This window comes from Homalodisca vitripennis, chromosome 5, assembly GCF_021130785.1.
Source record: "Homalodisca vitripennis isolate AUS2020 chromosome 5, UT_GWSS_2.1, whole genome shotgun sequence".
NCBI classification, from domain to species: domain Eukaryota; kingdom Metazoa; phylum Arthropoda; class Insecta; order Hemiptera; family Cicadellidae; genus Homalodisca; species Homalodisca vitripennis.
The window spans coordinates 181,227,216-181,299,304 of record NC_060211.1 but is presented as its reverse complement, the minus strand read 5'-3'; the positions used below and the strand labels follow the sequence as shown (position 1 = coordinate 181,299,304).

The window sequence follows — 72,089 nt, the reverse complement described above, 5'->3', positions numbered from 1 at the left end:
AACATTCTTGGTTTAAAGTTTGTTATTGACGATGGAACGTTAGAAGGATAACAGGATTTCGAACATTTTCCATCGTTATGGGTTATAAAAGGTAAAACACAACGTTTCGAGGATTGGAATCTATCCTCTTTGTCAGGTGGCGGACCATACTATATCCTCCAATCCTAGAAACGTTGTTTTATACCTTTTATAACCTATAAAAATAGCAAATATCCAAAATCCTGTTATCCTTTAAAAAACGTGTTTATTGTTTTTTGCTTTTTGGTTAAACAACAATTTTGTATTTGGCGTTCTCAAGTCCTCAAACAACTTAGAACATCATCGAACCAGGTGTCCTTATTAATAACCATATTATATTTTCTAAATTATTTATTATTTTCAAAACTTAAAAAACATTCTTGGTTTAAAGTTTGTTGTTGACGATGGTAACGTTTGAAATGATAACAGGGTTTCGAACATTTTCTATCGCTATCGGTTACAAAAGGTATAACACAACGTTTCGAGGATTGGAATCTATCCTCTTCGTCAGGTGGCGGACTATGTCCGAAATCATGTAATCCTTTTAAAACATGTTTATTGTTGTTTTTTTCTTTAGTGTCGGTTAAAGAAAATTTACATATTAGTCCAGAGTTGAATTCTATAATTGACAAAAGTTCGACCTACAACAATAATTTGTAACTGTTGGTCCCAGAGCGAACGATTTTTTTGTTCTGGCTGTAGGCAATTTGAATATTCTGTCACAGTGGGTCCTTAATATATATATATATATCTCATTCATGTCACATTGTAAGAAGAGGTCATCTTTATTCCAGCCTCTTCCAGTCAAAACGAGAAGTATACCGTACGTCATTCCTTCACATTTAAGATTGCACAAATCTTTAACTATGAGAGAGCAACTCTTTAATTTGCACTCCTGGACAATTCTTGTCTGGTTCAGATGTAAGTAACTCAATGGTTTACTTATTTAACAACGCATTTTACACATTTAACACCATATACTATTGCTATTTAGTATCAATGTATGAAATCATCGTAGATCACAATATTGTCTAACCTGAAAACAGCAATTTTAAACTGTGTTGATCTACAGTATATCTTTATTTGGCAATATATTAAGATTACACAATTTTTCCATTGTTATGAGTTCCAAAAACTGAAACACTCCGTATTGAAGACTGGTATTTTAAAACACAGCATTTTTAAGATTTGACAACTGAAGAAGATGGCAGATACAATGTCTCGAAACGTCGTGCTTCATCACATATCGTCAACAATAAACTTTATAAAAAGAGCTTTATCGTACTATGACGCCAAATATTAAACAAGTAAACGTTGTCCAGGTTGTTATCTGTGCAATGTAAAAGTGTCCATTCTAGATACTGGAGGCAGAGAGAGCAGAACAATTAACACCTAGAGGTGTGAACTAGACTTCGTTATCGACGCGTTAATGTTAACTGCCAATAGCGAGTCTCCGTCATCTAGCTGATGACTTGTCTTCATTGCTGATGACTAGTTCACTATACATTCAGTTCGCGTTTACTCTGCAGTTTAACTTCTCACACATCTGATGTGTTGTCTCATTCAGGAAAAATGTCAATGTCACCTTGAACACGTGTTACATTTTAAAGATACTTCATTCGATAACGGAGTATCCGTAAGGTTTTCATTTTGTGTTCAAATTCGTAAGCGACTGATATGCCTGAAATCTTTATTTGGTTCATTTACAGTGTGCTAAGTTTAAAAAATATAATCATACAATAATTTTTTATCCAAACATCCGATTTCGGTCACCACCAAAGCCTGAGAGGCTGATGTTAAATAGTTTCGTATCAGAACCTTTCTCGATTCCCCGTCTAGCTATATGTTATTGTGTTATTATACAGTAAAAAATGTTATAAATGGCATCTTATATAACTATCCAATATTTTAGTGAGATTGATATATATCTTTCCCATTACGGTACTTTTCTTCTGTACAGGATATAATATCGTGATGGACAAAATATGGGTTTTTTCGAGAGAATATGTGTTTAGGGACCTTTCCTCCTGGATTAAATCAAGGTTTCGGGAAAATACATGGGATAATAAGCATACAATTCTGGTCAAAAGGTTGTACGTATTATTTCGTCAAATGTTTTGGCATATGGCATGGAAAATACCAAAATAGGTTTTTTACTTTTTAAAATTAAAAGAAATATTTTTTTAAATCTAAATTGAAAATATTTGCTTTAATATAAAAATTATGAATTGTTTTCGAATTCTATATAATATCATGTTTTAAAAATTAGACAAACTATTATCTCTAATAATTAGCCTACTATTCTACAGTTTTATTTCAAATTTTGGGAATCATCATTATAATGGATATCGAAATATACGTAACAACAAAATACTTAATATTGATGGCAGTTTAAAAAAGTTTTACATTTGAAGTACTCTTGGTAACCCTGCAAAAAACATTGAACATTTTTATCGAGTAAGCCTGGGTAACGAACTCATCCAAGGTTGTAGGTCATCTTCCCACACCAAATCTGGTCAGTATTGGTTTTAAAATTATTGAAATCACAAGCCCCCGGTTTTTGTAATAACTCAAAGAAGGTTTCATTAACATTTTTTGTCAGAATAAATCTAAAACTATGGTTAACGTTAGGTATATTTTCGAGAACCAACATAATTGTCTTTATATTATTGTTGTCTTCAAATGTCTACAAAGACTTCACTGAATTAATTCTCCTTGAACTTCAGGGCATGATATGTTACGCAATTGTGTTGTTATCAGTACAGAGCGTTATGTGCAGCTGCATCACCCGACCTTGGTGACGAGATGTCTACCAGTATCTGTCTGTCTGTCCCTGCCCTATCATAACGCTCCCTCACACCAGCTGTCTGAACACTGCCGGTGTAGAAGTGCGGGGCCCGCATGTCTTTAGTCCAATAAGGGTTCTGGTCTCCTACCGTCTTCCTGTTGTCTTCAACATCCATCTTATCATCATATAAATAATGGGACTGAAAGGGTTTGGCTTTTGAAGATTTTTTTTAAAATATTTCAGTCACAGTCCTCAAAGGTAACTGTCCTGAAGACGGAAAATAGAAAATACGAGTAGTTAGAATTAGAAATTATAAGCATTTACGGTAGGAGTTAAAATTTTGTTACTAGGTCCAGAAAAAGACTAATGATAAATATGTATTTTTACGGCATATACAAGTAAAAATTTATGAATTAAAGAACCCATTTTAGAGAAATATAATGTGAGAAAATTACTCATAAAATTTATGGAAGGTAATTAATTCTTTCTTATTTAAGTCTTGCCATTTCCCTCAGTCACCTTTCATATACATTTTGAAAAATTATGTGTGTGTGTATATATATATATATATATATATATATATATATATCTGAAATATTATAATAATCTCAAAAACATTTTCAGTTCAACCGATTGGCTACAGTTCCTCATAATGTCATGAACACATTGTTCTCTATCTTCCTCCGAATCATACAGTGAAGTGACAAACAAATTATTAAAAATAAAAACCCATTTTATCACCTTGGTTATACCTGGTTCAAAAGTAATAAATTTGTAAGAGCGTTTTGTATTCTTCATTCAAACTGATCCCTAAAACTGTATATTAACATGGCAATTGTTGTCTCTTCATTCGTTTTTGTTTTCATAACTGGAAAGAAAATCCATCTCTTACTTTAAAGTCCATGTGTACCAATAAGTACTAACTATAACGTTAAAATGAATTTCGGTCGCCATCTTGAAAGTAATTATATTTTACTAAACACGTATTTCCACTTCATTTCAGAGTCTGGATGCTAGAAACGGTTGCGTATGCCTCATTAATCCTTAGAGGCGTTCCTCAGGGAACTGTGCTCGGTCTTGAATTGGAATTATTATAATTTATATTACCATATTTCCAGTGTCTGTACAAATATGACGTAACCTATGATGTTGTTCAAATAAAGAAATTCTTGTTTCTACTACAGTATTATGGTAACAGATACAACGAATATTTGTGCTCTTTAACCTTTTTATACATATCCACAGGTGTGTTATAGGTATTCAACAGTCAATTGTTAGGTTGTGAAAATGAAGAAGTAGGCTGATTCAAACGTAAGCCTAATTTGATTATAATGTATGTAATATCAAAAATTAATCGTACGAATGTAGCTTGTGTCCGTGTGGATCAAGCCAACATAACATTTCGTCTTAACTAAAGGTTTAAAGGTTTTTCTGACTTCATTACGGAATTTATAATTCTCGAATATACCTTCCGACTCAGTCAGAAGAAAGTTAGTTGTTATACGTGGCTGTCATCTCGAAATGTCAAATAGAAGAAGCATAATTAGTTTAGATTTGTGTTTCGCACAACGCTGATTGGACATTAACCCTCAGTGTTGTCATGTTAATATAATCGTAACACATTCTAACATTTAGAATGTCCATAATCTTGAAACCTTACTAGAAAAAAATTGTTACAACGATATAAATGTCTTTGTTTGAAGTTTTTTTGACCATGGAAGAATTGTGAAGGAAATAGGATTTTTCCGGATATTTGCCATCGTCCAGTGACAAAAAAAAAAAAAAAAAAAAAAAAAGGTGATTGATCGACGAATGCGGACGTATTGTGACCTGTATTCTGTAGTCCAGTTTGAATAACAAGTATTGTGTTAAGTGTTTTATTAAGTGCATGTTTTTAGAGTTAGTGAAGTTGACACACAACATGGTGATTGTGATTCCTGACTTACGCGTGTAACAAACTTACGCTCTCGTATGGTTTGTTTATTTTAACCTAGTTAGTAATTATGCGTTAGGTTAGTTATTTACCTGAAGAAGAGATCAGATTGCAGATCTCGAAACGTAGTGTTACTGATTTTTTTGTATCACTGAACGATGGAAAATGTCCGGAAAAATCCTGTTTGCTTCACGTATAAATTTATTTGTAAAAACGTGGCCTTGGATCCGACATAATGTGTGTAAATATATCCAATTATATGGTTTAGTTGTAACTTGTATAACTATAAACAACTATAGAAATATTTTGTCCAAATACGAATGACCGCATTCTTGAAATGTTTTATCAGCTAAGACTAGCTAACGAACTCATAGTAGCTAAGTGCTAAAACTGCCTTTGTACCTATTTTGGTCCTTATTTTAGGCTAGATATTTTTAAAATTACGGCAGTTATAATGATCAAGGAAAATCCGAAGGAAAACGTTCCCGGAAATTACGTCATTGTAATACGCTAAAAGAGTTAAGGAGAGTCTGCAGTAAAGAAAAGTATTGAACGCAAAAACGTGATTTTGCACGTGAGCACGTCCAGACCTGCAAAATGTTCAAACAAAAGAGTCAAAACCAACCTTGGCGAACAAACAGCAAATACAGAAGCATTAGCAGTAAGCGAGTAAACAATGCCAGCACTCCCGTCCCTGTCGGTGAATAATGTACACTATTTAGTGCTGTCTACACGATCATTGTTTATCAAAAACAACTCGTGTTTATTGTCAAGATTGGTTTTTAAAAATACACTGAGCACAGTTACAAAGCACTTTGTTTGCGGGCGGGCGTGGGCGTGTTCTGGCACAATAACAGGCTCTTGTTATTGCTGCTTAATCTCTTCTGTTTGTTTCTGTGTTAGCTTCATACATTTGGAATCCAATTTGACTATAAGAGGATTTAAAGGTCAGATTATTTGATTACTTGGAATAAGAGATTGTTATAATATTAAATAAACAATCGAAACGTTTTAGAAATACTCTATTGGTACCCCACCGTTTGTTTCCCCACTGTGCAATTTTCAAATTCCTAGCCTCACCAAATACTAGTGATTTAAGGTGATTTTTTAGAGACATGTATGTACGGACTGTAACAACTCTGTTGCATGCTGGTTAGAGAAGGTAAAGGTAGAGGACGAAGTCTCTAACACTTAACCTGGGGAACCAATGGTTTAAAGGTGACTTCCGAACCACCACCAATGGCCGGGCAGGCGGGCTGCTTGCAAGGACAGGATCGCTCAACGGTTACCTATCCAAGCAGCAGCCACGCTCGACGTTGTTTGATTCGGTTATCTCGCGATAACCAGTGTACCCGCTACACTGCGCCATCATTGCGCTGGGAATTGTGTGTTTCTTCTCGGTTCTACACAAAACTGAACTACCAATTTGAAATTATTACGAATTTCAGAAATAACATACCAACTGTAACTAAAAGGAAAAGGGCACTTTGTGGGGCAGTGTATGTCCCTGAAAAGCGAACAGAACCTCTTTCTATAACGTTATCATACAGCACTTTCTAACAAAATTTGGTTGCTTTACTTCCAATCTTAATTAAGCACATTACGATTCTACACATGTGATATATATTCCACATGTTTATGTTTACAAGCAATCTTATGCTGTAAGTTTTTTTGTACATTGGGTTAATCTAACCGTTAGAATAAATAATTACATATGCAAAAATATTGTTTGGTATAATACTCAAAAACTGTTTACACTAGGAACGATTTCCATTTCGTGTATCACAGTTATTGTTCTTCCAAAACAAAATATTGAATTCGATACTGTTGTTCTATTACTTGTGCTCTAATTGAAGCTCTAATTGAACAGGAGTGTACTTGGTGTACACCAAATACATATAAACTTTCCATCTCAAATGGCTGAGACAATATGAATATGTTAATCTGCGAGATACTCGGGATACATGTTACTCTGCGAATGTGTCTTACAGAAATAGTGAACCTTTCACTCTTTTATTATAGTTATTTAATAAGATACCGTTTTAATGGGTTGTGTTTGGACTTTTCTAAAATGTAAAAAAGAAAAAAAATATATTAGAGACCAGATCTTGATTCGATTCATAATATTAAATAACAATTATTATACGATAGAAGTACGCCAGACCACAAGTCGCTTAAGAGTCTTCAAAGGAGTTGCTTGCAGAATTTTTAGTATAATCTTGAGATATCACCCTGAGTATAATGTTTGCTAACATTCAGCCAAGTCCCATTCCAGGTCATTGGATATTCCGAGGCGACCTGAACAGAATAGGTATTCCGGTTCAGGAAACCATCTGCAGGAAATGTGGCGAAGCTGACGAAACAGCTGAACACGTCATATTTGAATATCCGACATTACAGAGCAAACGCTCACGATCCCTAAGCTTTCTTAGGCATACTGAAGTGGGATTGGAAAAGGCATTATTCAAAAGATCTCATGGTTTTGTAAAGCTTGAGGGTGCAAAACAAGCCGGATGGCTGAGAGGCAATTTTTTTTACAAAAAAAGGAGAAGCCATCCTCTTTTAAGCCTTATTCTGCCTGTCCTCATGGGCCACTGGGGATATCAAACAGAACAAGGGGGATAGTCGATACAGTACAAGGTCAATGGTAGTGATAAAAAGTGCAAGGGTCACAGACAGGATTCGCACCTGCGCTATCTCTAACTGAAACCCAAAGTCCAACGTCTTAGACCACTCGGCCATCGGCACTCCCATATTACCACGCCTAGGAAACCTGGCCCTCTGTAAAAAAGTCCCATAAAGGGATATTCACCATCATTACACTCTGTCTTATCTACATACAAAAAAACCAATACAAAGGGCTATTGAAGCATCTGATAACACAGAACGAAATTCTTAGTGAGCAAATTGATTAAACGCAGTAACCTCATTACATGTGTTTCTGTACCTGATAAAATATGAAATGTGTGAACTCTAGTTTGTTTACAATTGTTTTTTACTCTACGATTTTCTCGATGATATCACGGTTACCCATTAGAACAATGTTAGCTCAGCCAAATCCCATCTAGTGACATGCATCTTCATCGAACTTGATGTTGTTTGTTCAAAAATGAAATCTCAAATACACTACAAATCAGTTCGTTTAAGAGGTATGAAGGGGACAGAGAGTAAGTAATAACATTTTTCCAGCCCCTCGACCGATGGGTTTCGGTAATGCTCAGCCAACTGTAGACATATCCGAATAAATAACGGCAGGATGGATATTTCTCGATCGGTAGGTCACCCCTCAGTGCTCGTCACGTTTCTATGACAACAAGAAGTCCATCCAACAGACGTTTATCTGCGATTCGTCTGGCCGGTTCGCCATTTCATACTCCCATTCATCCTAAAAAAGACGGTTTTGACTTGCCAGATTTGGCAGGTTTCTCCGATTCTCGGTCGAGTGGACATGTAAAATTGTCACGGGTGTCCTGGGAACGAATTCACAATGTGCTTACCCGAGCGTATTAAAAACGGGTCGGAGGAGGAATTCCCCTTCCTGTACCGGCACACTCGGGTCGAGCACCATTGACAGTTCAAGAGCAGAAGAAGGGTGAAAGTGCGAGTTGGCACGTGGTCACTGACCTAGGCACAGTATCAGTACACTCACACTCACATGAACACCTCTTGCGATTGGTTACGCGCATGCGCAGTACATCGGGAGTAACGAAAGTGCGTCGAATCGTTCGGCGCCGATCGCCCGCCTTAATCAGCGCCGAGGACCGTGTACGTGACCTCTCGTCATAGGTGACGGACATCGTGTACATGAACCTCCAGTCATAGTTGATATACATCGTGTACGTGACCATCCCGTCACGGTTGATGTACGTCGTGTACGTGACCATCCCGTTACAGTTGATGGACATCGTGTAAGTGACCCACTCGTCATCGTTGATTGACATCGTGTACGTGATCATCCCGTTGCTGTTGATGGACATCGTGTACGTGACCATCCCGTCACAGTTGATGAACATCGTGTAAGTGACCCACCCGTCATCGTTGATTGACATCGTGTACGTGATCATCCCGTTGCGGTTGATGGACATCGTGTAAGTGGCTATCCCGTCACGGTTTATTAACACCATGTACGTGAATCTCCCTTCTTCGTTGGTTGACACCGTGTACGTGACCATCCCGTCACAGTTGATGGACATCGTGTAAGTGGCCATCCCGTCACGGTTTATGAACACCGTGTACGTGACCCTCCCGTCATCTTTGATTGACATCGTGTACGTGACCATCCCGTCACTGTTGATGGGCATCGTGTACGTGACCATCCCGTCACAGTTGATGGACATCGTGTACGTGACCATCCCGTCATCGTTGATGGACATCGTGTACGTGATCCTCCCGTCATCGTTGATGGTCAGTGTAGCTCCGGAAATTGGTTTCCAGACCAACCTAACTCATAGCAGTGTTAGTCCACGGTTCCATTGTGGAGGACAAGACGCAGCCGGTAAACAACTATGGACGTACATTTCGTAAGATCTAGATATCCTACAACATTGTGCTGAGAAGATAACAAAGATTAATGTAAATAAAGTCTCATACAACAATTTCTATTGTATAGTTATCATTTTTGAGAAGGGTTGACATTTTACGCGTCAGTATCTCGGGGCGCTATTCTAGATAATAAATTGAGATTCAAATATTAGAGCGAAGTTTCTATAAGAACTTCCCGATTAAAATTTGTGACGAACGCTATGATGTATTTACATTACGTTTTGTTAAAAACACATTTCGCGTATCTAACTTATTTACAGTTTTAAAGCTTTTTAATCCAAAAGAATGTTTGAATTTTGTTCAATATTTTGATGGATTATTCAGAAAAAACTTTGTTGTAATTCATCGTTTAAATATTCAAAAGGCATACACCTTAAAACCAAAAAGCGTTTGGATGCGTATTGGTTATTAAAAAAAAAATAAACATTTCCCATAACGCTACGATAAAATAATAAGAGCGCAAAACTCCATGAGGTTTAACATTGTTTTTATAAGGAAAAGCTCGAGGAATTACGGAATACATGGAAATAGGGGAACAACACTCTATATTTTATAGTACATATTTTTAACTTGTGATAACTTTCACAGACTTAAAGTTGAAAAAATCATTATTTATATCTTTTGATTATGTTTCACCTAAATACTTTATCTAAATGCCTTTTTTTTAAAAAGTTGTAGCAGTTGAAATTTATTTGTTTTTGGATAAAACGTAAAGAGACATCTACAAACATGACACACAAACAGTAACTTCATAAATGCTTAAAAAAAGAGAAAAGAAGATACTGCTTTATTGTATTACTTTTATTACATTGTCATTTTCATTTCAAATATAAATGATATGGTATCTTAGGTCGTCGCGTCGGATATATCAATTGACCTTGTACTACGGCAAGGACCTGGATTCAATTACAGTGTTATTGTTGGTATCGAATTGCACTGTCACGGCTGTACTTGTAAATACGTGGCAGAGTAAGTATCGAATTGTTTTTCTATTTTTACTTATACTCGTATTTTGGATTGTGGAATACATCTCATTGTATTTAATTATTAAATTTTATTTTGCCGAAGTAATTCACTAGACAGGGAAGAAAACTAGCTTCTTGGAAATATTTAAAAACTTAAAGTTGCAAAAGAATTCCGAACAGAGTAAACCATAGCTAAGCAAATTACTTTAGTAAAAATCGCGACAACTTTGGCCAGCAATGTATCTTAAGATAAGCGTAGAAGTTTTTTCCCATTTGTCCGTTCCCCAAAGTTTCTTTTATAACTCCACCTTAGTAGAGTCAAAGAAAACAGCAATTTGGTGGGACACTCTAGCAAGGGATTTGGATCAATCTGCCTACCGTTTCTCTCCTAAATTCACCCTCATCTTTTCTCTTTCAGGTACCCGCAGTCTTCTCGAGTCTGCGTGGAATATCGACCTAGTTGAATATCGCATCAATATGAGGTGATCGAAGACATTCAAGCCCAAGAAGCACCGAAGGGAACCTAAACTGTAGAAGAGTGACGTTTAACGACGAGAAAGAGAGCTGTACATCTTCTAAATAAACACCCTATTGAGATTTTTGTCAGCTCTCATGATGCAATTGCAAACACTGAAAATACGGAACGGTTTAGAGTCCTTGTAGAAACTGCATTGCCGGAAGGCTTTCGGAATTTTCCCGTGACGCAACAGTCCCTTAGATAAATGTCAGCTCCACCATTGCCTGTTGATTGCAGTGTGTACATGGGTTTTCACTTTGCTATCGGTTTTTGTAGCCGCTAGTTCGAGATATCTGTACTTTACAGACGGTTTCTTGTGTCAACCTCGCAGTTATTTCTTGAATCATAGTTCGGTGAAGGATTGTCACACTGTCCTGCTTTCCACCTTGAACTTTAATAGTGGTCGAGCATCTTCGTAAAATTTTGTCACGATTAGTGAAGTTCCTTTGAGAATGAAAAATGTCACAGTCACAAGAGAACATGAGCCTTTTGGCTTCTTCTACGCTGCAGTATGCAACGAGAGAGCAGATATCAGCTCTCTGACCTCCATACTGTAAATGTCGAGTTTAGACCATTGTGCACATGATGAAACAATGAGAATGACTATTCACCTAGACTACACTAAATGTTGTAGTCTAGCTGTCTCTGATCGAAACGATGAAAAAGTTCGTGTTAGCTTCTTCGCCGCCGAATTTTCTTGAATCTCTTCAGACGAACATGTGTCCAGATTCCAGGAATCAAGTGTACAACAACATCAGATTGACGCTGCACTAAGAGGAAGGTGGACAGGAGCTAAACTCAACATTCACATTGGATAAACCCTTCCCACTATAGCAACGATATTCTCCAAACCGGTTTGGAGCTTAGTAAGTAACAAAGGGCAATAATTTAGGATTCTCAATCGTTATAACAGTTTCTTCTTTTGAGCTGTCCAATATTGAATCTCTTGGTTTCGGAAAGACTTCAATGTTGAGCTGGAGGAAAATGGCCGTTTACGAAGTACTTCTTGCAGAAGTGATGTACCACAACACAGTTTGCCCGATTCCACGAAAAACGTACAAACGCCCAAGGCGTTAAAAAATCGTCTGAAGCGCTTTTTAGCATCTAAAGCATTCTATAGCGTCGACGTGTTTTTGAATTATAGTTGGGAGACCTCCAATCTAGAATACTGACACTGGCGTTGGCGGTGGAGAGAATTGGCGAGTGAGTGGTATGGATGAATGTGGTATTGTGAACGAATGTAAAAATTATAGATTTATTCGGTATGACATTTGCCACATAATTGTATTAATGTCAACGGCAATAAAAGACTGGACTTTGACTTGACTTCATAGATCGACGCCCAATTTGAAGTCTACAAGAGGCCAACTATCACTCCCTGGATAGCCTGGAAAAAATTATGTTCACATCGTCTCTGTACAAATCGATTGCCGCCCTGTCCGAAGGATAACCTCCAGGATATTTAAATATGTAGACTTCTAAATACCATTTATTCATACTTTTAAATTTTATTTTAGGAAAAATATCGAATTCAAAGATTGGCAGTAAGTTAGGTTAGCTATAGTTGGGAAAAAATAACAGATAAAGCGATTTATATTTGGAATTGGTATATTCATTTAGAAATATATAGGCACATTTCTAATATGTTGAGGGCGCGAACTTCTATTTCCGACGATATTACCGCCCATAGGCATAATACGACATAGGTAATACGACTCTGTAAATGCCAGTTCGATAAAACGTGTAAATGTATCGGAACCTTTTCCAGTTTACACAACGTGTAAGCATTGCAAGTAAAATGATAATCATATACAAATAACCCAACAAAACAGTTCAGAAAACTTTTATATTTGAAGTCCCTTTCTCACTACTTTAAGTCTATTTATTGTCCCATCCTCCATAGCACCCTTTTTTATCCGTCCCCGCACCAGACCTGATTTGGAAATATTTTGAAGTAAACACAAAAGATTACTTAGTCATAGTCTAATTCCAGCTTGTTTCCATCTGTCTCGTATACACAGTGAAATATACTTAAATGAAAGGGATCCATAACTTTAAACTACCAAACACGAGGACTATAAACTTTTACCGAATAAAATATATGGTTTATATTTATGATCATAGTACATATTTAAGGATAAGTGTTTCTTGATTGGAGATAATGGATTGTTTTTATTTGTTTAAAGCCAAATCGTATTTAAATTAGATGCATAAAAGTATGTAATGGAGTTATAATGTTTAAACAATGAGTTTTGCAGCAAGAGAGTCCGACTGTATGTCAAAATGCGGAGTGTAATAAATTCATAGTATGAAACATTCATCTCCCTGAAATACGCGTTGTGGGAAGATAACCGAAAAATAAATCAATTAGAACACAACGGTAGTTTAATACAGAAAGGGGTGAAGACGAAGGGGTAGATATATTCATCTCGATGAGACAACCAACATGCGGGGTTAAATATGACGTCATAACTGTAAAATACGACCCTGGCAAACAAATGAACCTTTGTCGCAGTGCCTGTATCTGGGGTTGTATCCGGGAAATATAAGGGGAGACCCCACTTTCTGTACAAAACATAATACCTATGTTCCATCTATACTGTCACCGTTAATAATAACTGTAATTTATGAAAGTGGTAATAAAACTTTACTGACAGCCAATGGTGAATAATGGGTGTAGGAATGGGCGACTACATTTCTACAACTGTTTCAACTAGAAGGGATAATGGGATTGAGACATTTTTAATCGTTACTTAGTACAAGAATATAACGACGTTTCGAGAGTTGAAATCTACCCTCTACATCTTTATCATTTATTTGTCCCAAAATTTACCACAAAGTAAATTGAGGTATCAAAAGGAAGCTAATTAACCCACGGTGAGAAACTGGCCAAAATCTAAAAATTTAGAACCGAACAAATGGTATGTTAACAAAGTAGAAGCTTGTACCTGAGTTCGTAGATGTGTGAAAAATATGGAACAGAAACAAAAGTTATACATCAACATAATTGAACCATGTATCTGAGGTTCAGAGCTATGTGAAAAATATGGAACAGAAACAAAAGTTATACATCAAGATAAGATAATTGAAGCATGTATCTGAGGTTCATAGCTATGTGAAAAATATGGAACAGAAACAAAAGTTATACATCAAGATAATTGAAGCATGTACCCTGAGGTTCATAGCTATGTGAAAAAATATGGAACAGAAACAAAAAGTTATACATCAACATAATTGAAGCATGTATCTGAGGTTCATAGCTATGTGAAAAATATGGAACAGAAACAAAAGTTATACATCAAGATAATTGAACCATGTATCTGAGGTTCATAGCTTTGTGAAAAATATGGAACAGAAACAAAAGTTATACATCAACATAATTGAACCATGTATCTGAGGTTCATAGCTATGTGAAGAATATGGAACAGAAACAAAAGTTATACATCAACATAATTGAAGCATGTATCTGAGGTTCATAGCTTTGTGAAAAATATGGAACAGAAACAAAAGTTATACATCAAGATAATTGAACCATGTATCTGAGGTTCATTGCTTTTGTGAAAAATATGGAACAGAAACGAAAGTTATACATCAACATAATTGAACCATGTATCTGAGGTTCATAGCTATGTGAAGAATATGTAACAGAAACAAAAGTTATACATCAAGATAATTGAATCATGTATCTGAGGTTCATAGCTATGTGAAAAAATATGGAACAGAAACAAAAGTTATACATCAAGATAATTTAAACCATGTATCTGAGGTTCATAGCTATGTGAAGAATATGTAACAGAAACAAAAGTTATACATCAAGATAATTGAAGCATGTACCTGAGGTTCATAGCTTTGTGAAAAATATGGAACAGAAACAAAAGTTATACATCAATGATAATTGAACCATGTATCTGAGGTTCATAGCTATGTGAAGAATATGTAACAGAAACAAAAGTTATACATCAACATAATTGAAGTATGTATCTGAGGTTCAAAGCTATGTGAAGAATATGGAACAGAAACAAAAGTTATACATCAACATAATTGAAAGTATGTATCTGAGGTTCATAGCTATGTGAAAATATGGAACGGAAACAAAAGTTATACATCAACATAATTGATGCATGTATCTGAGGTTCATAGATATGTGAAAAAATATGGAACAGAAACAAAAGTTATACATCAAGATAATTGAAGCATGTATCTGAGGTTCATAGCTATGTGAAAAATATGGAACAGAAACAAAAGTTATAACATCAACATAATTGAAGAATGTAATCTGAGGTTCATAGCTTTTGTGAAAAATATGGAACAGAAACAAAAGTTATACATCAAAGATAATTGACCATGTATCTGAGGTTCATAGCTTTGTGAAAAATATGGAACAGAAACAAAAGTTATACATCAACATAATTGAACCATGTATCTGAGGTTCATAGCTATGTGAAGAATATGTAACAGAAACAAAAGTTAAACATCAAGATAATTGAAGCATGTACCTGAGGTTCATAGCTTTGTGAAAAATATGGAACAGAAACAAAAGTTATACATCAACATAATTGAACCATGTATCTGAGGTTCAATAGCTATGTGAAGAATATGTAACAGAAACAAAAAGTTATACATCAAGATAATTGAAGCATGTATCTGAGGTTCATAGCTATGTGAAAAAATATGGAACAGAAACAAAAGTTATACATCAAGATAATTGAACCATGTATCTGAGGTTCAATAGCTTTGTGAAAAATATGGAACAGAAACAAAAAGTTATACATCAAGATAATTGAACCATGTATCTGAGGTTCATAGCTTTGTGAAAAATATGGAACAGAAACAAAAGTTATACATCAAGATAATTGAAGCATGTACCTGAGGTTCATAGCTTTGTGAAAAATATGGAACAGAAACAAAAGTTAAACATCAAGATAATTGAAGCATGTACCTGAGGTTCATAGCTTTGTGAAAAATATGGAACAGAAACAAAAAGTTATACATCAACATAATTGAACCATGTAATCTGAGGTTCATAGCTATGTGAAGAATATGTAACAGAAACAAAAGTTATACATCAAGATAATTGAAGCATGTATCTGAGGTTCATAGCTATGTGAAAAATATGGAACAGAAACAAAAGTTATACATCAAGATAATTGAACCATGTATCTGAGGTTTCATAGCTTTGTGAAAAAATATGGAACAGAAACAAAAGTTATACATCAAGATAATTGAACCATGTATCTGGAGGTTCATAGCTTTGTGAAAAATATGGAACAGAAACAAAAGTTATAACATCAAGATAATTGAAGCATGTACCTGAGGTTCATAGCTTTGTGAAAAATATGGAACGGAAACAAAAGTTTATACATCAACATAATTTAAGCATGTATCTGAGGTTCATAGCTATGTGAAGAATATGGAACAGAAACAAAAGTTATACATCAACACAATTGAAGCATGCACCTGAGGTTCATAGCTATGTGAAAAATATGGAACGGAAACAAAAGTTATACATCAACAAAATTTAAGCATGTATCTGAGGTTCATAGCTATGTGAAGAATATGGAACAGAAACAAAAGTTATACATCAACATAATTGAAGCATGTACCTGAGGTTCATAGCTATGTGAAAAATATGGAACGGAAACAAAAGTTATACATCAACATAATTGAAGCATGTACCTGAGGTTCATAGCTATGTGAAAAATATTGTACAGAAACAAAAGTTATATACATTAACATAATTGAAGCATGTACCTGAGGTTCATAGCTATGTGAAAAATATGGAACAGGAAACAAAAGTTATACATCAACATAATTGAAGCATGTACCTGAGGTTCATAGCTATGTGAAAAAATATGGAACGGAAACAAAAGTTATACATCAACATAATTGAAGCATGTACCTGAGGTTCATAGCTATGTGAAAAATATGGAACAGAAACAAAGTTATACATCAACATAATTGAAGCATGTATCTGAGGTTCAAAGCTATGTGAAGAATATGGAACAGAAACAAAAGTTATACATCAACATAATTGAAGTATGTATCTGAGGTTCATAGCTATGTGAAAAATATGGAACGGAAACAAAAGTTATACATCAACATAATTGATGCATGTATCTGAGGTTCATAGATATGTGAAAAATATGGAACGGAAACAAAAGTTACACATCAACATAATTGAAGTACGTATCTGAGGTTCATAGCAATGTGAAAAATATGGAACCGAACAAGTTGTACATCAACATAATTGAAGTACATATTTGGACATATATCAACTGATAGTAATAATGCTAGTATCCGTTTCCGATAATAGGTCGATTATATTTTCATTGTATCTTTGTTTAATTTTGTTTTTAACTATTTGGTTATTGGGGTGTTTAACGGAAATTCCAATAATTGTATTGCAAGTAAAGTATTTTTTATTTGTTATCTCATGATAGTCTCTTAAACCCTATCCATATAATTTTAGTCAGCATTTATTTTAATTCGATTCATTAACAAAGGATTACACTTCCACCAATCAAAAACAAACTAAGTTTCGCTTAGCTTTGCCTAAAAGGATGTCTAGTTTTGGTCTTTCGCTAGGATCTTTGTAGAACAGACAGAGACTTCACGTTGTAGAAGACCGATCACTGAAAGGCAAACATGCTAAAAACTATATATTAGCCTTCCTACATTAAAATCACATGCAAAGACTTTGTGCAACGATCCTAGTTAGATTGAACATCGAATAAACAATGGCAAATTATGAATAGCTCAAAACAACTCAAAGTAATTTACTAAATATAATTTTGCTCTTCTCCTCAATCTGTCTGCTCACACAAGAGGGGTACCAAAAACTATTTCATTATCTTTAAATTAACTTTATTATTCAGAAAAATTCATTTAACATTCGAACGGTCGAACAGAATGATCATACTCATAATATATGAGTTACCGCAGAAGATCGTGTCTACTTCACATCATTCTTGCCTCTACACATGAGGTACACACATCTGCTGGAGCAGCAGTCGGAGTTTGTCCAGCACTGGAACACACAACCTTGAAACTGCTTTATTAAGAGTAAATAGGCTTTAGAATAAATTCTCAACAGGGCAAACAAAACAATTTGCTTTCATGGATACAATTCAATATAAACCTAACAATACTAACTTTTAGTACGGTTGAAAATTTTAGGTGCGGTTTAAAAGAGAAACTAAGAATATTTTATTTAGGACTCTTCAGGCTCTTAAGATCGTGTAGTTGCCTATCTGTCCGTCTGTAATTCATGGTAAAAGGGCTGAAGACTTGAAAGTTACTTTAGGTCCTTCTTAGACCTAAGAAGAATTCTATTAATTTGGAAGTCCAACGTTCAAAATTAAAGGTACAAATAAAATTTTAAAATGTTTACATTGTTGTTTTGCGTAATCATGATGACAACTAGAAAATCACAGAATAAACAAATTTGCAATCAGAGAAAAATAACATTTTATCATGTGAACAACTGTACTAGCTTTGAGGGATAGTAAGACTTCCACTACGTTCTCTCGGGTCTCTAAGTACTTGGTTGTGGTGGTGTATTGAAGTAAATTTTACGGTAAATACGTAATTTGAGGAGGTGAATTAAAGTACTGGTTGACTATTTATTATAGTGTCTTCTATTTGACTGTTCATACATGGACTTAAATATTTGTGTACATTTTTATAGATTTCATTAGGAATAAAATCAGAAGGATATTACTGCCTTTGTTTCCAATTTTCGGATGTTATATTCAACAAGACAAAAGAAACAAAAGAAGTTAAACAACAAATAAGTTTCCTCTTTTCTTTTGTGGTCTTGTCTTTGCCTATGCAAGCTTTAAACAATATAATTAAGCTATATAATGCATTCATGAGAAGTAGGCTGGAATATTGTGGAATAATTTGGAGCCCTTTTTCTTTATATAATATTGCTTCTCTGGAGCTGATTAAGAACAAGTTTTTAATATATTTATATTTTAAAAGATTTCATGTTTCTTGTGAACGAAACCTGTCAACAAACGTCTTAAGAAGTATTTTTCTTTTGAAACATTGTTAACAAGAAGAGACCGATCTTTTATTTTATACATTTATAAAATGTTACATATCGTAGTTGATAGCTCTTTTTTTAGCTGGAAAGGTTTTTCTGCATGTTCCAATAAGTAATGAGAAACCCTTTTTTTACACCACGTTGTCATGCAGTGCAGTTTTGTAACTTTTCATTTTTTAAAGTTATTAGGTTGTTAAACGTGTATAGCAATGAATTGGATACATTCAATTCTAATTTTAATTCCAATTCATTCGTAAATAAGCTAAATACTATGTTTTGAACTTAAGGTATAGAGTCTGTCTGTCTGTCTTTTCGTATACTTATTTATATATTATACTGTTAATTATTATTATTAACTTGTATTGCCAATAAAGCTGTTTTGGGATAATATTTCCGTAGTTTTTGTACTAAATAAAAAAAGTCTCTTTTGGTTAGTAGAGGCTCATCTTTTAAATTGAGTTCCCTTAATGTTGAAAAGACTAGGTTTGAAAGATTTTTAACATGTTTAACAAAGTGTAATAACTGTTATAAAGTAAAACTGTTATGTTATTGTAAATGTCTTTATGGATTATGTATAAACAATAATAGCTTACCAGATCTCCAATAAGACTGCAGTTGTCTGTATCTTCTTCTGTTAGAGTGCCTACGATGAATATAGAAACGGTTGCCATAAATAACAAAATAACCTCCAAATACTTCATTGTGTTAAACAGTTCATTAACAGGAGAGAAAAATTACAGTCTGCTCAAGAAAATATGGCAGCCCGACTTGCTCAACAAATACTTTATATAGAAACTTTCAAGAAATATGGGTCTGACTTTGAGCAGTTAGAAAGGTACTGTAGCTCTGTTATAAAACTGCACCGTTGTAAATTGATTGCGGCGGTTAGTATTGTTAACAATTTTGTAACAAAAACTTCTAACAATAGGAACTTGCGCATGGAAATGTTGTTTAGTTACACTTTCCGTCTATTGTCGTGAGTAGTAAGTTGAGACAAAAACTTTATTCGTAATTTATTCTTTGACATGGAACCAGGTTTATTCAGCTGCATTCAACATTTTTACTAGAATTCGTGTAGATTTAGAAATGTATTTATTTGATTAAAAAAATTAGGAACTCTTTCTTTGTTTTGTTAATTTATGAATAAAAAGTCATGATTATTTTGTGAATAGCTTTTATTGCGAAAATAATTATTGATATGATTTACACAATATTTTAACATCGAATATGTTTATGTCTATGAAAAATGTTAATGAAACGTTAAACGTGTAACTTGTTTATGAATTGAAGTGTTCCTAAAGAACAGTTTAACGAAATTCTTCAAGCTTTTCAATAGAGGCATTTGTATCTCCAATGATATTCACATTAATACAAAAAGTATTTTTAAGTTTAAAACTTGTATATCGGCTAATGGAGAAACATGGCAAAAATAAACAAATATTGTGACCTATAATTGTTAGTTTGTTTTAGTGAGAAGCGAAATACTCAATCGATCAAAATACAATAAAGTACTGATCTAGTATCAAAGAGAATAAAAGTAGAACGTTTAATGAAAGAGGTCTACCAAGTTAGATCAGTCCGAAAATGATGAGGTGTATTAGTATGTCGTTCCTCGTCTGATTGCATACATTTGCAAACCGTAGTTGAAGTTTAATAACAAAACCAAAGGTTGGAAAAAATTGCAATTGGCCGATAAATTGAGTTGTATTTCATAATTCATAATGTGTTGTCCTAAAATTATTGTTACGTGAAATTAAATTTTTATTCCAACTTTAGGAAATTTTAATCTCCTATATAAATTTTGTGGTAGTAAAAACATAACTGTTTGATTAGAATTTGATCTCCATACTCGCGATTATTTATGCTACATAATCGACATGTAAACCACTTGTTCCGGTACAAAGATAATTTAATGCAAAAATCGATTGAATGCTAATCCGGCTCTTAGGACCAAAGTTACCATGCGTGTTCGAGCCAAGGCTACTTCCGTGACTATGCCCAGTTCACCGACAAAGTAACATTTCCACGCTACCAATCTTTTGCTTCCGGTTCTCCCCTTTTTGCCACCAACTGTTTAACCTTTCTACTCAAATAATACAGGAAGCGGTTTCCCTCCGGAAAAGGGCGCTTGATAACCACCAAGCTCAAATAAACGTAGTCTTGAGATTAAATACAAAAGTTTTTTTTTTTATCTAAGCTTTTAAGCTTCAGCTTTTAGACTTGTAACTAGCTATAACCCACTACTTGTATGCATTTTGGTTGTTCTAGGAACAGTTCCATAGAGGTCAACCCTTAAGAGTTTCGTGTTGGACATGAAAATCAATTCCTGTCACCAAGATCCAGGATCATATTCTTCCAACATAAAATAAGTCTCTACGTAGCGATAACAGTTTTCCGACTAAATCCTGCAATCTGCAAGTAATGCCATTAATAGGATCGTGAACAAATCAGTAATAAGTTTTGAATTCAGATGTTGTAAAGTTACATAAGAAGGCGTATTGCAGAGTTAAGGAAGGCTTTAACGACCCTTGTGTTTCACGGAGATAACGTGTTTGCAGTGGCTGCCGGAGGCTCGACTGATAAGATAACAAGCGAAGAGGTTACACAACACTTCCTCCGTGAGACAGGTCAGTGCTGATAACAAGCCGACGCGTCACACCTCGCTGGCCTCTTATCGGCTCGTAAATTACTCGAGTTGAAGTTGTATCTGGTACGGGAGGAAACAGAAAACTGAGCAACAGCTGACGTTTCTTCCGCAAAAATTATACAGTTTGTGGGGCGAGGTACGCAATGAAAATGTGCTTAACATCATGGACGGAATGGAGATTCAAAGTTGGTGGTAGGTGGGGTGAATTTGAACCTTTCCATTAGAACCAAGGGCTACGATAGCTAGGATGTAACGATGCAAACTCTGACAAATCTTGGTTAAGCAATTTGAAAAATTATTTGAGTGAGCAGAAGATTGTTTACTTATCTTACTAAACTTTAAGAAATTCAAAGGAACAAATTTCAGTATCAATCAGTTGCACATTCAAACTTTGACTAAAAAGGAGGGAGAACAAACATCATATTTGATCGGATGGTGGTGCAGCAGGGGGATCTCTTATTTTTTACATCGTTTGTCAAATGTCAACAGGGTACTGTCGTTGTCGTTAACAGTTTAGTGCTGTCGTGCCAGCAACTGAATTGGTCTCCAGGGGCTTCTTTACCGTATCAGGTTTGGACGAAAGTAACGCAGTAAGTTTGTTATTATTTGAGTCCGGAAGACCGAAAATGAGCAAACGAGGAATTGAAGTTTCTACAGAAATCTTTATAATTGATCAAAGTAGTTTCTATTTTTTTACCAATAATTTGGGTGAGTGAGACATCCCCGTCTGAATCCGCCAGTATTGTTTAAAACAGCTAGTTACAATTTAAAATACTAGTAGACAATTTACACAACTCAGACTCTTTAGGTGTCTAGGTCTGTCTCACCATCTATAAAACATTACAACAAATTTGGAAAAAACACTGCAACTGCATTGTTGTTACTCCTCTATGGTATTTATATGGACGATGAACTGGATAAAACCAGTTATAACCGGACAGTAGCAATAGAACAGAGTGGTTTGTGCCAACTGGAGGATATGTTGTAGATAACAACAGCCTAGTTACAGCATCAGTTTGGCAAAGACTCTTGTACTACAGGATCCAGCGACATTTGTCACTTAGGAATAACTTGTCCTACTTCTGTTGCGACTTGCTGGAAAGGTCACCGTTCATACAAACAATTTACACAACCTTTACTTATTATATTGGGTTGCCAGCAACTTGATGAGAAAACAGGGGAAAATGTGAGAATAAGAAAGGACACGGAGGATTGTAAGGGATGGATCTCCGAACCGTGAGATTGATGGGCGGATAATGTTAGCTTCGCAGCCCCTGCAGCTCTGGTGGTTTCGTCCACCCAGTGAATTTAATATGGTTGAACCTTGCATATTCTATACAGGACTCCAAATATATTTTGCCAACTACGCTCAAACTAAAACAGATTATGTGGGAAGCGGCGGCTTACAACAAAAATACAGTGTATATATTGGTCACAGCACAGTGCTACCAATATACCCATCACAATAACTGGTTAAACTAGTTTACTAATCGACAAGGCTTTCTTAAAACCATAACGTTGTCTCTCTGTCCGTCCGCAGGATGACTCTGGAAAGAAAGGTCGTAAACACTAGAAACCTAAATTGGTTTATATGGTCCAAAGAAGAACTTTCTTGAATTTAGAGTCAAAGTTAACACATTTTTACGTTGTTCTTATTGGTAACTATGATGACAACGGAAAATCGCAGAATAAGCAAATTTGAAAACTAACTGAACACAATAATATGATATTATCACATCACATATCATGCGAAATAGTAACGTATGTAAAGAAGTTACCAAGTTGGTAGTAATGTCGTTGCGTTTTTTCAGGTACCATACTACTTGTACCGGTTTATTCGTCGTACTTTATATTAATTGCATTCTTATTGAACTTTACTCTTCAGTAATTTTCATAATATTTACTGAAATGAACCTATTAAGTAGTTTGACTTCTAATAGTGTTGCTTACGCGAGTCTGGTTAATGTAATGAGTAAGTGTTCCAAGACTAAAAATAAAGTAAAAGTAAAGTAAAGTAAAGATGTCTTATTTTACCCGGCAAAGTTAGGGTCAAGAAGCCCTCTCTAACACTTAACCTGGGGACCAACGGCTTACAGGTGACTTCCAAACCACCACGAATGGCCGGGCAGGCGGGCTGCTTGCAAGGACAGGATCGCTCAGCGGTCACCTATCCAAGCAGCAGCCACGCTCGACGTTGCTTGATATTGTTATCTTGCGATAACCGCCGTACCCGCTACACTGCGCCATTGGCCAGTTTAGTATACTTACCCATTCACTAAAATCAGTGAAAGGCTAGAAAGATCAAATGATCGATAAATAATAACGGATTCAACTAGAAGCGTTAGGTATTTCAATAAAAGGAACACTTGTATGGAGAATTTGTTTTTAGTTATGGTATTTGAAAGCTGAGTTAAACCTTAAGGTTGTTATGCCAATAGTAGAGCTTGAGGGGACACAATCTGAATCTAGAAGCTAAAAGGTATTTTTCCTGCTTAATAAATAAAACTTGTAAAATGTTCAATCAAGATTGGTGAAGCATGAGTTACAGTACTCGCCATCTCAAAAAGCCGTCAGAGATGTCGGAGATTGCCGCTGCTTGAGTAATAATTGTAACTTTCTCCGCTCCAGGGACGAAACAGTGTATTAAGGAACACTTATTTTACAAGATTCCCAACAGGGAAAAGAATCTGAAAAGTTTCTTTTACATCGCAAGTTAGGCTTTCACAAGATTTACAAAGATGTTCAGGATTCATGAAAGGCTTTCACAAGATTTACAAAGATGTTCAGGATTCATGAAGATTTACAAAGATGTTCAGGATTCATGAAAGACGAAGGGTTGGGGTGTTTGAAAAGAGTTGAAAGTTCTTTGAATCTCAAAGAGGCGTATTACAAATCATATTTCTGCCTGAATAGAACCGACCCCTCCCTTCCCCATCGTCCCCAACCCTTCTCTCTTGTGTCTGTGACAAACTTATTAGTAAACATGGCAAGAAAAGTCTAAATTTAAACACAAAATATACTGATGTGACGTTGACACATTATTGATCTCTGCGTAGAAGCTGCTTCACAATCGGATATTTGACTACTCCATTTGTCAATATAGGAAAACTCAATTCGCATTCAATCTCCCCCCAATAATTTCAGTTTTACAATACAAAAATTAGTTTAATTCATTTGTCATTAAAGGAAAACTCAATTCCCATTCAATCTCACCCAAATAATTTCAGTTTTACAATACAAAAATTAGTTTAATTCATTTATCATTAAAGGAAAACTCAATTCCCATTCAATCTCACCCAAATAATTTTAGTTTTACAATACAAAAATTAGTTTAATTCATTTATCATTAAAGGAAAACTCAATTCCCATTCAATCTCAACCAAGTAATTTCAGTTTTACAATACAAAAATTAGTTTAATTCATTTTTGTCATTAAAGGAAAACTCAATTCGCATTCAATCTCCCCCAAATAATTTCAGTTTTACAAAAATTAGTTTAAAACATCTTTTGTAGGGCCCCTTTCTCCTAAATATGATCAGCTTAAAACAAAAGTTTCCGTTTTCATTAATAAAAATTCTTGTTTAAAGTATGTTTTGCGATGTAGGATGTGTGAAGGTAATAAGGATTTCCGGACATTATGCGAAACATTTCGAGACCTGCAATCTGATGTCTTCCTCCGGTGGATACCTAACCCCAGGCAATAAACTAGGTTAAACTCAATTCTGTATGCCATAAAGCATTGGTATGATTTGTTCAAGTTGACGCAGTTTGTAATTCATGTGTTAGGTTAGTTATCCACGTAGGGTAGAATCAGATTGCAGTTCTCTAAACGTAGTGTTACATAAAAAGGGCAAAGATAAACAAAATCTTATTTTTTTAATTAACGCACTAAGTAAATATTTTATTCCGATATCACTGAGTATGATCTGCCCTTTATATTTGGCTACATGGGGTTAGCAAATAATGTAGTAAAACATTATAAAAGTAGTTAGTCTCAAAATCCAAACTTGACCCAAATTATTAAAACATTTTTATATCTAACAAATATAATTTTTCCAAATGAATTGGTTCTATGGTTGAGTGCACAATCGTGATTTATGCACTTTGGGCAGAGTGACACTTATTTGTGTTTGTGTATCGTTGCATATTTAAATTTCTAAAAAAACACTACCACGGCTTGGTAGTGTTTGAATATAAGCCTTCTCAACATGTGACCGTAGAAATACATGCGCATTGAGTTGATTGAGAGTAAGATATAATTCTAATCTTTAGTCATTATAAACGATCCTGGGCTATCCACAATGAATTATAACACTAATAAATTAATTAAGCATGAGCAATTATCTTAAAAATGTAGTTTCTAGATGTTGAGAAGTTTATAGTCAAGCACTAGCGCACCTAAGGACTCAATACAACCTTTACAAACCTCAACAGTTTGGCTTCGTGGCCTATACGAATCCAAAAACTAGGTTTGTTTTGTTGTAAACCTGTTTTTATTCTATCTGACCGAATGAATTCGCTTAAAACCAGTTTTTAGTAAATTCCCACAAAAACCTGCCAACGCATTAAAATATTTGTCAAAGAAATGTATTACTCACCAGTGTTTATTGTTCAATGTTCCTTTGGCACACCGCACCACCATGTTATATATAATCTTGACATTTCTAAACACGTAATTTATAGGCTTGATAGTGTTTATGAATTTATTATGTTTGTTGAGGAAAGAACGGAAGTAAGTGATAAAAAGTCGTATGACCAACAATAATTACAGTGGCACTTGAAAGCATAGGTCACCAGCATCCAAGGTCTGCAGCAGGGGTGCGGTTGGCGGAGATAAAGTTTTCCCCAAAATTTTTCCAATAGTGATTACATTTATTTTCAACATCTTTCCACCTTCAACGGTGTTCGACCACAACCCTTCTTCAGTTGGAGTGGTTGGATAAGATCGAGTGTAGGGTTGAGGATTTTCCCCACTGAAGCACAGGCTGAATTGTTAGCGCCTGATGCAGTTTGGGGGCATCTTCTCATGAACGATAAGAGTGCTTCAGGTCATCTCATTGGTCGACGATGCTCCGATTCAGTGCTTTAGAGCTTCGTGCACGCGAATGAGACGATTTTTTTCTATTAACGATCTCTGATCAGAAGGGTATTTAAGGAAATCTCATAATCCCGATAAGGGCACCCAATCTACCGTAGTGAAAATCTGTGCGACTGCACAATACAGAGTTCAGAAGTAGTAAATGTTCCGGGATTCGTGAAATGAGACCTATGAGTGAAGGATTGGGCATAACATAGTTCAGCGTGGAATGAGTATATTTGCCGACAACCATCTGGTTCTTAATAATCCCATGTTTGGGGATCACTAAAGGTTCTGGTGCAACATCATGGAAAATATCTCAATGTATGAATTTCATCCAGACATCACTAAGGTGTTTGGATGTTCTATGCTGTCCAGTTTGAACTTACTCTGGGTACAGCAAAAACCGATGTGTCACATCACTGCCATAGCCAAATGACAAGATTTTGGGGTGAAAAGTTTATCGACAAGTTCAGTTTATTTTGGAGAACAACTGTTGGAGAGGATAGTGCTAAAGGTTGAAGCAAGCCTAAATCTGAGAGTGTACTGTCCCTACCCTCTTTGACTGGAAGAAGCTGGAACAGACCTTCTTACAAGTGACATGACTGAGCCTCCTCATGAGGGATAGAACTTGGAATCTCGACAGGAGGCGATCCCTCCTGCCAACCTCACCGATGTTAAATACCCTGTTTCTCCAGAAGCAAGCACATAGCTTCTTTTATGACTAAGTGTAATGAGAGGTTTCTTTAGGTTCTTAACTTAAGTGAACACGGCGGCATGTACAATGTGGTGATATTAACACTGGTTATGTTCAAGAAGTTGCGTCCTCTTCCAAAGAGCCGAGAAAGGTAGAGCTCAGATCTCCAAAATTCTTGCGCTATCTCGTTGTCCAGGAGAAGCTTCTCATTAATTCTGTTTTGGTATATTACATAAAGCACAGTAGTGAAAGTTTGTCATTGTCACACATTTTTCTTTGTTTCTCCCAATGTGTTTCATCTCTGTAATATCAAAGAATGAAAAAATCACTAAATATTAATAAAATATTTAAGAAGTTCATTTTCATCTGTCTCTTTAAAATTTTTGATGGTTAATCTATTCTATTCTCTTTTTAATATAACGTCTGTTTCCAGTATCTTCGAGAATCCCAAGTTCTTATTGAAAATCTCTTTATTTAAACAGTTTTGAACGTTTTTGAAATGTATAGAAACATAAAAACAAATTTAAACCTTACAAATGGAAAATTTGTTGACAATGAATAACAGTTCGGTTACATATGTAGAATTATATATAATTGAAAACTCTGTATTCTACAAAATTAATATTAATATATTCATTGTACAATCTGCTAATTTCAACATAAAACATGTTGAGAATGTTGTCAAATATGTTTGGAATCAATGTAAAGTCTATTGAGAGGCAGTTTAAAATTTGTTCTAAATCAATAAAACATCTGTTGAGATTGTTACCAAATCTGTCATCTTGTCTAAAGATTTCGTGAGGGAAGAAAGCATTATTAATATAATAATTTAAGATTAGAAAGCCTTAGAGAATTAAAGAAATCTCTTACAATATGTTTTAGTTGTAAAATAAAGAAAACATATTACACATATTGTTTGGAAAACAACAAATTAGACAAGCTTGTAAAAATATACAATTAAAAGTAGTTTCGATTACTACTAGAAAAATAAACATTGGCTTTTCAGTTCTACCTTAGTGAAAATCTGTGCAATTACGGAATAAAGCCTGATTCATTAATAAAACTCTATAAGGAGTACATTTGAAACCCTTACAATTAAAGTTTATGCCTTTATTTATACATGTATTTTTAGTACTCATCTTTTACGATTTCTAATAGTTTTTTGAGGATTTTGATATTCTTAAATTTCTGCTACATATTTCGCTTTAAGCAAAGTATCATTATGTTCATCTACAATCATTAAAAAGCCAGGAAAATTAAACCAAAAAAATTTGCGTAAAGTGATTGTGTGGTTTTATGTAGAAAAAGTTGAAAAGTTAGTTGTAAAGTATTGTAGACTAATGAAGGATGAAAAGTTAGTTGTGAAGTACTGTAGACTAATGAAGGATGAAAAGTTAGTTGTTAAGTACTGTAGACTAATGAAGGATGAAAAGTTAGTTGTTAAGTATTGTAGACTAATGAAGGATGAAAAGTTAGTTGTGAAGTACTGTAGACTAATGAAGGATGAAAAGTTAGTTGTGAAGTACTGTAGACTAATGAAGGATGAAAAGTTAGTTGTGAAGTACTGTAGACTAATGAAGGATGAAAAGTTAGTTGTGAAGTACTGTAGACTAATGAAGGATGAAAAGTTAGTTGTGAAGTACTGTAGACTAATGAAGGATGAAAAGTTAGTTGTGAAGAACTGTAGACTAATGAAGGATGAAAAGTTAGTTGTAAAGTACTGTAGACTAATGAAGGATGAAAAGTTAGTTGTAAAGTATTGTAGACTAATGAAGGATGAAAAGTTAGTTGTGAAGTACTGTAGACTAATGAAGGATGAAAAGTTAGTTGTGAAGTACTGTAGACTAATGAAGGATGAAAAGTTAGTTGTGAAGTACTGTAGACTAATGAAGGATGAAAAGTTAGTTGTAAAGTACTGTAGACTAATGAAGGATGAAAAGTTAGTTGTAAAGTATTGTAGACTAATGAAGGATGAAAAGTTAGTTGTGAAGTACTGTAGACTAATGAAGGATGAAAAGTTAGCTGTGAAGTATTGTAGACTAATGAAGGATGAAAAGTTAGTTGTGAAGTACTGTAGACTAATGAAGGATGAAAAGTTAGTTGTAAAGTATTGTAGACTAATGAAGGATGAAAAGTTAGTTGTGAAGTACTGTAGACTAATGAAGGATGAAAAGTTAGTTGTGAAGTACTGTAGACTAATGAAGGATGAAAAGTTAGTTGTGAAGTACTGTAGACTAATGAAGGATGAAAAGTTAGTTGTGAAGTACTGTAGACTAATGAAGGATGAAAAGTTAGTTGTAAAGTATTGTAGACTAATGAAGGATGAAAAGTTAGTTGTGAAGTACTGTAGACTAATGAAGGATGAAAAGTTAGTTGTGAAGTACTGTAGACTAATGAAGGATGAAAAGTTAGTTGTGAAGTACTGTAGACTAATGAAGGATGAAAAGTTAGTTGTGAAGTACTGTAGACTAATGAAGGATGAAAAGTTAGTTGTGAAGTACTGTAGACTAATGAAGGATGAAAAGTTTGTTGTAATACATTGTAACATATAGAGGAGGCGTCGATTATTTAAATAATATACTGAGTTCACTCACTATATAATGAAGTAATAAAGTGTTTAATATTCGTGAAGAAAGATAAAATTTTTATTACATAATTTAAAATAATTGCTTTACACAAAAGTGTTAATATTAACTTTTGTTTGAATAAATTTACTATTAATTGATGTGAATCTTATTTTTTTTTAACAATTATTACAGTCATTTTACAGCGTTTTGAACAGAATGGAACATTATGGCGAGCGTTTTAATATATTTAAGAATCTAGAAAGGATGCGGTTATTTTTATCAATTTCCTCTAACCTTCTAGAATGTTTTGCTTCGTCTGTAGAAAATTCTACTCTCTAATATTATAAAAACCTAAAAACAGATCAACTGCAAAGTTTTTCTGTTAACCAGCTAAGAAAATATATCATTGCACTTAAACTGTTTATTGTACTTTATACAGTATTTTGCATTGTATTCATTTACAGTTTTTTGTTTAATTTTATATATGTGGTTAGTGAATGTATACAGTAATTTGGTTAATATTTTGATTGTTCCCAAAATTGCGCCAAGAGCCCTACATTATTATCTACTTATGTATATTTTATATGATCTCATACATAAACCGGTTATATGTGTCAAAGGAATATTGGACTGTTTCCATACGATACGAAACTTTCGTTTACAAATTAAAATAATTTCAAAGTGAAAATATTTTTCACTTAAATAAATCGTGGAAGCAATTAGAATCCGTGCTCCCATCATTTTCGTGATAAATTCCATCATCAAGTTCTGAAAAAATGAAAGAAACATTTTCTAAGCAAAGAGAAGGTGTTTTAAGCAAAACTGAAAAATAGTTTTGAACTTTTGAATAGTTGAAGAAAGAGGAGTTGGAAAGAGAAAATACTACGAGATTCTGGTAACTGTAAAATAAAAAAGTAACGAAAATATTAACAAACTAGTATTTGAGACCAATGTTATAACTATAAAATTTATATTTTTAAATGTAAAACTTTCTTTATAACACGAGTTCAATTTTTATTGTAAACCTGTATTTTGTTGACGCAAACAGAGTTCAAATTTATATAAATTTTGGACTGTATGAAACAACAATAAAAAATGTACAACCCGTTATGTTTATTTTGGAAAATACAACAACCTAAGTTTTATATGTATTTTACATGTAAAACCTTGTAACAAAATCACTTGTGTATGTGTAAGATATAATTTTATATTTGAAAACACCAGTTAACTGTTTTTAAGTTAGTGTTTCATTGTAAAGCACGATTAAAAGTATAAGATATAGTAGTAAAGTTTGTTTTCCGGCTATAGTTTTGCAGAGTAGGGACAAATTTGAGCAATTACAGACATTAAACTTTTTAATTTCCATAATTAATGACGTATCTTGCCTACCCACTTCATATCACGGGTGTAAAGTATTAAATGGTACTTGCAGTTTTCTAGGGGAAGTAAAGGAAACATTATAACATTATTTTGATAGTAAAAAGAGACTATATAATGTTTACATATACAAAACTTTACAACTGTATATACATTAGTAACGAGAAAGGAAAAATCCGCATAATTTTATGAATGTTGGTTTGTACATGACATTACAATTTTTTACATTTTATTGAAAAGACTTGCAAAAACAATAAACACCTTGCTGAACTTACTTAAACAAATGCGTATAGTATTAAAAAATATAACTTTTTAAATTTCAAAGTATTGATAGATTATAAAGATAAACTAATCATACAACTAATACTTTTAACGCAAGCGATAGGTGATCAACGGCGAAGAGTCTAGATCCGACCCGATCTGCTCTTTTCCTTATTTTCCACACTGGTTTTCAGAAGCTTCAACACGTTAATTTTGAAGTCCAATTTCTCCATCGTAGACATGTCCATCAATTGAGGAAGTAAAGACATAAGGAACATCTTGTCTTCTTCGTTGACTAGCGAAACGTTACTGACGACCTGGACCACTTGAGTGGGCTGGGAAAAATCTTGGCTTCTGTCGTGCTGTATGCTTTTTGCAGGTTCTGACTCAGGTTCGTCGACAGCATTTCTGCTTTTTTTGATTGGCGGGAATGAGTTTTCTGTGGCGTCCGGTGTAGGCGAGTCCACAGTGGCCACAGTATCGTCACTATCTCCGTCAATTAGGTCTTCACTTGCGTCAAGATTGAAGGCATTGGAGGCATCCGATTTACGTTTAGACTTCACTGTTCCATTCAGGAACGTCATTTGTCTCTCATATATGTAGGGCCTCGTTGAGATTAAACCTTTACTATTTTTTTCCTTCCTGTTTCGTAAACACCTAACGTAAGCGTCTTTCAGGCTCTTCCACTTTTTTTGGATTTCTTTCCCTGAAAATAAAGAAAAATCTGTAAAATTTGTGAAGCACAAATGATTTAGGGGAATTTAGGGAAGTAAATGAGTCACGAAATCAGAGTAACTCAATTGCAATCCGTTGTCAGCAGCCAAGTCCTATTTTTGTAACTAATGTGTAATATGTCAGAATATGAGGCTCTAGTACGTGAAATAGTCCAGAATTTGTGGAGGCAATGCTGATGTACCACTTTACATCACTGATTCTGATTACGAACATTAAATTTGTTTCCACTTGTTCTGAAATCACTAGGCCTACTTGTCCGCGAAAAACAAACGTTGATTTTTGGATTAGAAAATATAGGTTCCAATTTTTAAAGTCAAGTACAGATATTATACAGGACCGCTACAACAGATATTGCAGAGCTTACAGAAACTAAATTGTAACATTGTATTGTGTAAATTAATATGTGGACATTTCCTCGCTCAAAACGTTTCTCCTTTTAGTTTTGTTACAATATTCAATTATATTTGTCTGTGCCAGAAGTGTACCTACTAAGTTTTATCTAGCTGCACATATTGAAATATTTAACTATTGTAGAAGTAAATCACTAAACTAGGAGTTTGAAACTTGCTTATAATTTGTTAACACAACCTATATATTTAACAATGGTAAGATTATATAAAATTAAAACTACATTTAACGTTTTAACCATTATAATTAGAAACTACAACTGTTTAGGCTTTAATTGCAATGAATTAATGTTGGTTATTGAAACTAATTCGGTCTTGTGATGGAAGTAAATTCTGAAATATTCAATGGTTGACAATCGTCTGACAATTCCCTTGAATCGATCATTAACTATCGATTGGCCCATTTAAATGTCTCTTGGAACCTAAATCGATGTTCAATACGAGTCAATAACAGTCTGAAACTTTCACGCCGATATTCAACAATCGATAGATTTGCAGTAGCTTGCTTCTAAGGTAATAATACACTCTTTGAATGTTTCTAATACTTTATTAGATTACACATTTAACATAGTGTTCCTTTCGTTAGATTTGTTTTCTGAATGAGAGTGTTTACAAAGTGTCGTAAAAATTACATACAATTTGGGTTTCTTCTTATTCTTTCTAACATATCTTGCATATGATCTTCTTATCGAGTGATACTTGGCTCTATATTCTGAAACTGAAGAAATAAAACACATTAACATGTTTTAGAAGAGTCAGCTTCATCAGTGATACCACCACCACCACCGTTTACCACCAAGCATGTGATGATATACAATATGTTAATGTCTTTCAAAAGCAATAGAAGCAACTATAACTGTCTTGTACATAGATAGCCACGTAGACTTGTTACACGTATTATATCTTATACGTGAAATATTTTCAGGAACAACAAACATATATACGACATGTCACTTCCAGAAATTCACTTCTATGTCTGGACACAAGTGGTTTTAAACTCCACGTCGTAATTGGTCATGCATGTATGGAACTTTTAACACTGATATTGAATATTTCGGGATTTTAAAATGCTTATCAGTTCGATATCTGAGAGCTCAGTGAGGGTTCCGATATTTCATCTTCCTCTTGTTCATCCAGAAGTGAATTTAATTTTTCCAGCACAAAGCTCTTAAAGTCCCTTCTCCGTTTCTCACTAAGTTTCTTGACATCGGGCAAAATGCTTTTAAAAAAATTAATGGTCGGATCATCTGAAGTTCTTTTAGTAAATTTTTTTATCTCATTAATCGACTTCACGTACGCCACCACGGGCGCAGCAACTAGAGCAGTTTTTGGTCTTCTTTTCTTTTTTCTCATTTGTGGGTTTGACCCGTCTTCACTAGCAGGCTGATCCATACTCGGTGGAAACTTCTCGTCCTCTGCTGAAGCGTCGTCGATGAAGTCCGCCTCCACCACAAGGGATTCTGCCTCTTCGTCATTGATAACCACATCACTCACACTGAACTTATTGGTAGTGATAAAGTTTTCAAGAAAACTCATGTCCTCTGCTAAGTACCACTGTTTCTTCTTCGCAATAGACGAACAGGGATTCTTCTTTAACTCTCTAAGGTATCTTGCATACGACGTTCTCAACGAATGATACTTCGCTCTACATTCTGAAACTGAAAGAAACAACAATTAACATATTTTTGGAGATCTCCAGCACGCAGTTATAATGCTTAACACCGATCATTTGATGATGCATAATGTCCTTGAAAAAGCGAATTGTATATATACTGCAAGAGCAAACTATAAGTGTCTTAACTTAATTAATTTACCAACATTTCACAAATACCTGCATCATTAAAAAAATGATAATTTGCTCGTTTTTCGATACCCTTGCGTAGAAGGTTCTCATCAGTTATATTTTTAATATATGCTGCTATCAAGGATTAACCTTTACCTGGACGCCTGCACGTTTGAATGCATCCTGCGAATAAGTAGGATATACAGGAAGATTTTAGATGATGAGAAATATGAGGTGTATCTTTACAAGGAACTGTTGTCACTACTGAAGTAGGATTGTGATTTTCAACAAGAAGGTGATGAAGATAGGTGATATGCAACATGAGGTTAAGTTGTTCGCCATATACTTCTCTACTAAATAAATATCTCCATTCTGCTTTTTTGTGAGGATCTAAAGGCTATATTCTCCAACGGTGTCGAGGTTTCATTAAGCAGTATCTAAGTTGGCAAGATGTCTCCGTTAGTGAGACCCCTAAAATCCCAACAGGCAATAAGATACATTCTTGTATCAGTACCCTCTTTTACACTACTAAATAGGCCTGGGGTTTCATTATATCCAACAGGGTCTCAGAATAACCTTTTCTCATCACAAGGGAATTGGAAATTATCCCGTTTCGTTACAAGAGTGAACCCAGGTGGTTCCTTTTTCCATTCGGGAATTTAGTGAATTCCATGATTGGTTTCGTCGGTCACTCATACTTAGACCAATATGTACCACATATGTGCAAATATACCTAATGCCAGTGATGGATATGAGGGGAAATCGCGTTATCTCTACATCTCACTCAGTCTCACGAAAGGCGAAGGTCGATATCCTTCGAAAGAGGCATCATAGAATCCTAAGGAACTTTGATATCAATGGTGATCATTGAAAGATTTGAAGATATCTGCATCTCCAAGAACAGCGCAGTTTGATTACACCAGACCCCTCTGGGATTATATAAAACTCAGAGGTTGGTCCCTGTTGGTAATCTCCAATATTGAGTTCTCTTTTTTAGAAAAAAATAAACTTAAAATGCCCTCTCTTTCCATCACCCAACACTTGATCTCTGAGCTTCTTCGTTGATAAGTGTAGCATTGTCTGGTATTCTTCCTGGATTTTAAATGCTCGCAAGTAGATCTGGTCATTGGAAGATCTGATACCAAAATTTCATCACCTGTCCAAAATTACCTGATACCAAAATTTCAGCCTGGAAACCAAGACATCCTTTCATTGTGTTTCATTAGAGTGGCCATTTAAATTCATTAATTTTCAAGGCCTTAGAATCGTGTGATGAAATAAAAATTACAAGTAATGTATTACCGTTTAACCTTGTTCAAATTTACGAATCGAATAATCAATAGCAATATTAAACACCTAAGTTTCAGTCGTGAGTTAGTGAGAACCTTCTCCTTTTTAATGGAAGGGACCTATGCAGGGGTTACGTGTGTTAGTTAGCAGAAAACCCATCCCTGAATAGTGATAAATAATATTCATCAGCACACATCATTATACATCTTAGTACAATGCAGCTGTATTGTATTGTGAAAAAGTCCTCATCGAAAATTAATACGAGAAGAATACATACTATGCACAATAAAAGAGGTGCAAAATTACATAATATGTGTTATGTATTACTTGTAAGCACATTAATCAATAAAACTAAACATAGGTTACATAAATATAATGAAACTAAGGAGCAATGTTGCCTTACATATCAAATTTTAACGACCATGTATTGTTTACACTTAACAGAGTATGATTAGTTTGAAAGAACAATAGAATTATGATTGTCATCGTTGATATTCACAAATGGCCTAGTGTTGAAAGACGAGTGTCTGTTGAATAAAATAAATGTCTGTTTAAAATAGTTAGCAGTTCTGACTAACTAAAAATTTGGATTATTCCAAATGAGTCACTAACCTATTTTTGTTATTGTTTTAAATTTGTTTTCCATTGTCACTGAAGTTTTTATTTTCGTTTTGACGTTCATAATATAACTTTAAATTTCAAAACCTTAAGATGTAGAAACAGGAAAAGGTGTTGACATTCAATTTAAAATTCCAGATTCCATCGCTTAGCTAGGGAATTACAAGACCCTATATCATAGAAAGGTTAATGTGTGGATACTGGCACAGAAGGATAGAATGTACTCTAGCGTCAAACCACCTTCAAAATCTATAACAAAGATGCTGGATTATAGGTCACGTCAGAATATCTTCAATCGACGTTATTGGCAACAGGCAAAGGGTGGCTTTCACGTGAGTGGTACACAAGAGAATGCAGTTTTGTATACATAATTAAGATGTAGAAACAGGAAAAGGTGTCGAATTCAATTTAAAATTCCAGATTCCATCGCTTAGCTAGGGAACTACAAGACCCTATATCATAGAAAGGTTAATTGTAGATACTGGCACAGAAGGATAGAATGTACTCTAGCGTCAAACCACCTTCAAAATCTATAACAAAGATGCTGGATTATAGGTCACGTCAAAATATCTTCAATCGAAGTTATTGGCAACAGGCAAAGGGTGGCTTTCACGTGAGGGCTACACAAGAGAATGCAGTTTTGGATACATAATAAAGCCAAAACTTGCAGTTTAATAAACATTTGTCTCCTAAATGTTCTCTTCTAGGTTTTACAAAATGTGATGTTTTTCTAAATTGTAGCCTAGTGAGAAATACCACACTGCTTGGTATTTTGAAACAACTAATTAAATTTCAATTTAAAAAATTCATATTAAAGCACGTGCTTAAAGCTTAAAGAATCTTTTACCACATGAGCAGAGCACAATTTCCAAGATTGGCTACAGGAATGGAGGATCCTGTTTTGGTAATTCAATTCAGGAAAAACTTTGCAGTTTCGATCTTCACCTATAGATTGCATACATCCACCCCAATCACATAGTATGTGAAAAATGAAATAAGACTTGATTTATTCCTCGAATATTAAAGTATATGCTACTACATTTTCAATAATAGGTCCAAAATAAGATATCAGTTGGTGCAAAGTGTATTGGAAAGAAGAAATAGAGGATACGCTTACAAAGATCTTGAAGATCAGATAACAAATTACTTTACGCTCAACATTAATTTACATGAATTAAGGTTTCTTTATAAATCACATCTACGCGTTTCTTTCAACGTAAAAAAGATCACTAAAATGTCTTAAAAGCTCGAAGTTTTCAAATTGAATCCAGCAAATATGGTACTTCTTAGCTGATACACATTTTGCTTTGCGAAGAAAAGCATTTTATAAAAATGCTGCCTGTCGAAATTGGACTCAGGAATCACGTCATCGTCACTGTTTGCTTCACGCTGCTTATCTTGCATGTGATGTAATAGCAAATCTGACACGGAGATAACGTCCAAATAAGGTTAAATTTTGTTATTTATTTCCTAACCATGGTCTTATGTACTTCCCAAAGGTGTGGTTTTGATATAAATGTAAGACAATTTTTGCAGTTTCGGAGATCCGCTTCGGAATTTTATATTCTCGTTTCTTGCTCTTGGCATGAAAACATTCGCACTTAACTGGTACGTCAAACATCCTAAACACCTCAGGGTTCAAAATACTAATATTACTGGAATTTCGATAGCTACAATAATTTAAAACTACTCGGTTTACGATAGTTTTAAATAAAAAGTATGGCCATAAATCCAAATTAAAAAATTAACTAATTTATGAGGGATGTAATACAGTTATGGAAACGGCAATTTGAATGAACGCATCAACAGGGAATACTAGTGCAGAATAGAGCAGTTGTGGATCCTCCACCATCGCCTCGCCAACGATCCAATTGATCCAAGTGACCAAGTAATTGATCTATGTGACCAAGTAATTATTCCATGTGACTAAGTAACTATTCAATGAGACCAAGTAATTGATCCATATGACCATGTAATTGATCCATGTGACCAAGTAATTGATCCATGTGACCAAGTAATTATTCCATGTGACTAAGTAATTATTCAATGCGACCAAGTAATTGATCCATATGACCAAGTAATTTATCCATATGACCAAGTAATTATTCCATATGACCAAGTAATTGATCCATATGTGACCAAGTAATTGATCCATGTGACCAAGTAATTGATCCATGTGACCAAGTAATTGATCCATGTGACCAAGTAATTGATCCATGTGACCAAGTGCCTGTAGAACGATTTTTATAGTCAACATAACGCGTTAACGTAGTCCTACTTTAACTAATAACTTAATTACGCATTAATTACTAATTACTTTAATTTATGGTTAAGCCCAACAACCTTACCACCTCACCTTTATTTAGCTCATATGAAGGATATAAACTGATGCTGAACAGGTTCAAAAGAAGTAAATTTTTGAAGCATTCTTAAACAAAATACGAAAGGAATATCAATTGCATATAGGGTTACCTTGCGCTGAAATGTTTACTTTATAGTATCTCTAGTTTAAATAACATACTCTTGTATGAATAAGTATGTGGAGAATGTGGATTTTTCGATTTTAAAGATTCTAGATTAAACGAAGTCCGCATCAATTTATAAACACTCCTCTGAGTTCTATGTTCATTTAATAAAACATCTTTCAATCATTACTAAATTAAAATATAAAACTCTATTGGTTCGCAATTAATATTGCAACAACGCTTACACTTTTAACGACCGTAAAATGAAAATTAAAATAATATGGATTGTTATAACTAATTATTGCATTTTATATAAGGAATGCTTGAGTTGTACTACAATACTAATTAACATTTTCAACTTATTTTCCTCCCATTTTTTGTCCAATCGACCTTTAAAATTTTATTCAGACTAACGAAACAAGAATTCAAATGTTTAAGAACAACATCACCTAAGTTAATTAAAATGGGTATTAAAATTCTTTGCACATATTTATTGAACTTGGACAAAATGTAAATCGATGTACTGCTGTTATCTTTAAATCTTATTATACTTAATTAATTAATAATACCTTGGTATATTTGAATGTAATACATCTCTTACTGAACGTCCTCTTAAAAATCGACTTCAGTGGCGGTCATTTTGGATTTAGTCTCATTAGAACAAATACCTCAAGTCCTTATTCTTAGTCATAGAAGTATAGGAAATATCTTATTTTAAAGATATAATTAAAAAGCAACAGAAGGGTTTTGTTGTTTTTTCAATATTCTTACTAGTCATATCTAGAAAAAAATCTCAAAAGCTTTTTTACTTCATCATTTAAAAACTAAAAGCGCTTGGATGCGTAATCAAAGGCTTTGTAAAATGAAACATCTTCCGTAGCGCTGTGAAAAAATAAGGGCGTAACAGTACTTGGAGTTGTTCTCACGGAAAAAACTCAAGGTCATTTTACAAAGCCAAAGGTCACGCTCAGGCTAGTTTAAACTGTGTTATATAATGGAACTTGTCCCCACCCTTGAATCCACAAATGTTTTACAATAGAAACTTAGATTTTAGTGTCTTAATGCACACTATGTGTCACTATGTGTCTGTGTGTTATGTTAGATATATGATTGTCTGTTATTACTAATGGTTTATAATTTATATTAAATGCAGAGTTGCTATTTGAAAATGCATACTCAAGACGCGCGGTCGGCATACCCTCTTAATGGTGATGCCGAAATATTTGAAGATATTTAAAACATAAATTGATAATTAATTGCAAAGGCTGGCAACTAGACTTTATCTCTATCGCGCATATGACTAAAGAACAAAGGCTACGTTATTATGAGCAAAAACTCCACGCTCTGTGACAGGAACTCACGTGATCAAGCACGTCGTGAAGGTTATGTTATTGCCCTTTACGTTGTACTTCCGGGACAGAGCTATCTCAGATAATGATATTGATAAATACATCTTTCATTGTATATGAATTCTAAACTGTTTATGTCTACAGGTACAGACTGACCATATAAATCCTGAAACCAAAATGATCACAACCTTTGGGACAACTGCTGTACAACCAGCTATATTTCCTGTTAATTTGATACACTAATTTGAAAAATACTATATTAAATCTAATATTAATTTAATGTTGAATACTGTAATACTTTTAACAAATCCCAGGTCATACGGAAGTCACATACATTTCACAATAGGGCTGCAATTTGAAAATTTACAGTTAACCCCTTCTACTTCCCTCTGAAAAGTGGGGGGATTTATTTCAACCTCCAAAAAATCCTAAAAATATATTGTTATAAGTATGGTGAATATTGTACATCGATATCTCAATCTGTTTGTAATATATCCCAGGTGTATCATGACTTAATGCACACCCTGTATAAAACTACAATTTTATTTACCGGTACCTTGGTATTAATTAAAGCCATTCCATAGAAAAGTAGTCCTAGGTGTAACATTTTAACTATTTTTTTTTTACTTTCAGTTTTAGTGTTATTAGTAGGAGAAAACCTGAGCTGCCAGAATCATTAACTATTTTTATAATTATTGTCGTTTTTACTTATTTTTTGCACCGTTAATTAACATGTTCCTGTTAGTCTCTTCAGATTTGAAGTTGAAGGTGATTTTGAAAAAAATATATGAAGAAGAACATATTGATAAACTGTTTGATAATATTTGCAGGGAAACCTTTGTTAACTTTAGTTTTAAGTGATATACAAGTTTTGATCAAGTTGATGATCAGAAACCAGGAAGTTTACCTTCCGGGCTCCCCGGAAGTCCCGTCCGTAACAAGAAAGCTAAGAAAGTTTGTTTATTTGAAATGAAACATTTAATAAAACAATGAATTTTTTGTTAACAATGAACTGTTAATTTAACCTAAAAATTTTCTTTAATCATTAATTTAATCATTCTTTTCTTTGTATTTATATGAAAGTTTAAAATTTGTCCCATCCGTAATGCTTTTTCATTATTATGGTTTGGTAAAGCTTTCAAAGTATTTATCTTTCCAATAAACCTTTTTTACTTCAACCAACATTTTATATAGGCCTACCTCTGACAGAAAAATCTGTACAAATTGCATTATAATTCTATATAAACTGAAAATTTTTTTGTTTTCGGATATGACCTTAAATATAGAGAAACGTGCTTTGGAAAAAGAAGAAGCCAGTGTTCATGTTCTTAAATGCAGAGCTAGATTGAAACTTGATCAGAAAAGAATAAAAGGATTTGGAACATTTGCCATCGTTGTAACACAACGTTTCGAGGATTGGAATCTATCGTCAGGTGGGGGAGTATTAAAACATTCAAAAATAAAGAACAGAAGGAAGTAAAGGGGGGAAAGAAAAGGGTTCAAACATACCCAAAAGCTCCTTGGGTATGTTTGAACCACTTTCTTTCCCTTCTTTACTTCGTTCTGTTCTTTATTTTTGTATGTATTTAATACCTTCCTCGCCTGACGAAGAGGATAGATTCCAATCCTTGAAACGTTGTGTTATGCCTTTTATAACCTATAACGATGGTAAATGTCCGAAATCCGTTATCCTTTCAAACCTTCCATCGTCAATAACAAACTTTAAACAAAAAATTGATCAGCAAGCTTGGATTAATCATTTGAAACCAGATGCAGAAATAAAGAGACAACGTGGGCTAACGAGAGAGATTTAATGATAGGTAGATCAACAAAATCAGGTAAGATTGAGATATAATTGAAGTGCTTAAAGGAAACCGAAAGAAAAAGAATATATAGGTAGAAACAGAAGACAGAGGCAAACCAGTCCAATGAACTTGATGAATATGACACATTTCCTCAAGTTTGATGTTTCGACAGGAATGGTTACGGTACTCTGAAATGTATACAGATTCTGAAGAAGAAGACCAATTAAAACTTTTGTCTCGACCTGTGTCCAAAAATGAAATTAAGGTAGGACAGTTTGTTCTCATAGAATTTGTTGGCGAGAAAAAGATAAACAGACAAAAGTATGCCAGAATTACACAAACCTGTGGTGATAAGGATGACAATATTGCAGTTGTGTAAATGGCTATGGTCAGTAAAAAAAAAACAATAAACAGTTATTTGAAATCGACAACTCAAAGTAATATATTATAGCATTTATAGAAGACATATGTGGACTATTCAAGTCTCCAGAAATAAAAGAATGAGAAAATCGAGTATTTTATAAATTTGAAAAGTCAATTGAATTATAACTTTTATAATTTAAGACGACACTTTATATAAAAAATATACGCATAGGTATATATTAATTAAGTAGCACTCTGTAAAGTATTGTATACTTTAGTTTGGTCATTAAAAATAACATTTACTATACCTTTGTCATGTGTCCCGCCCGTAGCATGTATATTGTTTTACAAATTTTTTCTCGTTATTATAAAGATGCCATAGTTGAAATTTACACTATTACGTTATGAATTGAGAACAAGGGTTATCTAATATATATTCTTTGAAATTGAGCTTTTTCCTATGTGTCTTTTTTGTCCTGTCCATAACAGACCTTTAATTGTTCACAACTGGTTTGAATAATTGTATGAGGCACGCAGACTGCAACCAGTATTTGGTAGACCTAACTGACACCTTACAGCACAGTTTGATTTCAATCTACGTGTAGGACTTTTTAATTTTTAATTAAATTCGTCCTTCAGGATGTCCCGTCCGTAACAATGTAATGGTTGATAACCCGAAGGCCACTCTGTCCCTATCTACTATTTGCCATAAGGCCTTATAAATAAGTGAACACACAAGAACGTATTGTGAATAGAAGTTAATGTTTACTTCTGCGAGCGCTCACGTGATCTGGACCTTGAATTTAGGTACTCAAAGGATGTTTATTTCGCGGATGGTACCAAAGGCGCCACCGAAGCCCACACTTTGGTACCAGGAACATTTCAGAATGGCACTTTCCCGACCTCAGATCACGGGCTTCCGTGGCGCTTATGGCACAATCCCGCACTTCTGGCGAGAAAAAAAAACACCCCTCGAGCGCACTATAGGTTAATTTAAATTTTGATTCTACTAGTCACATATTTATGATAACCCAAGCTAAACCTACTGATAAACCTAAACAAGTAGTTGATAGTTAGTGGCTTCCTGATAATACCAAAGTACTTTTTGACCTAACAGCAACTGGCATGTCCAGAATACGTTATACGTGTGAAAGAAGAGGTCTTATGTAAACGGTAAAATATTAATTGCGCTTTACGAGAACAACTTCGTGGACGAATGATAAACAAACAAGTTGGAAGAAAGTCTATCTGGAACACGCGCCACGAAGAGATGCCATGAAATAAATAAATTACGCTACGGTTTAACACAGGCAGGCCGAAATACCTCAAGATTATAACTGAATTAGTAACGTTTTAATGAGGTGTGAACCGGAAAAGAAGGAGAAAAATAAACACGACAGAAACGAAAATACTTTGTTTGAGGTTAGTTTTTGACGATGGAAGGATTGTCAAGGAAATGGGATTTTCCGGACATTTACCATCGTCCAGTGGTACAAAATAAAACCAGTAATACTACGTTTCGAGATCTGCAATCTGACCTCTTCTTCAGGTTGACGATTAACCTAACACATAATTGCAAATTATTTTAATTTAGTTTGTAATTATGTGTTAGGTTAGTCATTTACCTGAAGAAGAGGTCAGATTGCAGATCTCGAAACGTAGTGTTACTGACTTTTTAGTATCACTGAACGATGGAAAATGTCCGGAAAAGTCCTGTTTCCTCCAGAAATGAAAACTGACAAAGGTTCGAGTTTACAAAATTGGACGCCGAGTACGTAGTCGGTAGCTTTTGAACAAAATGCAACACGGGTTACTGCGTGTGCCGGCAGTAACAGGGACGATGTGTTACATCTTAACACTACACTATTGTTACAGTTAGCAGAGTACTTGTACTTACCGACGTTTGCTTTCTCGGTCCTAGTCATGTCCTCCCACGTGTCCCCGACCATCACACTGCAGATGCTGTCCCAGGCGTCCACCCTGGCAGTCCTGTCCTTGTAGTTCTCACTCCTGGGGTCGTACAGACACTCGTGTTGCTGCACCTGCTGTAACAACAGCTGACAGTCGATCTCCATCGTGACAAGGTCCTGCTGCAGCGGCGACACGCGACACACTGCTGTGGTGACGTGGAGGCCGCAGCGACATCAGCGATACTAGCGGCGAGCGGCGGCGACAGGCGACAGTCTGCTGCAGCAACAATGGCGGCGCAGGCATCGACCGCGGCCCGCGACACGACCTTGTACCGGACGGTGTATCGACGCTGTACAGAGTACAGACCTAGCGCTTCACTGTACCGGCACTAGCGACAGTCAGATTGTCTGCTCACGCCCACCACAAGTCTGTTCAGAATTGCATTGCAATAGTCAAGAATAGTTTTACAAAAACGTGAGCGTTAAGTTCTTTTCCCCTATTTTGCCAATTAAGAATTCTACCTTTGCAACATCTTTTTGTGTTTAAGGTGCTAAGGCTCTTCTATTTAAGACGTGGTAATACAGGCACAACAAATTTAATATGCAGAACTAGGAAACTTAGTACAAAACTTTTTTAAACGCCTAAAGTAAACAAATCGTTGTTTAGGCATTCTTTTAAATATGTTGGACCGAAATATTTTAATCGACTGCCTTCTGAAGTGAAAAACTGTAGCACAGTAAAATTGTTTACTATTAACTTGAAAAAAAAAAATGGTTATTTGAAAATAGTAGTAGGCTTATCAGTTTTTTAAACAATAAATTTATATAAATATGTATTGTTTGTCAGTTTATTTATTGTTTTCTCGTCGTTGTATTTATTTTGTTAAACTGTAGATAGTGTATGTATTTATTTATTACCTTATTGTTATATTATTTATTTGTATATGTGTGTTATATTTATTTTTATTTTGGTTACCGTTAAATGTTCATTTCCTTAATCTAGTGACAAGAGAAAGATTTAATATCTAATAGCATAAATCGCAAATACTTTAGTCAAATAAGGCAATAGTATTGATAAGATTAAGTAAAGTGATTAGCAGACGGCACGGAGTGAGCAGTCAGCTATAAAGAAGAGTTTGGACTCTAGCTAATAAACTATTATTGCGCTGCCACACTACTGGATGAAGTGGCAGCGTATTATTCCTAGAATGTAGATTGTTGTGAAACCGTATTTTTGTGGAGGAATAAAATCATTATTTCATATTTTTACATTAGTAAAAACAAATCAAACCTACCAGTACATCAATTCAAATTCGTACAGAGTCCACTCTGTCCCTATCTAAAAAGTAAAGTAAAATAAAGTCTTATTTTACCAGGCGAAGTTAGGGCTAAGAAGCCCTCTCTAACACTTAAACTGGGGACCAACGGCTTAAAGGTGACTTCCGAACCACCACCAATGGCCGGGCAGGCGGACTGCTTGCAAGGACAGGATCGCTCAGCGGTCACCCATCCAAGCAGCAACCACGCTCGACGTTGATCTAACACGAAAATGAAATTAAAATGGTTTATTTCCCACAAAAATAGAACAATCAAGCATATATACATATACACGTATTGCAACAAACGTATGGACATACATACAATGTCTGAAACCATGTATCAGAGCGCAACAATAAGGTACCTACTTGTGCATAGTTAATTACTTTTTGTTATATACATTTCTGTTATTATACATAAATTCAATACATAACCGTCTGTTGCTGTATTCTTTGTACATCCACATGTATGGTTGAGAGATAAAAGAAAGAAAATATATATTTCGCTTATTATAGTGTTCTATTTTATGACAAATAATTTCTTGAACCATAACAAATATATCTAAGACAAAAATTATATTTGTTTTATAATTTGAGATTTTATGGCCTCAAACAAGAGTGTGGTATTAGCAAATTACTTTTCAGAGGAAACAGCCATTTACTTGAACGTTCAAATATAATCATTAAAAATTAAATATTTGATCATGTTCTGCAAATTTATTTTTAATTAATTCCACGACGTTCCAGTATACAGAATTATCCTTAGAATAATATAATTCTTTGTAATTTTTTTGTTTCGGGCCTAGGAAAAGGTATAGAGTATTGAGAATAAACATTTAACTTTTAGGAATACAGATTTTAGTAATTTAATGATTATTCTATTAGTCAATAGTATTAATATGCTATTTTTATCTACACATCAACTACAAAAAAGTTTAGAATAATGCTTCCTAATAAAGTGTTAAAACTAATAATTATTAGTAGTGTATTTCTAGCGTTTCAAAGTCAAGTTTATTATATCATCAAATTAAATGTAATTAAAATTGAATAGTGAAAAAGCTACTAAATGGGACTATTTATAAGCTATTTATAATTAAAACCTTTTTATAACTTCAAAAAACTCATTCAAATATTCGGTTCTCTCTAAAGATATTTTGTCTATAATTTAAAATCTACATGAATGAAATTTATAACTATACATTTAACAAGATATATATGAAGATAAAATACCGATTTCAAGGATGAGAGGTTTTAAAACTTTCTGTTATTAACTATTACAACTTTAAATCTACATGATAAATTTAAGTAGGTACGTTTGAATTAATAATAACTTGTAACAAACAACTTTCACCATAATAATATTATGTTAAAAATAATTTTTAAGAACTGTAATGTATTTAATTTGTATGATTATAAAAGAAACCTAAAATTGTTTAATAATTTTTCATAGCTCTGATAAAACAGATTTCAATATTCTTATTAAACATGCACTTATAACAATATATTATTTATAATATTAAATCGTAATAATTATAGTTTCAAACAGACTCAATAAACAACAAATCAGTTTAGACCAAATTTAATAGGAGTATAATTTTGTTAAACATTTTCTTAACTCCATTTAAGCAGAGTTTCGATTTTCAGTTCTCGGTGGAGTGCGAGCGTGTAGTGTCGCCATATATACACAGACCGCGGGGACTGCAGGCGGGAGGACCGATGCTACTAGGTGTCGAAAGGGATTCATTTCTCTACTTTACAAAAGGGTTTCACCCACACAGGCCCATCAAATGGTAACCTGTGTGGACACTTACACCTCAGTAGCGGCACTTGTTCTCCTTTTGCCCTTTATATATTTAGTGACCTTGTGAATTTATCGACACAAAATTTTATTTGCAAGTCGAGACTTTTTCTAGTTACAATAATAGTCTATGGTTGAGAACACTGTTGATGCAGTATAAATATAGCGTGTATGTGATTCTAATACACCTGAGCTACATTTGTTCATATACACTTTTTTCTACTGGTTTACTATTTCTTATCAATTCTACTAAGCTACAAATGAATTAAATAAACGAAGGCCGTTTTCCTGAATTGGAATTGAGTTCTGACATTTTTTTTAATAAAAATTAATATTTTACATGTCTAAAAAATTATATTCTAACTATCCGCAAGTAATTGGTTGCTCAAAAAATACATTACGTATGAACTTAAATTACAATACACGAACTTAAATTAAAGTAAGGTATACCTCCGGGTCCAGTTTTAGTACGTAATATTATTGGGAATTTTTGAGCACTTGTTAAAATATTTAAACTAAAGTCAATAAAATATTTTGAAATTTATAGATTACCTTGCTTTCAACACTTAAATCGTGTAATTGGTATGATTTCTTCCTCGAGATATACGAGGCGTATACACGCCATGTCATTATAATCTGAAATATAAGAATTAAATTATAAAATATTTGGTTGTGCATTGATGTATTGCCAGTTTTAAATTTATGTCTTGGAAATAATTAAAGTTTTGAATGAGATTTGGAAGATACATTAAACAAAATGTATTAGAAGATAAAATACCAATTAATCAGAGATGTTATATCTTATGAAAACCTAACGTAATTTTTATAATTACCAACAGTTTTAATTAATTTGGTGTGCTACAGTGACGTCGAATGTTTCATGAATTTTATCTAAAAGTCAATTTTAATCAAGTTTGTATTAACTATACTAAAATAATAACTTATACCAATATATGTTTCCAGATTCGTGTTTGTTATTGAAATAAACCTAATTTACAAGAAAATCAATAAAAATAGCTTTAAAAGTAAAAACGTTTTGTTCAGAAAAAATGTATGCAAGTTTTATGAAACAATTTTTTATGTTTCTTGATAAAATAACAAAGTTATTGTTACCCAAAGATGAAAAAATGTGTTTTACTCTAGTTTTTGTATTTAACACGGGTTTTCTCAAAACCTACTCAATCTACAGTGCTAGGGCCTGTTTTATTCAAATTATCAGGTCAAAAATCAGAATTTCATGATGACCTCTTTTTACATGACGAGTTGAAAATCGGGCAACATCTTTCGCTAGCCGTAACTCGCTAATAAAGCATTTCCGATCCACTCGAACCAGAAGTGCATACACTTATGTATACGTGCGAAGCCGCGGGTAACTGCTAGTATTATATATGTATATACATATATATTCTCATTAAAAATAATAATACTTAATAATATTACTTTTTAATAATACGAATATTCGAAAAAAAAGGTTTTTGTTCTCTTAGGACAAGAAGCTTAGAAATTATTGTACTCAGTCCTAAAAGAACCTTTTCGCTGCTTCCAGAGTGACAGAATATTCTGGATGGGTAAGGTTAGGGGTAGTTGTCGCCTCCTGTCGAGATCCATGAGGAAAGATTTAGGGCATTAGTCTCAGTCATGTCCTTTAGGAAAAAGGAGACGCCAGCTCTGAACCAGCCTCTTGAGTCAAAGCAGGCGTGGGGGGGGCTAGCACGCTCTTATGACTAGGCTAACGAGAACCTTCGACTGCTAGGAAACCCCACCAACTTTCCCTTGTCATCCAGAATCTCGAACTTTGCGGTAAGTGATGTGCCGCTCCTGGACATCCATAAGGTTGCCCAGATTTAAGTGACATCAATTTTTGCTGTGGCCAGTGTGAGTTGAACTATAAGGTATAAACCAGCCAGAAATTATCCCTCTTGGGGTAAAAAAAAGATTTCAAGGGCTTCAATTAATTTAAAATGTTACAAGTTACAAAACACAACTTTGCATTGAACAATACAGAATGCGCTAAAATGTACGGTTAGCCCTAGGATAATATAACAATAATTGGAGCGCTAACAATGGGTTTTATTATTTACCTAATTAATGTACTGCCAAAGTTTACCCACTTATCCGCTTATCGATACCCTAAACACATGTTAGTGATATTGTGTTTTATATCTCTCTCTTGTAGCAACACAATCTCTTCCTTGTCCACCCGGATAAGGTTTCAGTAATGGAGAGGATTTATTGACAAATGTCACTGGATTGAAGGGAAGCGCTCACGCAAAATGAAGGGGAGTTTATTGACATCTCTGTCTGGTAAATATCTATATTTAACCTAATAAAAGATATCTTTTTCCACAAGCATTTATTTGCCAGCAATATTTACCATGTTTATATAGTAAAAATGATATTAGTAAGTTACTCGAACTATGACAATCGAATAGTAAATTAAGATGTCTTTAAATTTTATTTAGTGGAGAATTTATCAGTACTCCATTACAGCATTTTGAGTTTGAGAATTAAATACTGTTTTTACAGAAAACGAGGAAACCGAAGAAAAGCCGTAGTCGCTTAATAACTTAGCCAGGTCATTGATGTTATATTTTTGTACTCTCATATTTTGAAGAGAAATATTTTTGAGCACTTAAGGAAACGGTTAGCTTGATAAGATATTATATTTAATCGACAACCCCTATATACCTAAAGCTGTGGTATAACCTTTATTGAATTTGTCTGTTAAATTAATTATGCAGTTATAATCCATGAGGATTTGAGTTAATCAAACCACTGAAATCAATACACCAAGGAAAACTCTGCTACGCCAACGGTTTAATCTTTTGAAATGGAATATAATTATGAATGTAATGTAACTATAACAACACTCACAATTATAGCGTCGTTGAAATTAAATTGGTTATGTATAGATAAATCTATGTATCCGGGCACTATCCCCACATACTAGTATACATAATGATGTAAACTAAGAAATTTGAAACTCTATATTTTTAACTTTATTCAGCCTTTTACATAGTCGAGATTACACACAGTTAGGATGATGTATCTGAAGGGATACATGCCTTGTAAAAGGATCCAAATTAAGTTCAACTACAGGGTATCCCTTAGTTTCTAAACACTGTTCCCGCCTCTTCGACTTTTAGCTTATAAGTAGTAACTCCACCCCCTGAATGCTTGGCAAAGCAAGGCTGGGCTTGTCCAGGGACCATTGCGGTTAGAAGTGGTCAAATGTTTCCTCGGACTTCAAACATTACAGTCTCTCTCCTTACATTTTACGCTCTTTACAATTCCAGATCTCCCTCATTTTGTAGCTGTCTGGGATTTATATGTATTTACTACTATTCTTATTCAATTCATTTATGACAACAGCAAAAACGAACATAATCGTTATTAATTTTGTTTATTTTTAGTTTTTAAGTATTTAATTGTGTTTTGTATTTCAATACTGTAGACTTCCATTTATTTTAAGTCAATTCATATTATAGTTAATAAGCCTTATTAATTTGCATTATTAAGATTAATTTTTTAAGAGGTTAAAATGTAAGAAAGGACCATATGGTCCTAATTTCGCCTCAACAAAGAAGTATTTCTTTCTTTTTCATATTGAAAGAAATGCAAATTCTAATTAAAACAATTCAATATATAGTGCCTTTTTTACATAATTAATTGAACATAGTTTTTTGGAAAATTACTATAGTTAACTGGATATCTGTAATATACATCCAGATCCCTGTAAAAGTCCCTGATTTATTTAATTATAGTTAAAATAATTCGTTTCACAGTGTCCATTTTTACATTAGAAATGCAACATAACATAATATTATTACAAAATTGCTCAGTTATATGTATATCTGTATCAGGTACTCCTGTACATTTCTGTATCATTTTTATTCTAACTGAAGTAATTCGTCTTACAGTACCATTTTACGTACGAAATTGAACATAATATTACAAAACATATATATTACAGTGATTTACATCTCAACCATACATTTGAGTTTGTGATATTTCCGAAATTGAATAGTTAAGTCCGTCTTTAATCAAGATGTGTACCGTGTGTAAAAATTTCGATACCTTTTTATTATATATAAAACGTGTTAAGCTTTGTTGATTTTAAAATAACTATTTCCAGTCCAAAGATTTACATGTTTAATGAGCAGCTGTGGATTATTCCGTAGTCTAATGAAGTGGTTCTGTCTGCAAGATTAGAACTGTAACAACTATTGCACAATGGCCAGTCATTGCAGGGAGTGACAGCCGTTCGGTCATTAATCTGCAAGACAACTGTCATTACACAGCCAGTTTACGGTGTAATGAAGTCACGGCCAACCCCGTCTCGAACAATGAGCACGGGAAGTAATAATAAACACACCCTGAATTAATTTCTCTATTTTATTGTTTGATTTATTTCTTCGCCGCTCGCTGCCCATCAAGAGAGAGCGTCCGCAGAATTATTTCCTCCTTTAGTACAGTGGATAAATCCAAATTCTAAAATTCCAAATTTTAAATATAGAATGTTACGTCTTTTCAGAATGAAGCTTGACCCAACCATTATGTACAATTCTTTGTATATGTGCATATAAAATGAAATTTATCATTTAATTCTCATGTCGACAAATGTGTATCGTCAGCTTGTAAAATGGTGTGATTCATATTTAGACAGAGTATACACTTTAAAAATCTAGAAACATTAAAGTTATTGTATAATGCCTTGGTCAGGTCGATATTGGAGAGTGCATCCATTCATTATTTTGAATTCAACTTATGTTACATACCAAGAAGCCTTGGAGAGAATATTAAAAAACGCTTCCAAAGATTTTTTTAAAATAATGTAATGTTTTTATATATAATATATAACATAAATTGGATTCCAAATAATGGATCCAAATATTGGATTCAAATCTCGACCTAACCAAGGCACTAAACTATAATTTTAATGTTTCTAGATATATTTAAATGATGTTGTAATTATTGTTATATTTCTACAGTTGTCGTTTGTTTATTATATAGTCTATTAGATTGTTACATAGTCAATATTTTATACTTATTCACTGTTACATTTATTTCTTAATTATGGTATGACTGTATTTTTAATTCTGCAACTAAAATTATTATTGTCAAGTCCTCTTCCATATTTTATGCAATTTAGTTCAAGTAAATAAAAAAGTTCTTGATTTTTTAATGTTTGTAGGTAGCATAAGTGATTTTATAAAAATTAGGTGTTCATAGTGGTATAATTTAGAAAGCGAAGATTTCCCAAAATAGAGTTTCAAAGGTGTGAACCGCTTCAATGCTTTGTAACTGTTATAAAGCATGAAAAATAAAATAAAACAACTCCATTGTTATAATTTTTAACGCAACACTTCAGCAACACAAGATAACATACATTTTATACGTGTAAGGAGTAAAGTGTCATTGGATTCGTTATCGTTCGGTATCGTATAAGTGTGTTCTGTATCGTATGTGTTCTGTATCGTATAAGTGTGTTCTGTATCGTATAAGTGTGTTCTGTATCGTATAAGTGTTCTGTATCGTATAAGTGTGTTCTGTATCGTATAAGTGTGTTCTGTATCGTATAAGTGTGTTCTGTATCGTATAAGTGTGTTCTGTATCGTATAAGTGTGTTCTGTATCGTATAAGTGTGTTCTGTATCGTATAAGTGTGTTCTGTATCGTATAAGTGTGTTCTGTATCGTATAAGTGTGTTCTGTATCGTATAAGTGTGTTCTGTATCGTATAAGTGTGTTCTGTATCGTATAAGTGTTCTGTATCGTATAAGTGTGTTCTGTATCGTATAAGTGTGCTCGGTATCGTATAAGTGTGTTCTGTATCGTATAAGTGTGTTCGGTATCGTATAAGTGTGTTCTGTATCGTATAAGTGTGCTCGGTATCGTATAAGTGTGTTCTGTATCGTATAAGTGTGCTCGGTATCGTATAAGTGTGCTCGGTATCGTATAAGTGTGCTCGGTATCGTATAAGTGTGTTCGGTATCGTATAAGTGTGTTTGGTATCGTATAAGTGTGCTCGGTATCGTATAAGTGTGCTCGGTATCGTATAAGTGTGTTCTGTATCGTATAAGTGTGTTCGGTATCGTATAAGTGTGTTCGGTATCGTATAAGTGTGCTCGGTATCGTATAAGTGTGCTCGGTATCGTATAAGTGTGTTCGGTATCGTATAAGTGTGCTCGGTATCGTATAAGTGTGTTTGGTATCGTATAAGTGTGTTTGGTATCGTATAAGTGTGCTCGGTATCGTATAAGTGTGCTCTGTATCGTATAAGTGTGCTCGGTATCGTATAAGTGTGCTCGGTATCGTATAAGTGTGCTCGGTATCGTATAAGTGTGCTCGGTATCGTATAAGTGTGTTTTGGTATCGTATAAGTGTGTTCTGTATCGTATAAGTGTGCTCGGTATCGTATAAGTGTGCTCTGTATCGTATAAGTGTGTTTGGTATCGTATAAGTGTGTTCTGTATCGTATAAGTGTGCTCGGTATCGTATAAGTGTGTTCTGTATCGTATAAGTGTGTTTGGTATCGTATAAGTGTGTTCTGTATCGTATAAGTGTGTTCGGTATCGTATAAGTGTGTTCTGTATCGTATAAGTGTGCTCGGTATCGTATAAGTGTGTTCTGTATCGTATAAGTGTGCTCTGTATCGTATAAGTGTGTTCGGTATCGTATAAGTGTGTTCTGTATCGTATAAGTGTGCTCGGTATCGTATAAGTGTGTTCGGTATCGTATAAGTGTGCTCGGTATCGTATAAGTGTGCTCGGTATCGTATAAGTGTGTTCTGTATCGTATAAGTGTGTTTGGTATCGTATAAGTGTGTTCTGTATCGTATAAGTGTGTTCGGTATCGTATAAGTGTGTTCGGTATCGTATAAGTGTGCTCGGTATCGTATAAGTGTGTTTGGTATCGTATAAGTGTGCTCGGTATCGTATAAGTGTGTTCTGTATCGTATAAGTGTGTTTGGTATCGTATAAGTGTGCTCGGTATCGTATAAGTGTGTTCTGTATCGTATAAGTGTGTTCTGTATCGTATAAGTGTGCTCGGTATCGTATAAGTGTGTTCTGTATCGTATAAGTGTGTTTGGTATCGTATAAGTGTGCTCGGTATCGTATAAGTGTGTTCTGTATCGTATAAGTGTGTTTCGGTATCGTATAAGTGTGCTCGGTATCGTATAAGTGTGTTCTGTATCGTATAAGTGTGCTCGGTATCGTATCGTATATAAGTGTGTTCTGTATCGTATAAGTGTGCTCGGTATCGTATAAGTGTGTTCTGTATCGTATAAGTGTGTTTGGTATCGTATAAGTGTGCTCGGTATCGTATAAGTGTGCTCGGTATCGTATAAGTGTGTTCTGTATCGTATAAGTGTGTTCTGTATCGTATAAGTGTGTTCTGTATCGTATAAGTGTGCTCGGTATCGTATAAGTGTGTTCTGTATCGTATAAGTGTGCTCGGTATCGTATAAGTGTGTTCTGTATCGTATAAGTGTGCTCGATATCGTATAAGTGTGCTCGGTATCGTATAAGTGTGTTCTGTATCGTATAAGTGTGTTCTGGTATCGTATAAGTGTGTTCTGTATCGTATAAGTGTGTTCTGTATCGTATAAGTGTGTTTGGTATCGTATAAGTGTGTTCGGTATCGTATAAGTGTGCTCGGTATCGTATAAGTGTGTTCTGTATCGTATAAGTGTGCTCGATATCGTATAAGTGTGTTCTGTATCGTATAAGTGTGTTCTGTATCGTATAAGTGTGTTCGGTATCGTATAAGTGTGCTCGGTATCGTATAAGTGTGTTCGGTATCGTATAAGTGTGTGTTCTGTATCGTATAAGTGTGTTCTGTATCGTATAAGTGTGTTTGGTATCGTATAAGTGTGTTCTGGTATCGTATAAGTGTGTTCTGTATCGTATAAGTGTGCTCGGTATCGTATAAGTGTGCTCGGTATCGTATAAGTGTGTTCTGTATCGTATAAGTGTGTTTGGTATCGTATAAGTGTGCTCGGTATCGTATAAGTGTGTTCTGTATCGTATAAGTGTGCTCGGTATCGTATAAGTGTGTTCTGTATCGTATAAGTGTGTTCTGGTATCGTATAAGTGTGTTCTGTATCGTATAAGTGTGCTCGATATCGTATAAGTGTGCTCGGTATCGTATAAGTGTGTTTGGTATCGTATAAGTGTGTTCTGTATCGTATAAGTGTGTTCTGTATCGTATAAGTGTGCTCGATATCGTATAAGTGTGCTCGGTATCGTATAAGTGTGTTCTGTATCGTATAAGTGTGTTTGGTATCGTATAAGTGTGCTCGGTATCGTATAAGTGTGTTCTGTATCGTATAAGTGTGTTCTGTATCGTATAAGTGTGCTCGGTATCGTATAAGTGTGTTCTGTATCGTATAAGTGTGTTTGGTATCGTATAAGTGTGTTCTGTATCGTATAAGTGTGTTCTGTATCGTATAAGTGTGCTTGGTATCGTATAAGTGTGTTCTGTATCGTATAAGTGTGTTTGGTATCGTATAAGTGTGTTCGATATCGTATAAGTGTGTTCTGTATCGTATAAGTGTGTTTGGTTTCGTATAAGTGTGTTCTGTATCGTCGTGGCAGAACTTAACGATATGTCTACTAGTTACAAAATGGGCTTTCATTGATACCATTTTAGTGTCTCAATTTAAAGCAAAGAAAACTATTCTGGTAGAATAATAATAGATAATGGAATAATAATAATAATAATAGAATAATAAGATTTTCGCTAATAACACTAAAAATACATTTTCACCAAAACAAATTTGATATCGTACACAATTCCCAAACTAACATTAATTCCTTCCCCTGGAATTTAACTTAACAAAAGGAACAACTGCAGCTACTCAAGATGTAAGGGTCCACACATGTTACCATTGGATGTTAGTGGATTTTTCTACAAATTTTCGAAAATCTCTCTCTCTATTTCTCTTTAACAAATATAAACAAAGAGTGTCAAAAATAAAAGATAAACATGTTAAATAAATCATATGTTTACAGCGGTACTTTATCACAGTGATAAAGGTTAGTGATATCACAAAACCTATTTAATGACAAAAGGTTGTGTTAAAACGGGTTAATCAGCAAAATTGAAACTACGCTAATTTTGCAAAATTACATTTACAAACACTTTTGTTTCAGGGTTGCCAAAATAATATAAAGCTATTATGTGTTTCTCCAAATTAGCAAAAGGAGAACAAAGTACCGCAACTGAGGTGTAAGTGTCCACACAGGTTACCATTAGATGGTCCAGGGTGGGTGACAAACTTTCTATTATATATTTACAGGTAGAGATGTGAATCCCTTTCGACACCTAGTTGCATCGGTCCTCCCAGCCTGGAGTCCCCGCGGTCTGTGTATATATGGCGACACTACACGCTCGCACTCCACCGAGAACTGGAAATCGAAACTCTGCTTTCTTGGAGTTAAGGAAAGGTTTTGCAAAATTGTGTTCTTATTAAATTTGTTCTATATTAATTTGTTGTTTATTGAGTCTGTTTGAAACTATAATTATTACAAATTAATATTATAAATAACATATTGTTATTTATATTGTTATTCCACGCTCGTACTCCACCGAGAACTACAACTTCAATTCAATGAATTTAATGAGAAATATTTAAAACGTTAGGAGAAAACCTCATGAAATATTTAAGCTAAGATCTTATTAGCAATGAAACAATGACCAATTCTTTTAAAGCAAGAAAAATACATGGAATTTCTAAAGAATTTTGCTCAGGGAAAGTGAAGATGATAGGGGAAGTATTTAATTTATAGTTCATGAACAAACGTGGAGCAAACGGCAAATTGCTTATTTACTTCCATTTGCCGTTTGCTACCCATTTCATGTAAAACACCATTTGCAAAAATGCATTCTCTAAAATATCTGATTCTTGAATGTGGTAATGTAATTTTAGAATATACATTTCCAAATATTACAAATGTTGATGATGTGTATTTATTCAAAAATTCAGATTTAAATCAAGAATACACATTAACAAGCAAGCAATTAGTGTTATGATTTATCAATTCAATTCAAGAATGACGTCAATTGCGTAGCAACCAGGAAGAAATATTATGTAATAAACGGCTTGTTGCCAGTATAATTTTAAATTATATAGCAAAATTCATTCTGTAGGGTAAAATATTTGGCTCTCATACCACAATATCACATTTAAACATAGTTTTCCATTTGTACAACCCGTCCATTCACTAATTGTTTCCACCTCCAACACCAGAGTCAGTTATCAATGAAGGCGGTCCCCCCATTATCAGCCAATAGTTCGTCGACATTAAAAAAAAAATGCCTTTGAAGTCTTGAAAACTTTTTACTCGAATACTTAACGCGTTGGGCAGTAGAGCATTTTACGGACTGGCAATCTGTTGATAAAGTAGACACCAACCTGCGAGGGCAGGTGTTCATAGTGCCTCCCAGTTCGGTAGTTGTCTCTGCCTCTTGTTTCACATCTGTGAATGTCTCGGCCCCTTTTCAGGGCACATTTCGACATACAGAATAATATTGTTTCCAAAATGTATATACTTGGCACAGCCAGCGGTTGCATTTTTTGAAAGCTTGTCGGAAAAACTCTCTCTCTGAAATTCATGTTTGTTTTTTATTTGAAAGCTCCCCCCACCATAATACCAAACCAAAGGAGAGGTTTCGGTAAATTAATCCATAATATGCCATCATCGGTACCTGCCTGGTACAAGTATAGAAATATACAGATAGGTGACTGTATATTGTGATTTAGATATCTATAATTTTTGGAATTTTTGCTGAAAACTCCTTACAATGTATTTAAAATTATTATAAAATTTAGTGCTAAGGCAGTTTTGCATTTTGTTACTTTGACCACGGTTGGCGGTGAATAAAAAAAAAAACAAGTTCGAGTCATTATAATGATTTTTATACGAAACTAAACTCTTATGTAATATTTTGCGTGAACGCAAACAATACTGTGATTCATTCTTCATACCATATTTTTACTAGCATAATTCACTCTTGTGCAGTTATCGATACTATAAATACACGTAAGTGATACAATGTTTATATCTCTCTCTTGTAACAACACAATCTCTTCCTTGTCCACCCGGATAAGGTTTCAGTAATGGAGAGGATTTATTGACAAATGTCACTGGATTGAAGGGAAGCGCTTACGCAAAATAAAGAGGACTTTTATGACATTTTTTTCCGGTACATATTTATATTTACCAAGGTAAACCTCTTCTTCTTTATGCTCTATAATACGTACTTATTGCAATATGTTATCAACTCAAGGTACTCAATAGTATTTATTATGTTATTACACGAATAAGGAATTCAGTGGACTAACTAAGGGTGAGCCTATGGTTACCTTGGGAGTATTCGGTAGATTTTATAGACAAAATCAGTCTATTAATATCGCCCTCATGGTAAATTTCGCCGAACATGAGCCCCAGAGCCCTTAAACCTTCCTCCCGTCTAAAATATTATAAAACGCGGCTTGTAGAAATGATAACTGTTTCCAAAAATACCCAAACGAGTTGACTTGGAACAAATAATAAATACCTTTTAACTTAAATAAACTGTAGCTCCGTTGTTTAAGAGCCTACAGATAAAGTAAAAATGGTTCTGGATTTAATTAAAATTTTGTTATGCATTGTTTTCAATCTCCAACGGTTCAAGACAATACATTTAAACCCTATGAGAATAAACTCATAACATTTTAGTTGTCGCAAATCGTGCCTGAGCCAGAAGGAGTATTTTATTCCATTTTTATTTATTCTTTCTATTTCAGAATACATTGACATTATTTATTATTTAATTATAATTATTATAAATAATAGTGCCCCCTGTCTATTATTATATTCTTTGTTGGAGGAGTTACATTAAAAGTTGTTTTTCAAAATTAAATAATGACTCTAAAAATTTTAATCTGGTGTTATAAACTATGTAACAGTAAGCATACAAGTTTTCAGTTCTCGGTGGAGTGCGAGCGTGTAGTGTCGCCATATATACACAGACCGCGTGGACTGCAGGCGGGGAGGACTATGCTACTAGGTGTCGAAAGAGATTCATTTCTCTACTTGTAAATATATAATAAAGGAAAGCTACCCACACAGTATACCATCTAATGGTGACTATGTGGACACTTACACCTCAGTAGCAACACTTGTTCTCCTTTTGCTAATAATAACGATTTAAACGTTATATAAATTTGCATTTGAGTACCTTTTTAGACAGATATTTTGCGTTTTTTGTACTAGGAGTGATTTTAATTAAACATACACGATGGGGTATCGAAAAACCGGACAGAAAGTAACAAAGTTAAGTACTCTTTTATGGATCTAACCTATTCAACAAATTAAATTCATGTTAAAACCTATATTGCTCATTTAATAAAAATATGATATAAATACCCTTCAATATATGGTAATTTATACCTTCACAATTTTTGTTTCTTTAAATTGCTTGAGTTGACATTGTAGCTACTATAAGTTTTATGTAAACATGTTAGAAATGTAATTGTACCTTTAATATTGACCTTTTGATCCCATTACCAATAGCAATGAAGGCTTACGAAAGGCTTACCAAGCAGTGAAACTGAGTGAAGGCTTCCTTAGGTAAGCCTTTAGACATCACTAATTCTTCCTAAATGATTTTACATCCCCTAGAACACTATATTTATATTTCTCAACTCATGTCCTAATAAAATGAAACTCGAGACATATGTATACATTTCTTATGCTTTCAACATATATTTTTTAGCGTTTTTCATGAACACAAATCAGCTACTCGACTCGAAGCTGGGTCATAATTATGCGCACAATTTTTTTTCCATTTCACGGTGGAACGTTGTGACCATAGATGAACTATATTTTTATTTTATCGGTGATATAAAAGTGGAAATTTGGCGCGCACACATCCCTCATGATGTAATAGAACAAAACTAGAATTTTTTTAAAGATTAAACATTCGTAGGTGTTGAAAAAGTTGAAGGTGTGAAACCAACTGGATTTTCTAGCGTCGACTTTAGGATTCCTCCACATTAACTTAAAATAGTTTGTGTTCTTGAAACTGTTGAAGATACTCAATCAAAATATTGTGAGGAAATTTCGGATATTTTAACTATTTTGAATTTGTTGTTTAAACTAGTTCAATAAAAAAACCCCAAACAGTTGTTCTGTTATTCTTAAAGTCAGAAATGGATAAAAAATGTGTAATTCCTTTCAGTAACCACCGACCATTTCATGACCAGAAATTCAATAGAAAATTGTGCAAAATGCCGGAAGGTAATTAAATTCCTAGCATCTTTAAAAAGTCAATACCCATTTAATACTAAATAACTTATGTTTACATAACCCGAAATGGAAATAACTTTGGAGGTATTACGTACACAACCATGTTAGACAAAGTGGTTGACCAAAATTGTGGGGATATAGTTTTCTTACAGGTGTAACGACTTGCCTCAGAATTGCTAGAACACGTCACTGCTCGTGTTTGTATTCTGAATGGCGTCCTTAATGGAGGCAATACATGTCCTAGAGTAACGGGACGGAATTTATCGCGGATATTTAAGTTTCCCAAATCAGTATATGTTACCTCACAGTTTCTGTGAGAATTATCCTAGTCTACATGAAGGTTTCAGAAAACGTTTATGTACGAGTAGTTTGAAACATATAGGGACGAGATGGAATAAGATGACGAGTTTTCTTTGAGTGGCCCAAACTTACTTATTAGAGTAGGGAACATATTTTTGTTCGTGGTAACTAACCGATGAAGACTCTATTGGAGGCATTGAAAAATGTTTGTGCTTCGAACAACGGAAGAGGATATAGTGTGGAGATTTGAATCTTCCAAACTATCATACATTACTTCAGAGATTTTGTGAAAAGTTTCCTAGTCTATATTACGATTGCAGAAATCGATCCTGTAGAAGTCAGTTGAAAGGATATAAGGATCAACACATCATATTTTTGCGTATACGATGCTACGACAAAAATATGGAGTCTACGATGCTCAGGTGAAGACGCTTCAGTTTACGATGTTCTCGTGAACCAAGAATATACTCAGAGATATTTGAATAATAGGAAGTTTTAGTCTAAGTACTACACCAAGATGAAACACAAATTTTCTCATTGTAAGGGAATTGTAAAAAATTTAAAAAAATATCACTAGTCATAAACTTGAAAGTAGGCCTAACATTAATTCATAAATAGTATTGAAAGTTGCCAACCTTACTGAGGAAAGTTACGGAGTAGGCCTAATGTCTTTTGTCCACGAAAAGTGTAGTTCACCTTTGATTTTGTACGGTTCATTCTTTATTTTATTGGATTTTTTTCAAGAAAGGGTGCAAATTGATCCATATACAAAGTTTCTTCACAAACAAATGTATAATAGCTATTGTAGGTCGGTAAAGAGAACAACATATGCCAATACTTATTTCCCCCAACAACAAGAAACATGTGAAATAAATCGTATGTTTACAGCGGTATTTTATCAACTATTAGTGATATCACCAGGTACCGATGGCATTTTTCCCGCTTTACTGCAGGAGAGTGGGGGGACTTGGTGATACCCCTGCTCCTACGACTGTTTAGAACTAGTCTAGCGACAGGAGTCCATACCCTCATCTTGGAGGACCTCTAGGGTTATATTTAATCCCGAAGCCAGGCAAACCCTCCTATATGAGGTTGCAAAGGCTTATAGACCCAATAAGCCTAACATCCCTTCTTTTGTCAAGACCATGGAGAAGGTTCTGGATAGGCAATTTAAGGGACACAGTCCTCATCAATCGTCCCTTACATCCAAATCAACATGCCTATCAGAAAGGTAAATCTTGTGAAACAGCCCTACACTGTCTGGTTGGCAAGATTGAACAAGCTATTGAACAAAAGGAAATAGCTTTAGCAGTGTTCCTGGACATAGAAGGAGCTTTTGATAATACAACGAGTACTCACTCTATAGTGTCTAAGCTTACATCCAGGGGTACGGAGGAAACTGTTGTTAGGTGGATAAGTAACATGCTTAAGAGCAGAAGAGCACAGGCATCTCTGTGCGGAATCACAAGAGAGGTCAAAACGCAGCGAGGATGTCCCACAAGGAGGTGTATTTATCACCAAGCCTGTGGAACATAGTTGTGGATGACTTACTCTGGACTCTGAATGAACAGGGTATGTATGCTCAAGGCTATGCAGATGATGTTGTTTAATACTCATAAGAGGTAAGCATATGGTAACGTGTCTGGAAATGATGCAGAGAGCACTGGCCATTGTGGAGCGATGGTGTGACGAAGAAGGACTTGTAGTAAATCCTTCGAAGACCGTCATGATACCATTTACAAAGAAGAAGTGAAACTGGAAAAATCACACAGCCAGTCCCTATGTGGGGGCCAGATACAGTTTAAGCAGGAGTTCAAATATCTAGGTGTCAAACTGGATGATAAACTCACCTGGAAATTGTCATATGGAAACATAATCAGACGATCTCAAGACTACATTGATGATGGTGAGACGTGCAGTAGGATGCACATGGGGGCATTAGACCCGACATGGTCACACTGGCTGTTACACCAGAGTCATTAGGCCAATGATGGTGTATGGGCTCAGTGGTATGGTGGCCAAAAGTCCAACAGGTGACTGCCGCAAAAAAACCTGTCAAAGGTACAGCGGTTGGCATGCATGCTTGGGGACAACGGGTGCCATGAGAGGAACACCAAACCGCTGCTATGGAAGTAGTGCTAAACCTCCCACCCCCTAGACATATTCGTCATAGGAGAGGCTAGGATGGCTGCCTACAGACTGAAGTGCAATGGGAACTGGCATTATCACCATGCTAGTAAGCACTTCCAAAGATCGTTGACATTCTCAAACTGGATATTCTAGAAATGATGTCCTGACAGAATGGCAAAGGTTACGGACTGGGAAAAACCATTTCAAGTCAACATTGTTGAGAGAAGGAATGGTCAAAAGGTGAGCCTGACTACATGAAGAAGGCTCTAACCTGGTACAAACGGACGGGTCAAAAGACTCTGAAGGGTACTGGGGCAGGGGTCTGGGGGAGCCAGACCGAGGGTTAACTTAAGCTTTAGCCTAGGTAAACTGGCAACTGTCTTTCAGGCTGAAGTTACAGCCCTTGCAGAATGTGCAAGAGTTAATGTGGAAAGGGGCTACAAAGGCAAAAACATCTACATTTAACTCGGACAGCAGGGCTGCTCTGCAGGCCTTGGCCAACCATGACTGTAATTCGAAGGCAGTCTGGGAATGCCATAAGGTCTTGAAAATTGCTGGCGAAAACCAATATAAAGTTATTCTAACTTGGGTGCCTGGACATAGAGGAATCACAGGAAATGAAGGGGCAGGACGGCAAAAAAAAAAAAAAAAAAAAAAATTAGTGATATCACAAAACCGATTTAACGACAAAAAGTTATGTTAAAACAAGTTAGTCAGCAAAATTAAAAGAACACTCATTTTGCAAAAGTACATTTATAAACACTATCGTTTCAGGGTTGCCAAAATATTATAAAACTATAATGAGTTTCTCCTAATTAGCAAAAGGAGAACAAAGTGCCGCAACTGAGGTGTAAGTGTCCACACAGGTTACCATTAGATGGTCCTGGGTGGGTGACAATCTTCCCTATTATATATTTACAGGTAGAGATGTGAATCCCTTTCGACACCTAGTTGCATCGGTCCTCCCGGCCTGCAGTACCCGCGGCCTGTGTATATATGGCGACACTACACGCTCGCACTCCACCGAGAACTTGAAATCGAAACTTCTCTTAAATGGAGTTAAGGAAAAGTTTTACAAAATTATGTTCTTTTTAAATTTGTTCTATATAGATTTGTTGTTTATTGAGTCTGTATAAAACTATTAATTATTACAATTAAATATTATAAATAATATATTGTTATTTATATTGTTATTCCACGCTCGTACTCCACCGAGAACTACAACTTCACTTCAATAAAATTGAATGAGAGATAGTTAAAACAGTAGGAGAAAACGTCACGAAATTTCTAAGCTAAGATTTTATAAAGAATGAAACAATGACATATTATTTTAAAGATTATTACATGGAATATTTAAAGAATTATGCTCATGGCAAGTGAAGATAATTTGGGTAAGTATTTAGTTAGAGTTTATGAACAAAAAACAAATACAAGCGTGAAGCAAACGGCAAATTGCTTATTTACTTCCATTTCCCAGATCACCACCCATTTCATGTAAAACACAATTTTCAAAAACGTATTCTCTTCACGACGAGGGGAAGGATTCGATTCCCTCTACCAGCAATGTCAAACAAATATTTGTGAAAAGTTTGAACCGTTTTCCTTTATAAATAATTTTTATCTGCAATTAAAATGAATTCGTTGCAGAAAAGTCTCCTTAAATAATTAAACGATTTAGGAAAATATGATTGTTTTAATCAAAACTAAACTACTAATTTAAGTTTTCCTTATTATATGGTGTAGAGTTTACATCGAAGTTCTCGGTGGAGTGCGAGCGTGTAGTGTCGCCATATATACACAGGCCGCGGGGTCTGCAGGCGGGAGGACCGATGCTACTAGGTGTCGAAAGGGATTCACTTCTCTACCTGTAAATAGTAATAAACCCCATTCAACCCTCAAGGACTCATCAAATGACAATCCTTGAGGACACTTACACCTCAGTAGCGGCACTTGTTCTCCTTTTGCTACATTTTGTAGAGAACTACTAAAATTCGTATGAAAATTTTAATTTTCTAAATTTCCAACTACCATATACACACACTTTATTACAAAAATGAATCTATATTATTAAATTGATTAAACTTGGAGATAGGAAAAAAGGAATTGGGTTAAATCTATTTTTATTTATTGTTATATGTATACAGAATATAATCAATAAATTGAAGTCAGTTATATTAAAATGTGTTATTACTTTATAAAATTGTATACAAATCTTTTTGTAAAAAAACAGGTTTGTTACACAATCTGATTCCACACATTTTATACTTAAATCGTCATGTATTGTATTTTACTAACTTCTGTTTAAAGTTTAATAGTTTAAAGCAGTGCAAATACCTAAGTAATTAATACTTTGTGAAATAGTTTATGGATCAGTAGTTATAATAAAACACATCTCAGGTTTTTAGAACTCGAAAATGAAGTAGAATCCATTAAACACAGTACCTTTGGTAAAATCATATATGTTTTCATAACAATGATATTTTTCTAAAATAATAAATACTATAGTCCTTATCGTAGGACTAAATAAATAAAGCATCTCTCCCAGTAGCGAATACCTTGAATGCAAAGTAGGGAATTATAGGAATCCCTCGAGATACTTTACGGAGTGGAATAAACGTAGAAGTAATGTTACTGTATTGTAGAATTTCGGAAAGCATATCTCCCAGAAATTACAGTTGCTATGTCTCGCAATCTTCTTTTTCATAATTACAGCTGCAATGTCGCGCAATCTTCTTTTATAAAATTACAGCTGCAATGTCGAGCAATCTTCTTTTACGAGATTACAGCTGCAATGTCGAGCAATCTTCTTTTACGAGATTACAGCTGCAATGTCGAGCAATCTTCTTTTACGAGATTACAGCTGCAATGTCGCGCAATCTTCTTTTACAAAATTACAGCTGCAATGTCGTGAACAATCTTCTTTTACGAGATTACAGCTGCAATGTCGAGCAATCTTCTTTTACGAGATTACAGCTGCAATGTCGCGCAATCTTCTTTTACAAAATTACAGCTGCAATGTCGAGCAATCTTCTTTTACGAGATTACAGCTGCAATGTCGCGCAATCTTCTTTTATAAAATTACAGCTGCAATGTCGAGCAATCTTCTTTTACGAGATTACAGCTGCAATGTCGAGCAATCTTCTTTTACGAGATTACAGCTGCAATATCGTGCAATCTTCTTTTTCATAATTACAGCTGCAATCGTGCAATCTTCTTTTACGAGATTACAGCTGCAATGTCGCACAATCTTCTTTTTCATAATTACTGGTGCAATATCGTGTAATATTCTTTTAAGAGATTACAGCTGCAATGTCGAGCAATCTTCTTTTACGAGATTACAGGTCCAATGTCGAGCAATCTTCTTTTTCGTAGTTACAGCTGCAATATCGTGGAATCTTCTTTTACGAGATTACAGCTGCAATGTCGTACAATCTTCTTTTTCGTGACTACAGCTGCAATGTCGAGCAATCTTCTTTTTTGTGACTACAGTTGCAATGTCGAGCAATCTTCTTTTTCTTAATTACAGCTGCAATGTCGTGCAATCTTCTTTTACGATATTACAGGTGCAATGACGAGCAATCTTCTTTTTCATAATTACAGCTGCAATGTCGTACAATCTTCTTTTTCGTGACTACAGCTGCAATGACGAGCAATCTTCTTTTACGAGATTACAGCTGCAATATCGTGCAATCTTCTTTTTTGTGACTACAGCTGCAATGTCGAGCAATCTTCTTTTTCGTAGTTACAGCTGCAATGTCGTGCAATCTTCTTTTACGAGATTACAGCTGCAATGTCGTGGAATCTTCTTTTACGAGATTACAGGTGCAATGTTGACCAATCTCCTTTTTCGTAATTACAGCCGCGATGTCGAGCAATCTTCTTTTACGATATTACAGGTGCAGTGTCGAGCAATCTTCTTTTTCATAATTACAGCTGCAATGTCGAGCAATCTTCCTTTTCGTGACTACAGCTGCAATGACGAGCAATCTTCTTTTACGAGATTACAGCTGCAATATCGTGCAATCTTCTTTTTTGTGACTACAGCTGCAATGTCGAGCAATCTTCTTTTTCGTAGTTACAGCTGCAATGTCGTGCAATCTTCTTTTACGAGATTACAGCTGCAATGTCGTGGAATCTTCTTTTACGAGATTACAGGTGCAATGTTGACCAATCTCCTTTTTTCGTAACTACAGCCGCGATGTCGAGCAATCTTCCTTTCGTGACTACAGCTGCAATGTCGAGCAATCTTCCTTTCGTGACTACAGCTGCAATGTCGAGCAATCTTCCTTTCGTGACTACAGCTGCAATGTCGAGCAATCTTCCTTTCATGACTACAGCTGCAATGTCGAGCAATCTTCTTTTACGAGATTACATCTGCATTGTCGAGCTATCTTCCTTTTTGTGACTACAGCTGCAATGTCGAGCAATCTTCCTTTCATGACTACAGCTGCAATGTCGAGCAATCTTCTTTTACGAGATTACATCTGCATTGTCGAGCTATCTTCCTTTTTGTGACTACAGCTGCAATGTCGATCAATCTTCCTTTCGTGACTACAGCTACGTCGAGCAATCTTCCTTTCATGACTACAGCTGCAATGTCGAGCAATCTTCTTTTACGAGATTACATCTGCATTGTCGAGCTATCTTCCTTTTGTGACTACAGCTGCAATGTCGAGCAATCTTCCTTTCATGACTACAGCTGCAATGTCGAGCAATCTTCTTTTACGAGATTACATCTGCATTGTCGAGCTATCTATCTTCCTTTTGTGACTACAGCTGCAATGTCGAGCAATCTTCCTTTCATGACTACAGCTGCAATGTCGAGCAATCTTCTTTTACGAGATTACATCTGCATTGTCGAGCTATCTTCCTTTTTGTGACTACAGCTGCAATGTCGAGCAATCTTCCTTTCGTGACTACAGCTGCAATGTCGAGCTAAAATGCTGACGCCACGTGTGTCAAGTCGGCATCAACGTGAAGGAAAATTATTTAAAAATCCTATTGTGATTAAGTTCGCAGGCAAAATTCCAAAGAACATTGGAACCACGAGCGCCCCAACATATAATTTTATTTAATTATTACCCTATTTTGGCAGCTATGTGGCAAAGTCTAATTTTATATTTAACATCTAAAAGTCGTGCTTGTAAGTGTTATTTGCCATAACTATACTTATAAGTAAACTTTGCAAAGCCGAGTATTTATTACTAGGACCTCAGAGATCTCCAACTCCTCCACCCACCCTATCTATGTGTTCTAATGCCATCACATCTTTGCTGAAATGTGACGAGCAGCTCAATGTTGAGAATATTATTTGAGAAACATCTCTACCTTTCGATTCGGAAAAGTTATGCAAAGTGGAAGTTATCAATAAACGGGGAGAAATTGTTGAAAGATACCGCCGAGATGATGATATCTCGAGCAATGAAATGAAGCGTGTGACAGAAAGCGCACGGGAAATTGGTATACTTATTCAGATATCGCTGCTTTTGATCAGACATGACAGGCCTCCCGTCACACAAATGATCTGCGACAGATGTATGGAATCTTTGTGACGCACAATTGAAGACGCTCCCATTTCGGTGCGCATTGTGCGCGCACAAAGAAGGGATCTCGTGCACACTTCGAGTCTCTCTGGCTTCGTGATCAATACTCTTTGTTTGAGATCAAAACATTTATTGTTGATCTCGTTATAAATCGATGCAACTTATCGTTTTAACTGTAAAAGTAAAAAGTGTTTTGTGAAATATTCCAATTTCGGTCTGGTCTAGAGAAATGGATGTATCGAGACTCCAATCATATTCCTTTTTGCCTTGGAAGTGCATTCTTTAAATGCACTAGTTATTGAAATTGTCCAGTAACGTGCATGGTAATGTATCTACTTATAGGTCTGTTCTAATAGAGCTGTTTTAATTTCAATTAATTTGTCCTTATAAACTAATGTGAAAAATTATTTACTGATAAATCGTGTAAAATTTGTATGTCACGTGATTAACTCTAGTAGGTTTGATTTTTAATAATATTTAACTTGTCTACCTTCATACAGAAATGGCAAAAGATGAGGGAAAATCAACATATTTAAATTTTATCACTTCACAACATGGGTAAGTATTAAAATACAGTCATATGAAGCTTACAAACCTTTTAGTCACCAGTTACATACAATACAGTTACATACAATACAATACAGTTACAATACAACATACAGTTACATACAGTTACATACTACAATACAGTTACATACAATACAGTTATACAATACAGTTACATACAATACAGTTACATACAATACAGTTACATACAATACAGTTACATACAATACAGTTACATACAATACAGTTACATACAATACAGTTACATACAATACAGTTACATACAATACAGTTACATACAATACAGTTACATACAATACAGTTACATACAATACAGTTACATACAGTTACATACAATACAGTTACATACAATACAATACAGTTACATACAATACAGTTACATACAGTTACATACAATACAGTTACATACAATACAGTTACATACAATACAGTTACATACAATACAGTTACATACAGTTACATTACAATACAGTTACATACAATACAGTTACATACAATACAGTACATACAATACAGTTACATACAATACAGTTACATACAATACAGTTACATACAATACAGTTACATACAACAGTTACATACAATACAGTTACATACAATACAGTTACATTACAATACAGTTACATACAATACAGTTACATACAGTTACATACAATACAGTTACAATACAGTTACATACAATACAGTTACATACAGTTACATACAATACAGTTACTACAGTTACATACAATACAGTTACATACAATACAGTTACATACAATACAGTTACATACAATACAGTTACATACAATACAGTTACAAACAATACAGTTACAAACAATACAGTTACATACAATACAGTTACATACAATACAGTTACATACAATACAGTTACAAACAATACAGTTACAAACAATACAGTTACATACAATACAGTTACATACAATACAGTTACATACAATACAGTTACATACAATACAGTTACATACAATACAGTTACATACAATACAGTTACATACAATGCAGTTACAATACACTCCTTCTTGCCAATCCTTATTGTTGTAAGAGAAAACTACTTGATCAGACAACTGTTATTATTTGTGAAAAATTATTATTTCATACTTACTGCCTGTTTAGTTCTCCTAGTCGAAGGAATCATCTGAAAAAAAAACATAAGAAGTTTAGAAAACATAACTGATTTTAAGAAAAATTAAAATTTTAACCTAAAATGAGTCCTTACATCATTTTAGGTTCACCTTGTGTTCAAAATTGTACACAACAACATCAGCACATATCTCAACCTAAAACACAAAAAATGATATCGTTAAATGTTGTTCACAAACGATGCTGCAGCAGATGTGCGTGAGCTACAGAGCTAAAGGTTGGTGCACATTAGGCGCCGAGATGTGTGTGAGACATGTAGAACTTTCTCCATCCATTTGAAAATATTTTTTTTTGTGCTGTTTTAGATTATTGGGTAGGAGAATAACAGCATTGTAACAAGTATCAATTTGCGCTGTTTTTTTTTTCTTGAAATTAAAAGAAAGATTTTCCTTAAGAAAACTTATTGCTACTCTAGCTATGGTGAAGGTCGAAATAAAAGAGTATCAAAAGATTTAAAAGTATGAAAGGATCATTTTTTTCCAAAATGATATTTAAATATATAAATAATAGTTATATAACCTTCAGACAACTCAAAAAGTCTGAAAGTTGCCACTTTTAGTCTATCATCTGACATTGACTTAACTTATATTGACGTTTCTTACGATTGGTGTTACGTGTGTCAAGCTAAGAAAAATATGACAATATTCAAAATTATCATTTAATCTTTTAACCCTTTTAATACCCTACCATTACGGACTAAAACTAAGGCGGCTAAAGATCGACTTCTTTCTCATAAAACCAGTTATTGTACTTGTACGATGCAAATTAGCTCTCCGCTCTTGGAATGATTGGCATCGTTAAGTGCTATAAAATATATATAAACATAAACAAGACGTTTTCAGAACTAATGCAGTTGAAAAACCATAGACAGCATAAATTACAACGGAAAATGCTGTGACGCTGTCCTTGATTACATAACGTTGATCGATGTTCAATGTTGTTTTAACGTTTTTACACGTCATGGAGAAGGAAGTAGACAGTTGTACCCGAAACAAAGTGTCTGATTTCACCCCCAACACTGACAAATACCCGAAACCATGTTCAGTACGTCTACTTCTTTCTAGTCTTTTACCTCAAATTAAATTAAATAGTTTTAACCAAAGTTTGCTGGTTTTACAACAGGCCACGTTTTGTTTATTTTATTCTAACTTTACGGAAAATTTCATATCGGTTTTTGATTGTGCTATAATTGATTAACTAGTAAATCAACAATTAAAAAATTAGTCTATTTTTTGCAATTATTTAAAGAAGTAGTTTTTAAGAAGCGTAAAACGAAAAGCTTGTAAATGCTTTTTGTAAATTTATGTTAGAATTGGACTTTGCCTACAAGTTCTGTGTAGGTGAGGCCTGTAAAGAATATTGGATTTATGTAATTGAAGAATTATAGAACAGTTTCTTGTATAAGAACTTTTACTTTTTCTAGAAAAGTTGTGAATCCAACTCAGTATTTTTATACTGTATTTTTGTTATGAACACACAAAAATATCCAATGACTTAGAAATGTAACTGATAAGATTGCTTCCACAAATTCTTCATAAACAACATTTTCAGCAGCAAAACATATTGTGTTTTGTAAATCGTCAAGGATAAGTCTCAAGTGAAATATTGTTTGGTATTTTTAAGAGGTTCTTTTTATGCCTGTATGTGGAATTTAATCACTTGCTGACACACAATTCTAACTGTTGTTAATACAATATTATGATGTTAACCAAATCCTGTTTCAGTTATTTTAAGTTGCTATTATATGTTGCCCCAAAGAACAGCTGAGACGACAGCTGGTATAAGCGGCGTTCACCTGGAACTAGGTTTAGTTTTCAGTCCACATTTCCCTTTCTA

The 72,089-nt window shown here is 34.5% G+C and overlaps 1 protein-coding gene across 2 annotated transcripts; it reads right to left on the bottom strand.

Moving 5' to 3' along the window:
* Nucleotides 1-31,265: 31,265 nt before the first annotated feature.
* Nucleotides 31,266-44,808, bottom strand: LOC124363263. 2 transcript variants are annotated; one of them, XM_046818472.1, is made up of 2 exons: nt 44,148-44,764; nt 31,266-32,141 (listed from the first exon to the last, which is right to left on the bottom strand). In XM_046818472.1, exons 1-2 carry the CDS (start codon nt 44,323-44,325, stop codon nt 31,579-31,581), a joined length of 741 nt encoding a protein of 246 aa, XP_046674428.1. In that variant the 5' UTR covers nt 44,326-44,764; the 3' UTR covers nt 31,266-31,578. The 2 variants fall into 2 exon arrangements, with proteins under 2 accessions (XP_046674428.1, XP_046674427.1); XM_046818471.1 differs by lacking the exon at nt 31,266-32,141 and adding an exon at nt 33,105-34,235 and having other exon boundaries at nt 44,148-44,808.
* Nucleotides 44,809-72,089: the final 27,281 nt, after the last annotated feature.

What these genes read in the sequence shown, in the direction of transcription:
- LOC124363263 (XM_046818471.1), bottom strand. Translation starts at nt 44,325, where the DNA reads ATGGAGATCGACTGTCAGCTGTTGTTACAGCAGGTGCAGCAACACGAG. An exon ending in GACCGAGAAAGCAAACGTCG is followed by an intron (nt 34,236 to 44,147) that starts GTAAGTACAAGT and finishes TGTTTCTTTCAG; the next exon opens with TTTCAGAATGTAGAGCGAAG.